General features: G+C 40.1%; 1 protein-coding gene and 1 long non-coding RNA gene across 2 annotated transcripts; both read right to left on the reverse strand.

Moving 5' to 3' along the window:
• Window positions 1–332: 332 nt before the first annotated feature.
• On the reverse strand, window positions 333–36,049 carry LOC145436236 (alpha-(1,6)-fucosyltransferase-like). Its single transcript, XM_080313595.1, has 9 exons — window positions 35,401–36,049; window positions 26,151–26,200; window positions 23,031–23,208; window positions 21,302–21,410; window positions 20,441–20,681; window positions 12,777–12,999; window positions 8,084–8,260; window positions 5,802–5,970; window positions 333–854 (listed from the first exon to the last, which is right to left on the reverse strand). Exons 1-9 carry the CDS (start codon window positions 35,532–35,534, stop codon window positions 537–539), a joined length of 1,599 nt encoding a protein of 532 aa, XP_080169721.1. The 5' UTR covers window positions 35,535–36,049; the 3' UTR covers window positions 333–536.
• Window positions 36,050–42,765: 6,716 nt separating this feature from the next.
• LOC145435350 (uncharacterized) lies at window positions 42,766–43,644 on the reverse strand. Its single transcript, XR_013913823.1, has 2 exons — window positions 43,573–43,644; window positions 42,766–42,939 (listed from the first exon to the last, which is right to left on the reverse strand). It is a non-coding gene; the product is annotated as an uncharacterized LOC145435350 (long non-coding RNA).
• Between the last annotated feature and the right edge of the window lie 28,445 nt (window positions 43,645–72,089).

Below are 72,089 nucleotides of genomic sequence, written 5' to 3' on the forward strand. Positions count from 1 at the left end.
ATGAATACTAGTTAGCCCACTAGTATGCCTGCCTCCTTATTTACATCGCCTACGTCAGGTGAGTCTCTGATTTCGAAGACTATTCCAAGTCGTTTTGACACCTTCCTATCTTTCATTGAACCGCAGTCTTGTGGTGTATTGCAATGATAAAAATCTTAGTAATAAATTGAATTGAATTGAATGTATAATTAATAATATGTATATAATTAACGGAAAAAAATTTATGAGAAATTCCATTATTGGTGATATCCGTACAAAGACAAACTACTTGAATGCGATCATTTTTGTTTGATCATTTCCGCTCAACCTTGTTAGTTTTCCGACGACAGACATTGTTAAGTCTATCAATACAGACTTACTGTTTGTTACGGAAATATGACCAGTCGGAACATGAAACGACATATTCATTTCTCAAAGCCATACAATCAAAATTTTGATAACAAAGAAGCAGCATCACCATCGCCCAAACTCGACTCCTTGCATGAACGATGAACTTGCATCAATTTGTTGCATGAAACTAACGCCTATATCAAACGTTACAAATCCTCGAACACGGGAGATTCGAGAGGTGTCACGATCACCACTGCTTTATGTGGAGGGAAAAAACCCTTTTCGCCTGTTCGTTCATTGGCTGCGAAGAGACTTCCATCGAAGGCCTTGTCTGTTCTCCCTCGTACACCAGCTAACTCATCCCCCACCTCCATATCAATCTCTTCTTTGTTGCGCTTCTTGTGTGCCTGAATCACCATATATCGCGGGTGACCGTTAAGGCGATAATGGTGATCAAGGCTCATCAATCTGTCGGATGCCATGACGTAGCGCGTCAACAATAGCTCGTATGTAGCACGGCAAATCTGAAACAGATAGTTCAGTGATTGTTCATCCTGTAAAATATATCTGAAATATTTTTTCGACCACACATCCCGTCTAAAATCACGAAACAACCGATTCTTCTTCAAACGCTATAGATACGTGTTGTTAACGCCAAAGATAAAAAATGGCATACCTCATTGTTTGTAACTGGTATATGAAGTCAACTACAAAGTACTTCAACTTAATCGAAATACTCAAGTTTGAATGTTTATTATTTTTACTCATTATTTTATTTAATCATTTACTCTTTCACAATATCATTGTATAATTCGAAAAGTGGATATTGTACTTGCCATTTACAGTATGTGTTGTGTAAAGTGGTGTTGGTTTGTATCACTTGTGTGACTGAAATAACCATACTAATTGAGGAAAACAGCTCCTGCATCACACCCGAATACTATTGTAATATCATCAGTCACTTTACGTTATCACAAAGATAATTCATGCAATTTTGAAACCAGCCTACCGCTGATTCACGAATCTAAAAGTATACGAAACCGCGACCTAATCTATAGTCATCTGAACTACCCACATATCTTGGAAATCGCGGCTTGCATGTGAGTGGAATTTTATGACATTATTACTATTCTGCTAGGATACTTAAAACACTAATGTCTTTAAAAAAAGTCTAGAAGTTGGCCGTGCTACAAGTCGGCAGATATGGAATCAAAAATACAGAAAATCGGCGTAAATTACAGTTGTAGTCGACAAACACGATGAAAACCTTAAACAAACAAACAAAGGACAGACACTTTCTAACCGAGAAAGTAACAAATTGCCTTTCGTTGTACTACAGCCAATTTTAATTATCTCCGCCATAATGCGTGATGTAACTACTGGAATTCATCATAGGTCCAGATTTCGTAAACATAAAGTTTTTTTCATGAAAAAAATTTTCAGTTTCTAAGTCAAATAGGTTTTTTCAGACCAACTACTTCATAAGGACTCACAGTTCCAACCAGGAATAGTACAATTCTAATATTACGTGGGGAAAACATCTAATTTACATACATGTGGTCAAAATTTACAAAAAAACTAGTTTTTTTAAGGTCAAACGATGTCAGGTCAAATGTTAGGTCAAAATCTTCCATTTTTTGGTAAGCACAACGGATTACTCGTAACCAAACGGAAATAGATGTGCAAATGTGCAGCGATCAGAGTTTGGTGAATAAATTCCCAGTATAAATTTCCTCTTTTTGGATCCGTAAATATTGGGCGGGGGGGGGGGACGAAAATTTCTGTCGAGCTTTATAAGGGGGCGATTATTCGAAAAAGGTTGGGAACCACTGGACTCGATCCTAATAGACTAGAATCCATCGAACTCGAATCTACATATCCTTCCCGTTCGGACAATGAGCGCGGTCTGAATCAGCGCAAGATATATGATGTGGTTGTATAGGTCAGTGGCTCTCAACCGCCGTCTATGGCAAATTTCCTGCTGGTACGTCGGATATATTTGAATTTATACATGAATTCCAAAATACAAGAAGTTACACGCTTGTCCATTAATTTGAGAAAAACAAACAACCACTGTTTAATTGATATAGACATCTCGAAGGAATGGGACGAAATATTCTGCATGGTACAGTAATAGCATGTTCATGATGGTATACTTTTAGCGTCCTTCACAATCGTGCAAAGGTTGCACAAAACTGTTTGAAGGTGGACGACGACTTATATGTTAAAGCTAGATACTTTTAATTAAACTTCGTTGCATTCTGAAAATTAAGCGACACTTGGCAGTGTAATAGAGGCTATTGCAAGCAGCAAAGTCGCATTTCTTTTAAAACACTGCTTTTAAACCTGCGAGATGGGAAAAATTGCAGTGCGAATGACGAAGGTGGTGCGTATCGTATGGTGCGGATGAAAATGCGGGTGAGTGCGAGTGGAAATCGTAAATAATTGTTACATTTTCTGTTGTGGAATAATTCAAATAAACCTATATTGAAAAATTCAAATGCAGTGGCTCCCTAACTTTTGCAGTTGCGGCCCAATTATAAAAATTTGTTTGTCTTATTACGCACCTCGAATCGTAGCTATTACAATTCCTTTGATCCTCACTAGCCGTAGTGAATCAATATTTGCGCACTGTAATTATCAGGTAATCAAATGCCTGGTGAGAAAGCGGGTGTAGTATAGCAGTCATGCAGTGTATCAGCAGGTCTGAGCCTGCGGTACGCTGAAGAAATTGCGTCAAATTGACTTTCTGCGTTCTTTCGCTGAACAATCATATTTTCGTAATAACAGCTCGATTAGCGCTAGGCTCGAGAATAGTGGTAAATACCATTATTGCGGACTCACATCTGCGAGTGACTGTAACGCAAATTTTCACTTCTTTAAGTTTTATCAAAGTATGGGTCGCAAAGGGTATAATATTAGGTCGCCACGGCACCAGATCGATATGTTGATACGTATGCAATTAGGCTTACCATATTTTGGAAATCTAAAAAGAGGACACTTTTTCAGAAATTTGAGACTTGCAAGACCGGAGAAGAATTCTCAAAAACCGGCGAATTTTTCCCACTTTGTGATCGGTTGACTAAAAAAAGGTCATCTTTCCGCTCAGAGCCCAAAATATCGTTTTTCTCTCCACATTGCTAGGTGGAGGACTAAAAAAAAGGTCAACTTGTCGCTCAGAGCTAAAATCTTCGCTTTTACTCGCCGGAGCGTCACTTCTGTGCTAATTTACGGCATATCACTCGCAATGTGCTCTAAATCTGACCTAAATTTTCAAAAAAGAGGACAAAAGGGCGTCCTCCGAGGACGCTTTCAAAAAAGTCAAAAAAGAGGACAAATCCTCTTAAAAGAGGACGTATGGTAACCCTAATATTAGTTGAATTTAATGCAAAAATATCCTGTGAATAGTTTTTACATATCCAATGTCACTGTGTCGGGTGCTATAGCCAATATGCGAGACACGCAAAATATAATTCGATAATTAGAATTTGCCGAACTTTGTATGACACAAACTGCTGGTTTGACAGCGGTTCTCAATCGGTGTGTCGCGGCACACTTGTGTATCATTTAAGTCTCACAAGGGGGCCGCGAGAGATTTCTTCGTAATTTAGAAATTATGCGCACAATAATTCGACTGTATAGCAAACGATCAATAACCTAAATCCGGCTCGATGTGAGTTTTGTAAATTTGACAAATTAGAATTGCTGTCATGCCTGCAATCAACATCTCCGGCGAATACGCGTTACCAGTGCTCGCTCGTGTGCGTTGATGGCTGAATTCAAATGTGCGCAATGCGTTGATTGATCGCGGAGAAGGGCAGAGATGGCTGCGCCTGTGTGACAATGCAGATCTCAAATCCTCGTTGAACTCCTTTGGAAGTGATGTTCACGTTTACTAATTCGAATTACAATACAAACATAGCCATCCACATTGCGTTTGCGTCTGACCTAGACCGTTACGGCGTAAGGTGATATTCCCTTGCTTGTCCTCGTCGAAATTGTTGGCAAAGCGACAGAAGATATTGATTTTATGGGAATATTATATCATTTGATCGCCCCAGTTGATACATTTAACGACGTTTAAAACGTCAACATGTTCTTAAGCATTGTGGTATTATGTGGCCCGAATTGTCGCTAGGTATATCGTGTACATTAAGTTAGGCTATTACTTCACTGAAATATAGGGTTGGAATTAGCAATATAACGTCACGTGACGTCATGAGATTCACGTTCAAGTTCACACAGAACCATTTAAAAAGATCCGCGTTTACACGAACCTGAACCTTTGAGAGGTTCACAGCATCCCTAACGTTCACGTGCATTCTTCCCAAGGGTTTCTACGTCAGACAGAGTTTAAAGAACTTGTTGACAACTTTGCTGGACCATGGATGTCTCATTGACTTCAACAGCTACTGCATTTACATTTGACTTCTGACTGAGAGTTTCATGTACTGAATTTGCAAGTTAGCTTGTGTTGGTGATGGAATTTGTTGTCACAAAGTACAAAAGACCACACTGTTATAAGCACCATAACATGCTTTTATTCATAAATAATAATAATAATAATGATAATGAAGTACATTACGTTAATAATCCAATAAATACAGTTCTTGGTCTCTATACTAACTCTCTAAAGGTTACAGCAGATACGATTTGCTCGTTATTTACGTTGATAAATATGAGATTTTCTGTATAGATTCAGGAATGAATCCGGCCCGCAAAGTACTTAATTTTCCCATAATTGGCTCGCCGACTCGAGAAGTTGCCGGCCCCCGGCCTGGGCTATAGCGCAGCTTTTTTGTTGCATATCTGAACAAAACATTGTTAACTATCTTCATCTTCATTTTGTATAACAATTTTCGGTTGTTGTGCGAATGAAACTTATTTTGCAAAAATATGCGAATGGTGCAGCAATGTTCTAAAGGATACCGAGCAATCAAAATTAAAAACAGGACTTTGCATGCTTCGCCCTGTATAAGCTTCAATTAAATCACCTATATATATCTAATGTGAAAAAGGCAGCATTAAATGAAGTATTTTACAATATTAGATTAGAGTTGCGTACATTTTTCGTAAATAAATGTTGGGCTAATTTGGATGTTTGATGGTTAACCGGTCCGCAACACTTGTTTTGGTATTTTACCAGTCCGTTAGGTCAAAAAGATTGCGAACCACTGGTATAGGTGACGTTTTCTAGTGCGAAATAATTTATCGCAGCCAAACAAACGATTCGCTGCGGATAAGGAATTGTCTCTAAAACTAAATGCATCTTTCTGCAAACTCAGCTACTTGGCTTTAGTATATCAAGTCTCTCTGACACATCTGTTGTATAGTATACTATCGGTAAGTAATTTGATAGGTTGTGATGGAAAATTATTCCTGACGAAGTCGAATTACATGGAATCAGCACTTTCCGCCTGATCAGGCTGTTGGTTGTATCGCGAAAAAAAGAGTTCTCTTTGCCGACTTACGTTCGATGATGACGTGCAAACGACGTAATCGCTCTTCGACAGGAAGTACATGTCAATCAAGAGCGACGGAAGAGCGGCTTTTATTCCATCATATGGCATCCGTTCTTTCGTGCTAATGTCTCTACTCTCATTCACATAACCGCTGCCGATGAAGGTATATTCCGGATACCTAGAATTCCAAAACTATCGAAAATGTGTGCAGTGTTGGGATCAAGTCACTACCTTCGAGTCAAGTCAAGTCAAGTCAATAGTCAAGTTAAATTAAACTTTCAAAATTCGAGGCATAATTCAAAGTCAATGCATTTTGCTGGCTGTTTTAAATACAGATTGAGTCCCGGTTAGTCTGAATCCAGGAACGGATATAGAGTTGAATATATACGCAAAAAGGCGTCGTATCACTCACGCATGCGTGTAACTGCTCAACTACGCAAGTAACGTTATAGCCCCAGTCTGTAATTATCAGCCAAAATACAGGACAGAATACTTAACCACAGAAAGTTGAAGAAAATTGATATTATACACTACCAGGGTTGTAATGACTCGAGTCATGACTCGACTCGAGTCCGACTCGAGTCACGATTTTCTGATGACTCGACTTGGCTCGAGCCATTTTTTTAAAATACGGAAATGACTTGACTCGGGTCAATGTGTGTATTGACTCGACTTGGACTCGAGTCATTGCGCATGACTCAGACCAAGTCAATGACTCGAGATTCAGACGGCCAAGACCGACATTTCATTGTAATTTCGAGGAATTGTGAAGTAACCATCCTACTGGGATTTCGTCTGATTGGTACTGGTACTTGAAAATGCGACCAGAAACTGCTAAAAGTGAGGAAAATTATTATATTATAAATGCGAAACATTCGATATCACCAAATATAGTTATATAAAGTGAGCTTAACAAGACTTTAACTGGAAACTGAGCAGTCAACATAACGACTTGGACTCGGACTCGAGTCATGATACCATGACTCGGACTTGACTCGATGGTGAATTGAAAATGACTCGACTTGACTCGAGTCAAAACAATAAAAGTGAGATTGACTTTTGACTCAGAGCCTTGTGACTTGGTTACAACCCTGTACACTACTCCCGAAAGTACCGACCTATATACGCATCCATGATATAGAATTTAAGCCTGCTGTATTGTTGATTTGTATAATATAAACGTTATTCATTTGATTTAAATCATACAAGAGGGTTGGGTTTATCAGCACTGGGCCCTGTGAGAAGTTTATAGAAGAGAGTTGCATCGCTATTAGATTACTTTACAACTAGTTTACGACATTGCGTTTGCGGTCATTTTATTTCTAACGGAGGCTCGATAAAGCTCAATCATTGATTGATTGGTTGCGCGCACAGTTCACCCGAGAATCGTTAACAATCCGGACTTATAAAAGATACAGCGATTTAGTCGACACTGATTCCTTGATGACTTGAAATTGACTCGTAAATTTTGGTTCGAGTCACGAGTCAATCCGCATTTCTGAAGCATCGAGTCAAGTCAAGTCACGGCATACGAAAAGGTTGACTCGAGTCATCCGAGCTCTGGCATGTATACACAGTAACTCTGACGATATTCTCGTCCGACCGATGGTCGATCTACATTTAGGTAAGACACATGTCGAACCATCGCGGTGTCCCAAGGAACACTGGTGGTTCCGAGACCCAATCTCAAAACCTCCCTGGTCACCCACGCATCTCATACATATGTGCTGTGAGAGGATGTAGGCCGAACTTGGCGAGCATTGGTTGCGGCTAATTAGGCACGATTTGTAGACAAATTGTGACTGTTGTCGTGGCATGTCGTGCACAGTGGCGTTCGAAGGGGAGCTTAGATTAGGAATTGAAATCTTGTCCTTTTAAAATACCCATTCAATCTCCAATATTCATAAGCGCATTACAATTGGGTAATTTGGTGTCAATTGCGTTCCAACGGCACCTTAAAAGTGAAGTCTCGTGTTTCTGAACTGGTCACTGAAAGGTCACAGTCAAGTCACACCGATTCGCAATGAATATTCATTATAATGTTTTCGTTTTGTGTGAATATTATATTTCAATTGTTTGTTTTAACACTTTTTTGGTGCACAGTTCATGGTGCGCACCATTACTCTGTATCAATGTATAATGATGTGTAGTATTTGTAGATTTTTCTCTTCAAGACTGAGATAAAATTTGGAGTTCCGCGAACGCTATCAGGTCATCGTAAGTGTTCCACAGGTTAGGAAGCACCGAACTACATATATATATATATATATATATGTATATATGGAGCATACCTGGACTTCAAATCCTTCCATGCCTCCGAGCTTTCTGTTGCAACATAGACCACGCGTTGTGCTTTATGGCCGAGCGCTTCCCGCAATCGATAAAACATCTCTGCAAAGTCCATGTATTCATTCACTTCGTGCTTTGTTGCGTCACGGACCAACTTGTCACCCCATCGAATGTGAATCCTGGAATATGGAAATCATATTCAATGAATGGGAGGATATTGCGACATCACTAGGAACTAGTCCGTTACAGAAGGAAAGGTAAATAGTTACAAAAGTTTTCAAGACGCACATCTAGTCTCGCGACGCTTTAGTTCGAATTTTGTGGCAACAATCGACTTTCTAATCCAACAAATTCAACAAGGCTTCCCAGAATTCCCACGGACGTTGAATATAAAACATTTCCTGGACAATGTGCCATAACTTTACATCGTCACGAATTCACTGGAGCATAATGGAGAAGCGAGTGGCGTAGTTGATTATATGCACCAGCGTCACGACACCAATGGCATGTCTGAACGTTTCATTATCGTAAATGTTTATTCGTGTGATAGTGATGGGATGCGACATGAATGTCATGAAAAAGGCTATATCTGGATATTGTTTTATTTTTCGATGTTATATACATTTCATTACCGTTCATCGAGGTATTTTACATTCGATCGCGTTCAACGATTTTTGACGAGTCGCAATTTATTTTGGATCGAGGAACGAATATAGAGTTCAGCATGATAAATTTGCTTTATCGCTCACACATACGTAGAGGTGCGCATGATCACGTAAGTAAGTAAATGTATAGCCATTGCTTACATACCAGTCAGTTAAAATAGAAGATGGAATGCGAAACATCATACGGTTGAAAACATCGATATGATTCAATACACCAACCATCTATACATCCATGACTCACAATTTATTCCTACTACAATTATGATGATTAACGTGAAGGTATTAACTATGTCTGTTCTATTTGCATGAAACAAGTGGATTCATTAAGATGAGCACAGAGCACTGACAGCGGTCTATAGAATTATTTACTGGTTTACGACCAATGTTCCCTCTAAGCTGCGCACGTGCGCAAATGCGCAGTGCTGAAACGGTCTCTGCGCACAGAAAATCTAGGCTGGGCACAAAAAATCCGAAATGATGATATTTTTTTAATCGTTGCGCACTCTTGTCCAAGGCACCGCGCAGGCGATCAGACTCGAGAAAAATGAGCGGGAACATTGCCAGGGGTAAATAGTGCTATCGCTGAAGCCTGAAACCGAGGTAAGCCTACAAGTGCAGCCCAAAAAGGCAAATATTGCGCTCCGCGAAGCAATGAGAATTTGCAATCGTGTTCGACTCACGAAAGAGATTTTTCTTTTACTATGGCATCGTACGCGTGAGCGATACTGATATCATATCAATAGCACAATCCTTTGTGGGAATGGCGAAATAACATGGTTTAACGAAGTTATAAATAACAATGGGCTAGCTCGTAGTTAACTGCGAGAAACTAACGAATGGTCTTCTCCGCGTGGCATGAATATTGTGTAAGATTTACTGTACAATAACATGCCGCGAATTTTCGAAGTCATCACTCCAATCAGGCAAATCTGATCACGTATGGTGATATAGCATAATATGCAGAATATGCAAGTACAAGCACCAATATTTTTGAAAAAATCCATCCCTTTGCAAACGTTGATCGGCAAATGCAGCAACTATATGCACTGTAGGGCGTTGCATTAGATCGGCTTCTCAGCAGCACAGTGAGCAGTGAGCACACATTTGTGATTTTATTCGATTCGTTTGAACGGGTATCTTCTGTCGATAAGGTCATACACTGATCTTTTTCTTGCTTCAATCAGACTTGAATATTCGTATCATTATATCTGACTGTATGTCTTGATAGTAGGGCTGGGCAAAATCGAGTACCTGAGTGATTCGATTCTGAATCACGTATAACGCTTCGAGTCGAGTCGAGTATTCGAGTATCACTCATTATGACGTCACAACAGAATGTACTATGTCAATGTTCAAATATGTACCTTTTATGCCACCACAAAGAACATAATGCCTGTTATCCGTCACATTAAAGATACTTTGGTATTTTTCGACCATACCGATTTCATTGCACTAGTTGACAATGTTGTGGGATGGTCATGACTTCGGTAATGTGTTATTTCCGGTAACGTTCGTAGTTTTGACCTATGCCTCGTATGCTGCGACACGGCCAATCAAGGTTTCAAGGCTTCCTCTGTGGAAAATAGTATCAAAACTATAATACTCGTTACAGTCGTTAGTAAATTAACTTTCAGTTGCGAGGAGCGTATAATGTCAGTACTCGAAATAATCGTCTTTTACCACTCGACTCGAATCATTAAAATTAATACTCGATTCAGATTCGAGTACTCGAATCATTGTGCCCAGCCCTACTTGATAGTAATGAGTGCATTGCCGGTATTAAGACGTCACAGCAGTGTTTTAACGCGATAGGCCTACATCGATCGCATGTATTGATTTCAAGTGCGTTCTCGTGCGTGTATGTCTGTCTTCTAGTAATCCATATTGTGTCACCATATCGTCGCAGTGGAATCAAAGTGACTTATGTCCAGATTTCAATATATTTTGGCATAGCAGATATGAGGTCACGAAATAGCATGATGTAAGGAAGTCATTATACCAACGGGTACGCCCGAAGATGTTTAATTATATTTAGGTGTCCTACCTTTTCCAACACATCTCACTCGATCAGCATTACCTGTAAATGTGATTACGTGAGCAGAGACAGGATTAAAATTGATAGTAATATATGCAATTCTCGATGAAATTGACCGATTTGATCATGAATTATAGAAAATTTTCGCGCGCGTTTAGCCGAAACGCTGACTAAACGAAGACCAGACATAGAGGATAAGTAGCGGTGAAAAGCGTGTAGCCTGAGGGGGTCTGGGGGTCTTTGCCCACCAGAAGTCCGGCTTATCACCCTATAGGGGGGCCTGGTTGCGCACTGTTGTCCAAGGGCCTGCGCAGTGAGTTGGCGTATTTGCGCAGACTCGTGAAAAATTAGAGGGAACATTGTTTACGACATGTTAGGATGAAAGCTCTGATATCTTCGTTTATTTGCGATGTAACAAGAGGGGAACAGTACCAGAGGTGGCCAGTAACGAAGTACTTTTACTTTTTCGAAGTACTCAAGTAATTTTCCTCTACTTCTGGTACTTACTCAAGTAGATCTGATTTTTCCTACTTCTACTTCTACTTCATAATATTTTGTGATCTACTTACTTACTTTTCGCTATTTTCAGTTTGTCAAGTAGAAGTAGTTCAATCTTCCAATCAGGAAGATAGCCTGAGGAATTTCGGGGGTGTTTTCACGGAATATCAACATTCAATTTCCATAAAAGTTGAGTGAAGCCCAGAATTTTCGTCGCGCTTCGCGCGCAGTGGATACGGCGTTACCAGTATGATTTCACGACAGTATCGATGAATATAATTTAGGTAACGGGTTGGCGTGATTCCGTTCACACAGGGATATCTAGAACTAGATATCTATATATCCCTGAGTTCACACCACATTGTCGCCCTTCGCCCATATGAAATAATTCATCGCAGTATATTTGGCTCATCATAACGTTTGAAACTGATGTTTCGCAATCTGCCATTTACTTGTCATATCGTAATCTAGCATGTCCATGTCGCTTCGTAATCTGGAAAAGTGGACTTTGACATTTTTTTTTAGTTTCAGAGCTGTTTCAGCATACCACCTTTGAAACTGTCTCGACTAAAGGCATGAAAAACGTGTTTCATTTTTAGAACTAGTATTTATGTTTCATTTTCAATTCCCAGTATCATATACTTTTAGTTATAATTAATATCAGTTCTTTTGTATGGATAACATACATGTTGAAGTATAAAAGCAAGTGTAGTAATGCTTTGAATTTCCGGAAATAAAGCTACACAATATGGCATTTTTACGGTACACCATATTTTTTATTAACGTTTACTAATCGCGCGAAGTGTTTACACCGTATCCTATACAACTTCTCCGTATTGCTCTTCGACTAAACTACGGACCTTATAATATGGGGGATGGCGCCATACCATGATATTTTCTACAACGTGCTGTTCGAGAAAACAGGATAAGTGGATGAATGCTTATGCTATCGAAAATTGAATACCTGCTGGTATGCATCAATGTGAATCAAGCTCGTCACCTTTCGCATAGCTCAATTTGCACCTTTATACAATCCATGTGAACAAATTAGGATCGGTTTCACAACTACTTACTTACTTGAGTACTTTTAAAGTCAGTCAATTCTACTTCTACTTCAAGTAGTTTAGGGTTGCTTATGGAAAAAGTACTTCTACTCGTACTTGAGTCGATTTTTTCGTCGCTACTTCTACTTCTACTTGAGTAGCTTTCTTGACTACTTTGACCACCTCTGAACAGTACACGCCCAACCATTGAATGACAGGTTGCTTTCTCACGTTACACCAACATATCGCGAACAATCCGAAAACACAAAATAAACTGCGACTTGTTCGACACCGATTACTTGATGACTTGAAGTCATTTTGCAAAGTGATTCTGCTCAGGTCAAGTCACATGAAAATGTTTATTCGGGTCTACAACACTGATCGCGACAATGCTATCTGAAACTTCGGATAACTTTTGTGTCAGCATTTGCCAAGCGAAATACCCGCAACTCACCCGATTACGTTGTTAGTAAATCCGATACGATCCCCGATCGATTCAATCTTCGACTCGAACCAAGGTTGGAATCGAAATACGTAACTGACAAACTGTGCAATCCACCAAGCGAAAGGATCGTCGTGGATTTTCTTGAGAGCATCCAATATGTTCTCAGGAACTGACCAATCCGTGTGATGTGATTTGAAATTCGATCGCACGACCCTTTCGTTTTGCGTTTTGTCTAAACGAAAATTAATGAATGCCTTTTCTCAACTGGCGTATAATGAAGGTGATATTCCACTTTGTTATGCATCATTGACTCTTCAGTCAGATTGAACGGTGATAAAATCTGGGAAAAACATTTCATTCAGGCGGGGTGGCGGACAATTCCAACATCATATCCCAAGTAGTGTTTGGGATGGCATAGAAATTGAAGCATATCTTATGTAGTTTACACACACATGTACTTAGTATGACGATAACATTGCCTATACCCGCCACAGAGATCCAGTTGCAGTATATATATCAAACCGCATTTAGTTGGATCAGCCCTTTATACTGAAATGCCATCATGTTTTATCGAAGCAGAGTATTTTGGGGAGATTTAGTCTACTTGAATATTTTACTTGCCCTTTTAGTGATTTATCATCCCTATATTTCGTGGTTTTAATATAGGAAACCCTACAAAAAGTAATAAGTTGCAGAAATATAAAATCAACATTATGAAGAAACATTTAAATATTCACGAATATTCACTGGTAATGTGATGTCTATGCTCGTTTATACGAACATATATGTACGACTGAAACGAGAATGAAAAACATACCAACAATTCGTCGTCTTCCAGGCAGTGTCTATCGGGTACAGCGTTAAGTTTCAATAAAAACGAAAAAAAAAACGTGATGGCATACTGCAGTGATATGGTGATCATACAACCATGACTGTATCACATCCTAGAGCAGTGGTTCTCAACCTTTTTGTCTTCGCGGACCCCTTTTCAACCGTGACGGACCCCCGCGGACTCCATCGACTTTTAGTTTAAATTTAACTCAATTATCGTGAAACCGTTATCTGTTTTGTGAAGATATCAACTCAAGGCTAGTGATAAACAGCAACAAAATGACCGTACTTGATAATAATATCAGACTATACGTAGAGATATGGGTAGACTTTTATTATTACAAAGCAACTGCAGCCGAATTTTTTTATTTCTTGAAATATGTGGTTCTGTCTTGCCAATTCACGCGTTCGATGGGATATGAACGAGTGCCGAAAATGTATTCCCACAAATGTAGGTGGCGCCGAATGTAACGTTAACGCCTGGCGCTTCCGACGACATCTTTGAGCACGGTCGTCACTAATATGGCACCAAATTTGAGAAACAGATTTTTCAATAATGTTATCATGTCCAGACGAGTATTTTCTATATAACACCTCATTTCCGAGATATTTTGTAATAGTGGTTATGTATATCAGAAGAAGGAAATGAGATCCTTGATGAGGTTCTAATCACTTTTTTGAGACAGACTAGAAAAATTATTTTGAACATACCTAAACGAAACATTGTTAAACAGGAATATGTTTGTATCAGTAGGCTATTGGCATTTTGGGAATTATTTTATGCGACACAGAATGAATCCAAGTTTGCCAACCTGAGAAAGGATGGGCAGTGGGCATGAAACTACTTGCCCTGTTCGGGTCGACATACATTTACGACCATGAACATTAACGAGATAAGGCTGTGTTGCGATATAACCGATGTTCACGTGCAATCTACACCATCAATGGGTTGTGGGTTCGTGTCCGACCGAGGTCGACTCTAAAATTCCTACCTAAATGTTGCAGGTTTATCTAGGCTCCTCCTCGCCATATCATCCGCGTGAGTGATGTCTTAGAAAAATCCAGAAGTGGGCCGTGCTACAAGTCGGCAGTTATGGAATCAAAATGAACGAATCTCATCCCGGTGTAAATGACCATTGTAGTCGACAAACACCATGAATACCACAATCAACAACGTGCAGTCTTTACCAAGGGTTGCATACGACATGGAGCCTGAGTTCAAAGAACTTATTGACAAATTTGACCGACCACAGATGTCTTATTGACTTCAACAGCTATTGTTAACAAATTCAAGCTGTACGCTTTATACTTGAAGTTACATACGAATGTTTCCTTGTTTGGTGAATAAATTAGCGAATAAAGTATATAATCTGTAATCCGGCCCGGCAAGTACCTATATCTGGCCCGCCGACCGGAGAAGTTGCCGCCCTGTCATACGGTCATGATGTTGATGCTGAAGCATTAGCAATTTTCAAGCGAAATTACTTCGTGATTTTCCTAATTTACAGATTAGTTTTCAGTCATCTTGCAGATGTACAGATTTCGCGGACCCCCGGTTGAGAGCATTTGCTAAACCTACTTGCAAATGTATCCGTATGTCTTGTGTAATAATTGCGTCTTAAGGAGATCTCACCAGGAGAACAGGATTCCGGATTGAGTAGCCAGCCAACTAAACCTATAATATTGCTTAGCTATACTTCTACTCCCAGGAACGTAATATCCCTGCAATACCCATTAAAGTGGAAATGAAAATAAGAAGTTGATTGTACTTATCGTGGAATAGTATGTGAAAGGATACGTCCAAAACTCATCGTTTTTGTTGTTGTTGTGAAAACAGTGTGTTGGTGTCACGGACATGGTCACGTGTGCTTATGTGCCAGGTTCTGAAGAAGTTAGACCACTTTTAAGTCGGATGTGCTTGTCTGCATTTCCTATCTTTAATATTACAGAGTTTTTCCAAAATTCAAAAAAATCGCTGAACACCTGGGAATCTGCGGCGGCACACAGTTCGGTGATCACTGGTTTAAGGTGTGCCATTTCCACTCCATGACACACTGAGATAAATCACGTTTGTCAGCGTACACTCTTAGCGAAAATTGTGTGTGTGTTCACATCCAGAAGATGGTACACGTAAGTGAACAAAACCCAACTCAGAAATATACCGCATGTATAAATCATATCGGTGCCAACGTTTATATCTTCCTACATCCTACGCACAAGTATCATTCGGCTTAAAATGTGGTATTTTATCAGGGTTATAATCAAGTCACAATTCAATCTCACTTTCATAGTTTTGACTGGAATGAAGGCAAGTCATTTTCAATTCACCACCGAGTCAAGTCCGAGTCCGTGACCGAGTAATAGGGATATCATCTTTTGGAAATGTGAAAAGAGGACGCGTTTTCAAAATCTTCAGATTTACAATACTGGAGTCGAATCAGGGAAAAATGTTAAATCTTTTTCGATTTTGTGGTCAGTCGACTAACAAAGAAGAGTCAAATCCTGAAATACCCATTTCTATCAGGTTTTCCGTCAGTTGGTTAAAAAAAAAGTCATTTATGCATTTTACTGGCTCAAGTCCCGGAAATCACTTCGGACAGCTGTGATTTCCTGTATCTCAGTCTAATTTCCACGTACATTTAACCAGAATTCTCAAAAAAAGAGGACAAATACCAAAAAAAAAACTACATTTAGGCGTCCTCCGAAGACACCGTCAAAAAAGAGGTCAAATCCTTTTAAAAGAGAACGTATTGTAACCCTAGTGAGTAAAGGGTTGAGTGCGAATCAGAGTGTTGTGACTCGAGTCCGAGTCCAACTCATTGTGTCAACGGTTCACTTTTGAGTTCAATCCTGTTGAACCCACTTTCATCAACTCTGCTCGAGTGATATAGAACAGCTCTCATTCATAATATTGTATTTTTCTCAGTCCCAACAGTTTCTGGCCCTATTTTCCAAGCATCAGGAGGGATAGACGAAATACCAATACCGTGGTGATTTTACTATTCTTCGAAGTTACAATGTAATGTCTGTCTTGGCCGTCTTAGTCTTGAGTCATATGACCTGGGTCGAGTCATGCACAGTGACTCTTGAACAAATCGAGCCAATAAAAATATTCACTCGGGTCAAGTCGATCCATTTTACGCATTTGAAAAAATGACTCGAGTCAAGTCGAGTCACTAAAAACCGTGACTCGAGTCGGACTCCAGTCGAGTCATGACTCGACTCATTACAACCCTGTGATTCATACCATGGTTGAAGTTTGAGGTATGTTGTGGTTTCGCGTACCACGCGTGTATGCTCACACCCGTATATCATGAGTGGTACATGAGTGTGAATACACACTCTCTTCGCTAAACGTGTATGACTACTATGAGTGCACTACAAAAATAACCTGACATATCGACCGAATCCTTTGATACCGATATGCCAAGGCTATGAAATAGTGTAGTTACCATATGTCCTCGACAGTTACCATATGCCCTCGAAGGACACGCCTCAATGCTTAGGGAATTTCTCCTAATTCTCTATAGAAAAGTGTTAAAGTGCAATCAAACACACGACTCTGAGGCAGCGAACGCCAGGGTTGGCAAGACAACGAAAAATACAGCACGATGGGTATTTTGGGAGTAGAGATGGCAAAGATGATTTTTATTTTGGTCAACACCGCTAAAATTGGGTAAAAGCGAGTAATTCGGGACTCGAATCTCAAATTATTATTATCAACAACATATGATATCATGAATTTGAAAAGATTCTTGCGCTTTGCTCAACTATGAATGCACACTATCTTTTCATAACGTGAATACTTGCGATTTTGGTATATAGATCGATAAGTTGGTTTCGCGTTCGCCGTTACCTATTTCGGTCGGTTCGCCAATCGCGTAACATACACCAGAGTTGAATCAATTACATTAATTCAGTTCAATTACAATTACAATTAGGCTACTTCCTTGGATGTTTTAATTACATTACAATTACAATTAGCCAATGCTAAAAATATCAAATTACAATTACAATTATAATTACTGTTAAACATGTAATTATTACAATTGCAATTACAATAAGAATTACTGTTAAACATGTAATTGCTTCGGTTGATTCGGTAGATTCGTTTGATAGGGGCTCTTTGACAACCGTAGCGACGTAATTAGCAACAATCTCAAGCTATTCATGTTTCATTTATGATACGTAGAATACCCCATAATTTAAAAAAATCGAAATATTCGAACTATTCCTAATCATGAGTACTCAAAACTACAAACACAGAAAAATTTTAAAGCGACTATTACCAACCAAAAGTTTAAGCGGCTAACAGCGAATAGGCTGCAAGACAGACAATGAAATGTAATCAAAGGAATACTCATAGCTGAGTAAGGAAAATGATATGTAATTGGCAAGGCGTCAGCGATAAGGATGATACCGATAAGGTGTGTAAGAATAAAATGATGCCAAAAGGAAAAAAGCTCCTGACAACTACGAATTACAAAATTTTGGTTCGCATTTACATTTTCACTTGCTCAAAAACTATTTGATTGCATCTGATGAACATTAGGCTTCGGAAAGTTTCCAGCCCCAGTAAATTTGGTCAAGGTTGGAGGTAATATTGGGATAACATCTCTACAAATGCGTGATCAAGTTATTTGATGAAGCCTTGGTTGAAAACTTGGATTTCGTTTTGCAATTGCTACAGCAAGATTCAGTACTGGTCAGAGATTTAAAAAAAAAACTATGACCGTGGTGTAGGAAATGGTTCAGCACAGGTTTCAGAAGAGTTTAATTGCTGTTTATCCATTTTGGAAATATTAAGATTCAGTTTAGCCCACTGGTTTTCTAACTTTTTTAGACACGCTTCCCTTTATGACAGTGAAATATTTCGTGGCCCCCTTATTGTCATATCACATAATGAAACCAGAATGATACTTCATACTTACATATAGTTTGGTGGCATGGAAAGTTATGACTAGGGCCATTTTAATATGACCTTAAAAATCAATAATATGACTTTATTTTTTGGAAAATATGACGTTATATGACTTTATGTGAAAATCGTGTATTTTTACATGTGGACAACGTCACTCACGGAACTAAAGAGTAAAACATACGTCAAATAACAGTAATACACATCCAATTTTATTTTAAACCACTGTTGTAGTACAGATAAATGTAGTGTGTAAGTTACGATTTGGACATAAAAATGACTTTAGTAAGGAAAATGTGCGCTCCACATACACTGATGTGGGTTGACACTTCTACAGTTTTGCATAAAGCTCTGGTGAAATGTCCTGTCTTTGTAGCTCCATAATATATTTCAAATCGCTTTTGTACAATCGCTTCTTAATGTAATTTTTGAGCAGCTCAAGCGGATCTTTTCCGAAATCAAGGGCGTTTAGATCAGCATGTGCCTCTTTGATGGTGTACGTACAACTTTCCTTTTTAGGTATTAAGTTTGAAATATTGTTATAGTGAAGGCAAAATGGCTGACTAGTGAACTTTGGATCGCTGAGTCAATTTTTGACGCTCTTTACAATACCTCCTTCACTTTTCTATTCGTTGACTATTTCTTTCACTTGTTGTAGTCTCTCGGCATAATATTGACAAGCATTCAACCAGCTATGCAAACGAGTGTCTACTTTAGTTTCTTAGTGCTTAATTGCGTCACCACTTAAATTGGTACTTTTTATTTAAAGTACACGACGATATGACTTTATAACTAAAAATATGACTATATAACTTAAAAAGCTGATTCATGACCTAACCAGCAGAATATGACTTTATATGACTTCATGACTTTCTTAATATACCTCACAGGGACGCGGTTTATGCGTTAAAATTGATTTCTCGACTTACTGAAGCATAGAAAAGATATGACTTTTATGACTTTAAATGGCCATAGTTATGACTGTTGATGGGAGGATTCCCCAAAATGAAATTCGCACTATACACAGTGCAAAATCGCGCCATGCGCGGACAATTTTTTCAGTTTACCGGAGCTTCGCGCCTCCTTCAGACGCTCTCACGCGTCCGAAGGGGAGGGGGGGGCACGCCCCCAGTTTGAAAAGCACTGGTTTGGCCTAATTTGTAATTCACCAAGTTTTCTGTTGCTGCTGAAGTATGGGAACAGTTTCGCATGTCTGAATTATCTAGTTAACGAGGAACGCATATAACACCGATGCAAATAGGCTAATTATTTTATGTTGTAATTGTCAGGTTTCAACAATAATATAATTGAAATTGTAATTAGGCAAAGGTTTTACGAATTACAATTACAATTACAATTACACAAAATAGAAATGCTTCAATTGCCATTACAATTACAATTACAATTACATGAAAAAATGTAATAAATTACATTCAGCTCAATTACAAATTACAATTGATCCAACTCTGATATACACCGTATATATAGTTTGCGAGGGTTATTTTCACTGAATAATTGTAGTGACTATATAGACCCCATAGAAATAGGACCCACGGGGTGAAACCCCACAGATGTTATACTATATGCTAATATTAAACACATTTGATTGTATCATATATTCCATTATGATATTATATTTATATGATGGCGATATAATCATCTCTCCGGTTCTCCTCGGATGCGCCCAGAGGCACGTGTGCAGGAGGAGGGGCGTAAAAATGCACTGATGCACACGTTTAGAGATGTTGACAAGTTGACAATGGCGTGGAAATTCATTAGCTCGTAACCTCATCCCATTTCTCACGTGTTGACTGCATGTTGTGGATCTGTTCAATCGATCGACCCACGAAAAACGCAAAATAACATACTTATCACTCATTACTCTTGAACCATTTCCGTTAAACATCACAAACGTTATTCATACCTGATAAAATCGGTAGGTCGACCGGTATATTTTGATATTCGCACTTCCCAAGCGGTCGTAAATAGTATTCCCAATTCTCTTCCTCATACTTCCAACCCTGGGACTTTAACACAAAGGTTCGGTTGGAATATATGGAACGGAGAAAATCTAAGGTAATAAGGTGCATCTTGCTTCCGAAGCCGGTCGGTAGTTTTGTGACGTCGCACACCAGAAGCTTTGCTGTATTACAGTCGGACGGATTCTGGAGAACATAGATGCAATAACAGTAAAAGCAGAACTGGTCAAAGTTATCATTGTTGGTACTCAGGTATAAGAGAGATATGCGGTTAGACTCGTAGTTGGAGAGGCACTGACCCATTTAGAGTCAGATTTAGAAATATATAGACCTGAAAATATTGCTGATTCAGTTGGCGACCTACACGCAGTCTTCACATGCAGGCTATACGTAAGCTACTACGTATACATAATTTAAGGTAGGTATGGATTAAAAATACAAAGCAATTACATCAGTAAGGTATTATGTATGATCTGTCTGGCCGTCGCAATTACAAGATTCATAGTACGCAGCCACTTTGCGAAGTCGATAGGCGTATAGCAATTTTTCACTGTGTTGCGATCGTCGAAATGTCATCCAACAACCAATAAGACAGTTAATATCCGCCAAGCATAATTTTTGCGTCTCGTCGCTGTCATTTCACGTTGCAAATCCAACTTTCACATTCCTTAAGGATTTTAAAGGGATTCTGGTGCTCTGGTATTATTATGATTTTGATTTTCGGAATCCTTGGGACAGTGCCGCTTATCGGAAACAATATTTGTTATGATAGACTTCTTCGCGTGTTGTCGGTATATTACGTTTACCTGTATTTTGACTATTCGTTCGCGCACTGCTTTTGAGAGCTCGTTCAACCGTGACCAACGTTGACTCTCTGTCCTGCGTAATATTCCTCGTACCTGGGTACTGAGATCTCTGAAAATCATTCACTACATAAATTAGGAAATATATATATCCCTAATAAACTGGATAGTATGGTTTTGAGCATACAAAAAAGTACATCCGGTAAGATATCATCTGCAGGTCTGCATCTGCATATTTAGGAGTTTCGGTAAATTTACCGACGCTAGCAGTTCTGGGCGAGAGAACACCTCAAGCTCTGTGCACTTATTTGTTTTTTTTTTGTCTAACAGCAATAGCAGGCATCTATATTGTAAACGAGTGATTGTTGTAGCATCATAGCCTGTAGGTGAATTTCAATGCATCATGCAGAGAAATCACAAAACTATACGGCGCAGTCAGAAACGTTCCACACCATTGCTTACGGTAAGTGATGGAGCTAGAATCGGCTTCAATGAGATTTATTGATGTACGTAGTAAGGACCCAGCCAAGGTCTAAGACAGACTGTACTCAAGGGCGGTTCCGGACATGGCTTCTATGACTCTCACTGATGCTCGAAAAGCATTAGTTTCGTAAAAAAACTCGCTCGAAAACTGTTCACGAGAAAAGTAAATCTGCTCAAATTTATATGGATGTGGGCGTGAGTGTCAAAGAGCTGCTCGCTCTTGAAATATATCGGATGCATAACCTTATGTCGACGAATATCCTTTTGTTTTTGACATGCGAATCAGGTATGCAAACTCAAACGCGATCTCTACGTTTGTGTAGTCTGCATGTCCTATGACATAACCTCAATTTTTGCCATCGACTGAATATGCTTCTTTTGGACATTGTACGGGAAAATATCAGGATTTGTTGATTTTGTGTTAATTTCCTTTTAACCTGGTGACCGATTCAATCTATATTCCAACGCCAGGTAGTTGTTGAGCTGACCTCACAGAGACAATGGGTTCTCAGTCTGCTACTCAAAATATAATATCAGCTACATGGTGAATCGGGTCGACCCTTTGTAATACGAGGTTGTCATCTGAATTGAAATGCAACTCTTGGCCAGTTTTATTTATTCTCTCTTGACATATGACAAAATATCGTGTGGTGTTTCAGTATGTCCAGTTAATACCAGGCATACTGACTCGGACGCATACAATGGTTTATAACTATCCAGGCTGACGGTAGTGTGTATTATATTTATTACCGTATCGGCCAAAAATGCTTGCTATTTCGATCTCGGGTGGCAGGAACAGGGCATCAGATATTAAGGTAATATAGGAGATAATTACGATGTCGTAAAAGAGGATGCGGCTAAGAGTGGGCGTAACTCAAGGGACACGATATGTTCTCTTTTGAGAGAATTTGTTCTCTTTTTTCACTGCAACTAAAATGTTCTCCGAGTACGACCAAATATGCTGTTTTTTTGCAATCCCTTCTCTCTCTTGGTTTTGAGTGTTAGACACTTAAGACAGACGGCTAAATAAGGTCAATTCGCAACGAAGTACCACGTGAAAATTTTCCATATTTATTTCTCTTATAGTAAATTTTAAAAAACTGTCCTCTTTTTCGTATCTTGAAATATGGTAGCCCGACGTAACAGGACAGGAAATAATGATAAGAAATCTATGGAAGAGATTGATCAAGCGTGACGGCCCAGCATCGGGAGATCCACAAAGGCAAAGATGAATGCTGTATATACTTACATGTATTCATTGTCAAAATATTTCCTCCTAGTCGTCATGCGTCCGTACATCCATCGACTCCTCATTTTCCGCAATATTGCGACAAGAGACGAAAATATATCGTCACCAACGTCCAAGCTTTGTAGGTCTCTCTCCACAGTTTCAGATAAGTTGTCATGTTGAAAATCCCTCCTCGAATCTGAGAGTTCACGGTGTAAGTAATTCAGTACCACTTGTGCAAAATTTGGGAAACTCTAGAATTTCTGCGTTTTAAAGGCTATTTTTGTATATTTGATACAAAACTCCAAGTAGCACCAAAAAGCTCACAGTCAAAATATTCCTTTTGAGCGAAGCGATTAAAAGCAGCTGGAGGCACCGACAGCCGAAGGGTGAATGGATTAGAAAGCACGAAATCGTGGCTCTTTATTTGTTATCGTCTATGTTTCAATGAATACGATGAAGACAGCGGGCTGACTAGGTGTTTCTGTTCATTGAAGGAGTGTAAATAATAGCGATTGTGAAACCGCACAGTAAGTTGGTGAATTATTAGCGACCTGTAACACCTATGGTCATTGCATGTATTAGTTGCGGGGGTAGTTTATGAAAGGTTTCGAACAAAAATATTGCCGGCATGGTAGAAGCAAACAGCGAGACTTGCAGACTTGCACTTGGTCGGATCTACATACGAATACATCAGTGCTCTTGCTCTTTTGAGTACACGTAATAATTAGGGCAAGTTTTTGTTGCTGTTAAATCGGTGGAAAGTTGCATTTATTTTTTACAAAATTTGCAGTAAAAAGTTGCTTTTATTTTTTCTTAAAAGACCACATTTTGGTCGGTTGACTAAATAAAAGGTCAACTTCCCAGTTCCATTCCCGAAATACAGTTTTCTATCCACATTCTCCGTTGGTTGACGAAAACAGAAAAAAACTCAACTTTCCGGCTCAGCTCCCGAAATACCCGTTAGAGCAGGGGTGGGCAAACTACGGCCTGCGGGCCGCATGCGGCCGCAACACCGTTCTGTGCGGCCCGCGAGAGTCTAAAGAAATTAGAAATAGAAATATTAGAAATATTAATAAAATGCGCACTAAAACCAAATTAATGCAGGGACTTGATTTGAACTTTTTCTTAATATATTTCATCATGATAATTCTAAGGCACTGGTTCTCAAACTGGGGGCGTGAAAGCATCTGAAGGGGGCGTGAAGCTGATCTCAACTAAAAAAAACGCGATTTGCTTACAAATAAATATTATTTCTCTGTATTCAGTCTGAATTTCATATCTCTCAACCACAGTCGTAACCTTCCATGCCATCAAACTATCCTTTAGGTTTGCTAGCATCTTCGCAGCATTTTGCGATATGACGATAAGGGGGCGCGAAATCGTTCACCATCATAAGGAGGGCGTGTCTTATAAAGTTTGATAACCACTGTTCTAAGGTAAATAGTTCCAATATTAGTTTTTATGTTCAATTTCTGGCGCGACAGCCAGATCTTAAGGTCCACGCAGTTTGAAAAGTTTCAATTGCTAAACATCACAGAAATCCTAAACGAGATTTACATAATTCGGATGACGAGCGTGATTTCAGATTGGCCTCTTCAGTTTCAAATATTTCAGTGATTTGCTTATAAAAAACGATTCGCGCGTGTCGTAGTTAGATTCGATCTCTGTAGGCCTATACATAGAATTAGGGTATTTATATTATATCTAAACATAGTGGAAGCGTGTTTGAAGCTAACATGATTATGATGCTGTCAGCATTGTGTGTCCTGGAGCTGAACCAAAAGTGGAATTAGAAAATCTATGAACAGATCGCTGCTCACAGATTTAAATTTCAATCCTGTTCTAAGAATCGGGAGTCGGGACAACCAACTTTCATCTCTACATAGTTTTAACGAGTTGGTTATTGAGGTCGACCAGCCTATGAAATCTCGCCACTGTTTCTGACGAGTGTACGATATCATCAAAACAATGTTTGATTTGTTTTAAATAAGCATATATATTGTCTCAATGTCCTCACTATACAATCAAATACCAATATGCGTTTTGGGTTATAATCCCAATTTTACATTGTGCGGCCCGCGAATGGATTCAGATGTTGAATGCGGCCCGCGAGCTCAAAAGTTTGCCCACCCCTGCGTTAGAGCGTTACTTCAGTGCTGATTTACAGTATTTCGGTCGAGTTTGGCCGCGTATTTCACCAAACTTCTCAAAGAAACGGTGACCGATCTATTTAAATATACTACCAAATATTTCCAGTAAGTTGGTTGCATTAAAAATGGAATAAACTTCCATGAAAAATGGACAAAGTTGCAAAAAGTTTCATGAAAAAAATGGACAAAAGTTGCAAAAAGTTGCACTATAAGATTCCTTCAAACAGCTTAAAACAGAATTCTAGATAACTTTCGAGTATTTAGCTCTAAAAAAATGTTGCAAAAGTTGCAAAAACCTGCCCTAGTAATAATATTAGTCATAATAGACCTGATGCAACATGCCAAGCGATATCGATTGGCACAATCATGCATGCACATTGCCCATGAACAAACGATGTTTCGTGGACCGACAAGTTATGATTGCATTGGTTACAAGATGCTCAATTTCACAAAAAAAATTACGTAGTGTTATTTTTATCTCTATTTTATTGAACAATTTTGGGCGCTTATCGCCGATAAGGCCATTTGCGCCCGATCATGAATATTTTCCTTTGCTTGGTCTTTGCTTGTGGTACGATTTCTGCGGACGACTTCCAGTCACACTCTCATCCACTCTCTCTCGCATGCGTCCTCGTCAGAGTCAGTTGCTGCCTATTTTCCTAAGCTCGCCTTTATTTGCTTCATCTGAGCTTTTCGTACGAAGACTGCATATGCAGTGAGGTCAGCGATGGGGAGACCAGATGAACCTCCGACACATAGAAGTAGGACCGAAACGGGAATCGAGCCACTACCATTGTCGTTGTAAGACTGGCGCATAACCAACTGCGCCATTCGGTTCCCCAGTTTGGTTGCCGCAGACCATTCAAAATTAGCAATTTTTCGCGGTCCCGGTGAGTTCTTTTTCTGCGGGACCTTTTGCCCCCAGATCATACACAGTCTTTTGACAGAATATATATTTGTCTTCTACCTCGAACACTGCACTACTTACCTGTGAGAAACGAGATGCGACGGTCAGAGAAAACCGAATCCAATATGGGCCTGCGTGAAGTAAAATAAGGTTTATTTAAATCATGTAATACATGTAGAGCTGCATCATGACACTACTCTCTACTCTTTGCCAGTACCGAGTGTAAAGGGATAGTCCCTGAAAAGAGACACAGTTTGCCCTTCATATAAAGTTGCAGGATGTGTTGTTATCACTTTCCTTTCTTACACTTGATGCTCCTAAACCTCGGCAATTATTTTTCTGTATGCATGAACCTGAATATGCCAACATTCCAGAGTAACTTCATTTCATTTTTAGGCGATGGGATTCCTCCCGTCTTTGACTTGCTAACGATGGACTATTTCATGTTTGAACTCCAATGTCATTGACCCATCATGTGCTACACGTGAAGAAGGAATTTTTGGTGCACTTCATTTGATAGCGGTGTCCGTTATCAACATCATCAGAAATGGTGACAGCAAAAAGCCTAATTATTAGTTTAAAGCAGGGGTCTCAGGACATTTTGTGCGGCTCGCGTCAGAATTTCGGATTTTCAAGACCTGGCAACATTTAATTCGGAATATGTGTCTCTGAGAAGCGAATGTTTGGCCTAGTATCTAATATTCAAAGGCTGAAAGGTAAACACTACGATATCTGTCAGCTACCCGACAGTCAGTTTACCGCGATAGCATGTCTGCGATCTCGTGAAACAATAAAGATCAATGATTCCACGCAATCTCCTCATAATTTAATCCCTCGGAAACTTCTCAGTTAACAGCCTTCAATCACCCGACTGATATGAAACCAGCATCCCAAAAACGCGCATACTTTCTGATTAACTCATAAGGCGGAAACATTCCAATAAAAAGAAATTGTTCAGTAATCAAACGATAGACGGCGATCAAACCGTTTTGGCGTTTTCTGACTCCCGAACTTACAATGGTCGTTATGTTCAAGGCGCAATGAAATTAGAGCTGGGCATAATGACTCGAGTACCCGTATCTGAGTTGAGTATAAATTCTAGTGATTCAAGTTGAGTAGCGAGAGATGACGTTTTTAGTACTAACATTATACGCTCTTAGTCACTAAGAGGTAATTTATCATCGGGAATGTAGCTACGACGATTACAGCAGTTTCAAGTAATCACAAACGATTTTATTCGAAAGTAATTCGAAGTAGTCGTATTCGTAATCGATTTCTTTGCAAAAGACTGATTACTATTTACATGTACAGTGACTATAAAGAAATATTCTGATAATTAAATTTTGTTGCGCTCAAGTACAAGGCAGTGTTGGGATCAAGTCACTGCCTTCGAGTCACGAGTCATTTCGAGTCATTGCACATTTTGACTCGAGTCAAGTCAAGTCAATCGATTTTCAAAGATGACTCGAGTCAAGTCAAGTCACTCATTTTTGGAGGTGACTCGAGTCAAGTGAAGTCAAGTCACGAGTCAAGTCACAATTCAAGTTAAGTTGCCTTTTCGAAGCATGAAGCATGATTACATCATTGCATTTCGCTAGCTGTCTGAATTACAGATTGAGTGGTCATTGATTCTGCACCGATGAACGAATGTAGAGTGAAATATACACGCAATAAGGCGATGTATCGCTGACATATACGGAGAACTGTTAAACTACATAAGTAATTGCACAGCCTCAGTTTATAGTTGCCAGCCTTAATAGATAATAGAGAAACGAATTGATAACATGCAATACATTACCCATTTATACATATTGCTATGATACACTTCGAGTCTGCGCCAATGGTTGAGGAGCATATAAACCAGGGTTGTAACCAAGTCATAAAGCTCCGAGTCACAAGTCAATGTCACTTTTATAGTTTTGACTCGAGTCAAGTCGAGTCATTATCAATTCACCACCGAGTCAAGTCCGAGTCCAAGTCATCGAGCAGAGTTCCGAGTCCGAGTCATGATATAATGACTCGAGTGCGAGTCCAAGTCATTGTGTTGACTGCTCAGTTTCCAGTTGAAGTCTTGTTAAACCCACTTTTATAACTCTGTTTGTTGATATCGAATGATTCGCATGTATAAAATAATAATTTTCCTCACTTTTAACAGTTCCTGGTCGCATTTTCAGGTACCAGTACCAATAGACGAAATCCTAATAGGGTGGTTACTTTACTGTTCTTCGAAATTACAATGAAATATCGGTCTTGACCGTCTGAATCTCGAGTCATATGACTTGGTTCGAGTCATGCGCAATGACTCGAGTCCAAGTCGAGTCAATACACATATTGACTCGAGTCGAGTCGAGTCATTTCCGTATTTTGAGAAAATGACTCGAGTCAAGTCGAGTCATCAGAAAATCGTGACTCGAGTCTGACTCGAGTCCTCATCAAACTCTCAGATCAGTCTACTATGCCTTAATTCACTGCTATCTCATTTATGGGATCCTAGTTTGGGGACCTGCTGCGAAAAAACATCTGCAGAAATTGCAAGTCTTGCAAAATCGAGCCATACGAATTCTCTGTCGGAAATCTAGATATGAGAATTGTAATAGCATGTATCGTAGCGTTAGAATATTGAAAGTGGAAGACATTTTCAAATTTGAGGTAATGAAATTCATGCATACCTATCATCAGGGTGAACTGCCACTATATTTTGATAATCTGTTCAAGATACCTTCAGATACCCACCAACATCATACCAGATTTTCCTCTAACTTGTCTCTGTCTGAACAACACCACTCTATCAGTCTAGTGCAAAATTCAATCAGTTTTATTGGTGTCAATGTTTGGAATAAGCTGCCACCTAATCTCCGCAATTTAGACTCTTGTGCTTTTAAAAAACAATGTTTTCAATCTCTTATCTCCAGCTACCGCTGAATTGTATTTGCGTTGTATTTCAAATTGGTCCGTGATACTGTGTTTATTTTTTTTTTTTCATTAGTTATCGACTGTGAAAATTGCTCCTGTCCCGGGTGGCTCGGCTCTGAAGACTTTGTCATATCGAGCCTCCCGTCTACCTTGCATGTCGCATTTCACTGTGACATTTTTGTAGTGTTGTGTTGATATGTAATGTATACGAATAAAGATTCTCTCTCTCTCTCTTACAACCCTGATATAAACTATATTCGATTTCAATTTCAATATACCAAGAGGTTTGGGTAAGGTAAGAACGTAGCGCAAAAATAGAAATTTTCGATTGAATCACTTTACTACTAGTTTTCGACAACGTAAACTGTAAGTTTCGATCAATTCGTTTGTGGTCAATTTATTTGTGAGAGAACAATGGAGGCTCAGTTAAACGCACGATCATTGACTGATTGGTCGCTCTCACGGGTTACACCAGTGTTTCGCGAACAATCCGAACATATGCAAGATAGTGACTTTTATCGACACTGGTTAGTTGATGACTTGAAATTGACTCGTGAATTTTGCTCCGAGTCACGAGTCCATATTTCTGATACGTCGAGTCAAATCAAGTCATTTTAGCAAAGTGACTCGTGTCAAGTCATACGAAAAAGGTGACTCGAGTCTGACTCGAGTCAAGTCATGACTCGAGTCTTCCCAACACTGGTACAAGGATATCTATTTCATCTTTTAGTCACAGAGCTTTGAATCATCTCTGACGTACAAAGGGCACTCACTCTCACAGTGCCTATTTCTCCGATTTCGACACGCTGTTCCCTGTAAGACTCAATGCGTTTAAAACATTCTGTCGAAAATAGCCCTGTCCAGCATGACGAGCGTGTGTTAAGAGAGAATTTGCGATCTAAAAGTAAGAGCATAAAAGTTCCCGTAACTCATTTTACTTGAATTAAACCGCTGCATTTATGGAAACATGTTGCAGACGGCGTCATTATATTTGGCATCGAGCACGGCACAAAACTTCGCGATCGCGTCGAATGCAAATTTGCAACGATAACTCCGGGATAGTTAAAACTATTGTTACTATATAACAGGGGTGAGCAAACTGCGGCTCTTTGAGGCTTTAATTGTGACTCTTAATGATTGCAATGCACATTGGGGTTCTTCAAAAATGACTTTATTCTCAAATCGTACTGGCTACTTGATAAAATTGTTAGGTTACCTAATTTAAGCCTACACACAAAATGTGGTTGAATTCCATCCAGTAACCGCTTTGCTACAGGAGAAGTAAGTGTCGATTTATTATATAAAGATAAATAATAAAAAATTTGAATCTTTTCTGTTCACCCGATGAAAGTGTTAGGCCGTCTATAGAAACGATGCTCATTTTTGTATGTGCCCGACGTGGGCGTTTATTTCTAAAAGGACTTATTGCAAATCAAGATATTTCAAATATATATGGTCATAAAAACAGTTGTGAAATGACAATAAAATATCATCGGCACAATATAAATTCATTCCTTCGCAGGTTCACTTCTGCTTCTGCTTCGGTTTCATCGTCTTCTTCGTCATCATCATCACTCGGATCATCGTCATCAGATTCATCATCGGCCGAGTCCTCTCCCTCAGATTCGTCGTCGTCGGGATCATCTCCAGCCGGGTCGTCGTCGTCAGGATCATTTCCGGCTCGCGTCTCGTTTTCTCGATCGGACTCGGGTCCGTCTTCGCTTCCATCAAGGTAAGTTTGGATGCGCGTTATCCATTCGTCGGCCTTTTCCTTCAAGGAGATCATCTCTCTCGATTGAATTCATCTTCTGATTTTCTTCAATATTTTCTTCGTCATGTTTAGTGTCCAGCTTTCAGTTTCATTCTGCCATTTGTTTTCGATGTCCAGTTTTTGTTTTGTTTTTAAAATTTTCTTTTTGAATATTGTGATCGTCAGCAGTTTTAGGCTGCTACCGTTGTCTTTATTTGGAAGGATCTGTTCTTCTTTCAGTTTACCTGTTTTCAGGATTCTTGCAACCTTGCTTAAAACCCGAGTCGACACCTGGCATTTTGCAAAAACATGCTTGACATTATCTGTCGCATGTCTGCAAAATTTGCATTCGTACTTCTCTCTTTTCGCCTGACCTGGCGACAAGAGGTTTCTTTTCTCCTTTCTTTCTCCAAAGTTATATGCGTTCATCGCAATTCTGTAGTTGTTAACTTTTTCTTTGTTCGTTAGTTTTGGTTCTGCATTTCTGTAAGCGTTGTTGACTTTGTACCATTTATTCTTGTTTTCCACTTCTAATGCGTTCTCGAATTGTTTGTTTACTTCTTTGTATATCAATTTGAAGTTTGCTTCTTCCCATTTCTCTTGATTCCAGTTTATTTTTTGCTGTGATTCTATCAGCTTTTCCCACTCTTTCGCTGGCTTGTCTGTATGTGGGGTACTGTTTGAATAGATTCCTTCATTGAATCTTTTTATTTTTGTACTAATTTGATATATTGCTTCATTCTCCCAAAGTTCGTTCGGTCTTTTTATTTTTGCCAGCCTGCTGATTTTCATTAAATCAGAGGCGGTTATTTTGGAACTTGGGTATGGGACATCTAGTCCTCCTTCATACTTGGATTTTATCAGTGTTTTGCGACTGATCGTTTCTATTTTCTCAGGTACTATCAAGAATCTGAAAAACATCCTTTCAATTTCCCTGACTATTGTTTTCTGCGGTTGAAAGATCCTGGCAGTGTACAAGAGTTGTGTTACTGCAAGACTGTTAAGTATAAGGATCTTCCCTACCCACGTCAGGCTTCTTCCTTCGTAGTTTTTAAGGATTTTTCTTATTTTATCTTTTTTCTCGTTCCACATCTCATTTACGTTATTTACTCCATATTTGTAGCCTAATATTTTAACTTGTGTTTTAATGATATTTTTGTATTTGCTTTTCTCTAATTCTTCCTTCGCTTCAGCCGTGACGGCGAGGATTTGCGTCTTTTCTTCGTTGATCTTTTGCCCTGTGGCGTTAGAGAATCTTCCAAATTCTCTCATCAGCTCATCTATAGATTCTGATGATTTAACTATCGCAGTTACGTCATCTGCATAGTTCTGTATTTTGGTCTCGTTTTGACCCCATCTTAATCCTTTTATTCTTGTTTTTATTTTAATCTTTCTGGTCAGTGGCTCTCCACATAGCGTGTACAGGCTCATACTGAGCGGACAGCCCTGCCTTATCCCTCTTTTAATCGCAATCTCCTCCGACGCTTTCCCGTTAATTTCTATTCTCGTTATTGCTCCTTCGTATAGTTTTTTGATGAGTGTGTTGATGTTAATTCCCAACTCTAGTTTTTCTAATACGCTGAACATGAAGCTGTGATCCACCATGTCGAATGCTTTACGCTGATCTATGCTCACTATGTGTATCTTCTCTTTCTTCCTTTTCGCTATGTCGATGCTGGTTTTTATATTTAGGGCTGCGTCAAATATCGATCTATTTTTTACGGCACATTTTTGCTCTTGTGATATGACCTCTGGCAATATGTTGTTTAGTCTTTGTGTAACAATTTTTGTCAAGATCTTGTAGTCCGAATTCAATAGAGTTACCGGTCTGTAATTCTTGATTTGTTTTGGGTTCCCTTTTTTAAAAAGAAGTTTAGCTATGCCTACGTGCCACGATTCGCATGTTTGACCATCCCTCAAGGCTCCATTAATAGTTGCTAGCAATTCGCTTTTTATTACATTCCAAAACGACTTATAAAATTCGTAGGGAAGCCCGTCTGAGCCTGGCGTGCTTCCGTTACTCATGTTTCTAATCGTTTGGTGCAACTCTTCTAGCGTAATTTCCGAGTTAAGTTCTTCTCTATCTCGACTATTTATCCCGCTATCATTCATAGTTTCTATGAATTTCGCTGTATCCTCCTTTCTATCCTCCTCTATTACTTCGTGTTTTTTGTTCCATAGTTCTCTATAGAACAACGTCGCTTCTTCAACTATGTCTTCTTTTCCTATTAGCGACTTTCCTTCCTCATTAATTAGTTCCTCTATTCTTGTTGATTTCTGTCTTAGCTTGATCTTATCGAAGAAGTACCTCGTGGGTTTTTCTCCTTGTTCAAGGTCTAGGATTTTGGCTTTTCTACATTCTTGCAGAATTCTATTTTCCTCTCTTTCCCTAATCTTTTTTTGCACTGATGCATATTCCTGTTCCGATTCAGAACTTCAACGCGCATCCGGTAGAGCCACTCAAATCAGTTTGAGCTCTGTGTCTGGCCACTTTTATCCAGAGAAAGCCGGGAAAATGTTGCTAAAAAACGTATTAACTTTACTGTACTCTTTATAAATCTCAATATGGATATCTGGTGACCTTGGCATCTTGTGAATCATATCGGCGAGGGAATTATGATAATGGAAATGCCTCAGTCGACCTGATACGCCATAATGTCGTGATAATCCAATCGATACAGTACTGCTGGTTTGCACGCACGCACCAGACCGCCAAGTGATTGAGTCATCGGCGAGGGACGCGTGTGTACTTGTTAGGTAGCGTTAGTTCCAGGACATTTACGAAGCTTATAGAGCACGTAAATGGGTCACTTTAGTATTGATAAACGGAGATTGTCGAGACCTAACTATAAGAACAAACCACAAAGGCATATCATTACTAAAACGTAAGGTTCATGACGTTAGTTGGTAGCACTTCATACAAACATCATTCACACGTTTGCGGGGAATATACACCGAGTAGAATTGGTCCTATTGCGATATATACATGACTATTGGCTGTTAGTCTGATGTAGATAAAATCTTATGGGCATGTACTCTCCACAGAAACAATCTAAGAATGTCTACTTCCAATAGAATTCAGGATATATCACATTATGTTACGGATATTCGTCCCTGCGTTTGATACTAGTGTGATAGTCTGCAGGAATTCTCTTCGCGACTTTCAGAAGTGGTGTTTATTTTGTCCTTGAAGGTAGAGATTAAATAGTTCTATTGTAAGAGACAATCCGCAAATGCCTATCATTACTACATATATACCGTTATGAGACTGCTCTTTGTATATCCAGACGTACACTTTTGCGTAGGTATTTGCGCTGAGTAATATTGTATTTATTCCGAATTATACTTGAGCATTAGCCAGTATTTAGAATCGTATAGGCAACAACTATCCACAGACACAATAAATGAAGATATATCACTATTAGAACTTCGATTTTTATCCCGTTATGTGACGAGTATTCATCCCTCTGCTTGAAGCTGGTACGGCAGGCTGCGAGAATTCTTTTACCAATTTTCAAATGCAACCGTGAGCGGTGCTGACATAACTAGTATCATTGTTTCAGCACGAAAAACAAAAGCTAACAAGCGCTATTCATAGAAACAAACTACAACTGGCTATGACGAATATAACGAAATATACGACAGTGTATATGATGGGTATCGAGAACGCGCGTGTCCGCGAAATGATGCGGTCGGCGGATATTTTTGTCGCGCGGGGTATCACGTAGATATTGAACACCTTATATATAACTAATATCACATATAAATATATGTGTGGACTTGTATGAACACTAGCATTTCACTAGAAGAAACAACTATGCCCTAAGTCGGCTAGAACAAAACATACAGTACGTTATATGAAAGTGGTCAATGACGCGCGCTATGCCGAGACAGAGTATTTTGCAGCATATTTATATACGGTGTTTGATATCCGATTTCGACGTCTTAGATATAATGCATATAAAATAATGTGGTATCAATGAACTTGCACAAACGATATCTATTCGCAGAAATGAACAGCAACGACCTAGCACGATTAGAACGAGATATATCGTGTTTCTATTGCAGTACGATTCCCTTGTACCGGCATGGGTAAAAATACCCACGCCGGCGCCAATCGGGAATACCGTGATGACATCTTAAATGCTCAACAGCAGTTAAAGGAACTTATCCACACTGCTTTGGCGTCATATCATCCTGCTTTCCATATGTCCACATGATAAACACTACACTATTTTCTACGGCGGCATTTTTCTTCAGCTCCTCACTGATTCAAGTGTCACCCATATCCCCCCCGAGTTTTCCGCATCCTTCAAAATACAAATCGCCCCTTGATGGGTTGCTGGAGCGAATGGTGTAGTTCATTTGAATATATGAATATCCTTATTTCTGGCCACACAACTAGTGACTAAAACACCATTGTTGTGGCAGGCTTCACGAAACTTGATTTTAAATTTAATGATAATAACATGTGTGGGGAGTATTGATAGGATAAGAATCGCCCGAAATCTGTAAGCAGCATTTTGCGTAATAACTACAAGCAGTGACTGTACCATGCCTCTCTTTCTGCGATGAGCATATACACTACAGCTAGCAACAAATATCAGTAAAAAGCTTCGTATTATCACCAAAATCGTACTCAATGACTTCTTACAAGTGGTTACTCACCTCTCATATTTGGTTGCGGTGAGAATGACAATCGTGATGAGGCAAGCACTTGACATCATCAGCATTTTAGCATGGCATTTCCGGCATGCGATAAGGGCGATGGCGGTATTCCACGCCCGTACTTTCAAAGACATCAGGCAGAGAACGTTGCTTATAATTTAGTAATTTTACCGAGCAAACCAGTATGCGAACTTTCTAGCATATGCTTGGTGGCGAACCTACGAAAAGCGCGTGTTACAAGATGTCAAAGACAATCATTTAGGTTTAGAAAAATCCTGACTTGAAAATTGGTATCTAGAAGTTTTACTTACTATTATCTTGAAAATTTATTTTTACGCGTACATGGAACGATGATAATTGTCAATTTGGCGAATCTCATCGTCGCTAATGGTTGGGGTGACTTGCTATAGGTTATGCATACAGTCGCGGTGCGATACAGCAGCGAACGGCATCGATATGGTTATCGATCATTATTCTACAGTCAACACTACATCAACGAAGTCTAGCTTGTGGTTCACGGATCAAATTATATAGGCGCGCCGGTGATATGTTCAATCAATGGGGTGTGGGATCAAGGTCTAACTCAGTGGTTCCCAACCTTTTTCGACCCATCGCCCCCTTATCAAGGTCAACACCGATCATCGCCCCCCAAATTTTGTGCACCGATATCGCCCACGTTGGGAACCACTGGTCTAACTGAAACCGACAGTTGCATTTCCCGGCTTTCACATGTTGTAATTATCTTCGCGAATACCGCAGAATGACTAATTGTAGATGCCACGACTAATTTTCCTTGTTATCGTCCTTCGCGGGTTTCGCGACACGGTCCCCATGACAAAATCTAAATCGTATACATTGACTGGATTACTGGTTCACTGTCAGAGTTGGATCGGGTGTAGTTGAAACACGTAATCACGTAAGCAAACAGGAAAGAAGGAGAATCGGAGTCACAATCGATACTTTGGTAGGTTGGCAGGACAATTTCATTCGACCAAATGATAAAAACGTATCAAAAACTGCATTTTACTTGTTCCAAAGTTGCAGTGGAACTAGTCCGTTTCAATAAGTAGCGCAGGTGCAGGGCAGTCAGTAATTCTATACTGAACAAGAACACCAGTAACCGCCTCTGAATACAAGTCATATAATTCGAGGTAGCCTTCCTAGTACACGCTCAACTATCAATTTCAAACTACCGGGGAAGATGAATATTGGTTTGTATTTGTATTCAGAAAAATTTCCCCCGTATTACGATACTGGGTATTCAAAACAATAAAATACAATCCAACTCTTTCAATGTCTTTGTTCACATCAACGTACATACGTTATTCGAACCGTTCGATATTGATCACTATAGCATCCGCTGTGCTGCATTAAAATATTGATTTAATATAATACTATTCTGTTCAGGGATATCTAGAACTAGATATCCTTGATCCTGTTGTAAACTGTAACGTTCTACCTGCTACACTCGGACCATGTCTGCAATTCTTTATTTTCTGTATTGTGAGCTCAGCTATGCGCAAAGAGTCGTGTAAGGGCACCGCCGCCAATTTGTTTGCTTGGGTTGGTTAATAACTAACTAACTGTGGCGAGATAGCGTATAGTGGTATAATCCACAGCTGCAACACCAATGGGTGGCGGATTTGAGTCCAAGCGAGGTCGACTCCAGAATTCCTACCCAAGTGTTGGAGGTTTATCTAGGCTTCTCCTCGCCATATCATCCGTGTAAGCGGTATCTTATAAAAGCCTAGAAGTGATCCATGCTGCAACTCGGTATCTACGGAATGAATAATGAAGAAAATTGACCTGGTGTAAATGACCATAGCAGTTGATAAACACCATGAATACCACAAACAACAACAACAACAACTAACTAACTGCATCGCTATGGTTAATGTGATGATTTTCCTCCAATTAATCTCTCGTCCTATGTAACTGTGTAAATAACGCACGGAAAGAGTGCGTTTCGGGGGTATCTAATATACTATATATCGTTTTTATCCACAACAATGCTCTTCGACCTTGTGAATCGTAGACCCTAGGTCTACTATGCACGAGAATGTTTGAAAGGTTTTCGGCATCTCTATAGATCTAAGGTAAATAAATATACACTGGACAGAAAACGAAATTGTTTCCGCATCGTTCCTCTTGACTGACTTTGGATACTCATTTTTTTATTGTTTGCAGCTGTTAAAATAATACTAACGTTTATTGACTCGAGACCAATTTTATGCTCTCTTATAAAGAGCTATAGGCTCTTTCATCAATATATGGCTGTTTATGAGTACGAATGCCAATGCGACAGTCGGAATGTGGGACAAACATTCCAATGTTGGTTGGAACGCTTCTAACAGCATGCCACTAGGGCAGGGGTCACCGACACATCGCCCGCCATGTCATATTTTGCGGCAGCGAAATTATATGAGATTTTGTAAGGACGCTAAGCTAATCATTTTGAAATGCTGAGATTGAATTCAGTTTCAAAATATTGTTGTTATTTCAGAATAAGCTGTTATCGTTTGTGCCCATCATCATTATCCTCACTAGCAGAAACGGCTTCGGTAATGGCAACATCATTCGATCGAGGGAGAATGCGCTCATAGGAATATAGACACATTGCATTGACGTGCAATTGCCCAGACACTTCCAAGATCGAAACGTTTAGAAAACGGCTTTATGCTTCGCCACCAGAACAAGCTTTAGAATGCGATAGTCTTTCAGCAAGTAACGTGTATCGCTAGCCCTAATATCGATTCTTTAGTCGCTGAGAAGCGGTGTCAGGTATCGTGCGCAACTCATAGTTCAAAATAAAATGAGCTTGATAATAATGATATTTCTTGTTCTATTTGTACTTCTTTAATAATATATTACATATTCTGCGGTAAATATTCCCATCGTTCATGTTAGAGAGCACAGCAGTCTACCGACTTAGTGTTTTTATAACGTGTTTGCTCAACCCTGTGGCTTATTTTCTCTCGATATCGCATTCTTGTGGCCCGCAGTTTCCACGAAATTTGAAAGTGGCCCACGACCCGTTTTGAGTTGGCTACCCTTACTCTAAACAGGGGCCTCACACACACGGCCCACGGGCCACGAGATCATTTTGTGCGGGCCGCGTCGGCATTTTGGATTTTGAAGTATTCGACAATATTTAACCGCCTCATAACTTTTTAAAGATTTGAGAACTTGCAATTCGCGCTTAAACTACTTCAAAAACCTCAAACTACTCACAAAACTTCACTAATCGCATTCAAAAGTTACCCCGCGGTGGGAGATCAGCTATTACGTCACATTACCTTTTATTGTGGTAAAACATGACCCGTTGATGATTTTCGGACTGAAAATTGTGATTTGGACTTTTTGGCGTGACATTTTAAAGAATTACTCGAACTCATACTGAATGGGCTGTAAAATAACAATGACTCGAGTTGAGTCGGGTCAAACCTTACCATCAGAGTAGGACTTATGACTTGGAACGCCGTGACTTGGTACAACCAAGGACGCAATAAACTATCAGACTGTTATGAGAGAATAGTAAATATATCAATTAAGGTCGTAGCTTAAGCTGCGTAGCGTATTTAGCTATGTAAGCAGGTAGGTATGGCAACCATTGGCATTTTGCTGTACCCTTTATGTATGGTTAGTTACATCCTGCATCATATCGCGTCTCTTTATTCATTTTAGTATCGCTAATTAAAAGTGGCGAGTAAGGTAGCGGTATGCTCCACAGCTGTAACATCAATGGATTCCCCAGCGATTGGACATTTCTATTATTATGGCACATTAGTCATTATATTCAAGTTATTATTGATCTGTTCTAATAAATATAACGCTGATTTAATTTTACTTTGGTAATGACATTATAATTAGCCCAGTTATCAGGAGTAGGCCTATGCCTGAAAGCCGAATTGCGATGTGTTGCTTCTATGTTCGGATATCAGTTTAATCCATTTAAATTCTATTCTACCTATAGCTGCTGCAAATTATAACGCGAAAGCTTTCACGATGATGCATTTGTACGCTCACAGGGTGTCTATAAATAATTATTTTGACAAACTAGGCCAAGTTCATCAACAAATTGATTCAAATATTTAAAAAGTGTGAATTTTTTCGTGCCAAGCATGAATTCACAATTATAAATCACATTTTCAAGATTTGTGTTGAATGCCAGTCTGCAAGGTCCCGTCAAATAAGGTCTACTTGGAAATAAATTGAATATACCTCTTATAGGTGCTGCGGCCCGCGGAGCCGTCAAAAACCATGAAATTGCCCCGCGAGCAGGTTTAAGTTTGAGATCCCTGTACTAAGGGATAAGATTGACGTTCATTTGGTAAATTTGGCAAGACAATGTCAACAGGTCACAATTTATTCATTTGTCAATATTTGAATATTAACCCGATTTACAGCTAAAATTATTCCCGCGTTATGTTTTCTGCATTATCCAGGGGTGATCACATTTCACTTATCAGCTTTGGAATCCACATTCATCGGACTGAACAACCCACTCCTACGTCGGCAGAAAGAGTCATGTACAATGCCTCAAGATTTCACGCGTTGTGAAGGTGGTGTGTGTCGTTGTATTATCATAGTTTTTTTTTTATTCTTCCGCAAAACTACATGAGCTAACTGTTTCGTTTTGCATATTTTATGTTTAATCCTCGCCTCAACAGCAAGTAATTTATTAGTTCCAAATCCAATGCATCAACATATCGTTTATATGTGGGTTTTCAACAGTGTTACTTCTGTAGAAAAAGTAGGACAGTGTCTACTGGATATTTAATATGACATGTAACTGGCTCTGTCCGCCACCAAACCAGCAATTAGGACGTTGTCAGCCAAACTTCATAAAACCGAAAGCTGAAAAGGGCGCAGAGTCGAATAAAAATTAATTATCATATATATATATATATCGACTTTTCAATTAGATAAAATAAAAAGGACATGTAGCTTAGGGACGGGCAACTTCTGCAGTCGGCGGGCCGGATATAGGAAAATTAAGTACTTGGCGGGCCGGATTGCGGAATCGATACATTATTCGCCCATGCATTCACGTGTACAATGAATAAAGCGTATTTAATTAATGTATTTCAACGACAGCAATGTCACTTCAAATCCACTTCTCGCCAATGTGGGTTTGCGAACGGCATTGTCGTAGAGGCGTCGCCATGCCTGCTTCTGTCTGATCAATCAACACACGCTGCAATCATGGTGTCCTATATGGTGTGGACACAAGCAAATCTCACGGCTCTTTAAAATTGGTCCACGTCACACCTTCCATTCGGTCCAAGGCAATTTGACGGTAATTTTTGACAGGCTTGCCGAGCATTAAATTTGATTAAATTGGTATCAATCGAAAGCTATACCGTGGTACTGGTTGCGAAAATATAAATTTTATTCTTCTCGTAGTCCTGGAACCCCCAAAACCCGCCTCGAATGTTGCATTTTAACGGAGTATGGTATTGTGACGCAACCAGGCCGTCTTTGACCAAATGAAAAGTGTGACGTAGACCAATGTCACTGAGCCGTGAGATTTGCTTGTGTCCACGCCACAGAACACTATGGTGCATTCCTTAATTAAGATTTCGAGGCGTTCGAAAACTCCGCTACCCCGAATTTATCTAGATATCAATTTATTAGTGTTAGGTAGGTGGCGGGATAGCGTAGTGGCATATTCCACAGCTACAACATCGATGTCGACTCCAGAATTCCTACCAAAGAGTTGAAGGTTTATCTAGGCTCCTCCTCGCCATCTTATTCGCATAAGCGGTGTCTTACAAAATCCTAGAAGTGGGCCGTGCTATAAGTCGGCGGTTGCGGAATCAAAAATATTAAATATAGGCCTGGTGTAAATGAACATTGTAGTCGTCAAACACCATGATTGCAACAAGCAACATTAGGGTGGAGTAGCCTACATCGTAAATGCCTATAATGTAAGTCCTCTCTCTTCGACGAACTTTTACGCGTAATCTCCACTATCGTACGCTGCGCTGCGCACACACGTATGTAATAACTAGGGCGTTTTTTGACATGTCAAAATTTGTCAAAATTTTGTCAAAATTGTAGCGTTAAGTCAAAATTTGTCAAATTTTTTCATGAAGTCAAAAAATTTTTGACGTCCGCATTTTGTTTGTATCGTAGATTTTGCACTGTCGGTGAACTTATAATTTGATATTTGACCGCTGTTAGCCTATTTTATAGGCCTACCGTTGTAAACGGCTAATCGTCTGCTCATTGTGAATCATAAACGTTCAAATAAAACAAATAATAGGTAGACATGGTGTTATGGTCAACGTACCGCAATATCCTAACTGATGAAAGACTTCTTGTGCATTGCATCATTCTTATATTAAGAAGCGCATGATGAAAAATTGTGATGTAGACAACATTGTCAGAATGAAGCAACACGGTGTGTCACCAGCACCAGCATGGTACGCATAACTCGAGTGTTGTCAGCCAACAACTGCTGCTGTTGAACGTCCTTGGCAAGCTTCTTAGTAAGGACGTGCGCTTTCTACCCAATAATGTAGGAAAGTATCTCTCGTTGTACTACAAAATATTTTAATTATTTCTACCATATTACATATTGTAACCACTGGAATTCTTCATAGGGTCAGATTTCGTTAAAAAATTGTTTTTTTTTTCATGTAAAAAGTTGCCTGTTTCTAAGCCAAAAACGCTTTTGCAGGCCAAACTACTTCGTTAGGACAGTCAGATCCAACCAGAAATGAAGATAAGTGGTACAATTTTAACATTATGTGGGAAAACACCTAATTTGCATACGTTAGGTCAAAATTTGGTCGAAATTCAGTTTGTTTAGGTCAAAAAAAGTCAAAATTTCAATTTTTTAGATCAAAATCATCTTTTTTTTAGGTAAAAAAATACCGCCCTACTAATCACGATTACCCCATGTCTGGCTACAACTGCATTGAATAAAATCCTATAAAACCTCATGTATTTAACGAAGTTTTCCCGGAAGTGTCGCGACATATTACATTGGAATATCGCAGTATAAGGAAGACACTGTTGGAACCTGTCCATTCTCCTCCATCACTAACAATTTCTAATTTCGGAGCAACAGTTGTCGCCTGATTGGAAATTGAAATCACCACTTTCGTGCTAATTGGAGAGAGGGAGATAGAGACAATATTTATTTTCGCCTGCTCCATCGAGATGCTTCGATGATGGATATGCGATACCCTATACTGCAACCCGTTTATTTTTCTCGTCCGTGCTATCCGTGGATGCTAAGCGCCTAGCAGGATAGCTGCGGATACCAGTTTTTTAGTCTTTGGTATGACCCGACCGAGCCCACGACCTCCCTACCGATCGAGAAGACCGACGCATCACCATATTACAGACGAAGCAACGGACAACTGAGTATCATGCATATGGCAATGTATATATTAACATTAACGCCATTGTTCACAAAATTGTGATCATATCTGTTCAATCATTACTGACTCCAGTGGAAGGTGGCAGCGGCAATCATGACTGCAATTGTAACACTTCCTTGCACATGTCCAGATCCGTTGCATCCATCTGAAAGAGAAGGTAATATTGCCTGCGATAGTTCACCTTATGGATTTACGACTCATCTGAAGCACGTGACACCACATCACACCAAATGAGACGAAGGGTCATTCAAACTTGAAAAATGCGATTCGAATGTCGCGTACTATAGGGTTACCATATTTTGGAATCGCGAAAGGAGGATGACACTGTTATCAGATCATAAAAGTTAGTTTACCGTAATCGAAAACACCTGATTTTGATATATTTACACGAAATCTTGTTGCGTTGACTAAAAAAAGTTCATCACTCAGACTCTACTCTCGAATGGCCCGCTCGAAGGTCCGCATTACGTGTTCCGCGTCATTAATGGCAATTTTCTGTTGAGGCTGTCCATTTGCCTAGCTGTCAAGGCTATGAAAGAATTTCCAAAATAAGGAGGATATTGAGGCGTCCGCCGTGGACATTTTCGATTTCCTGAAAAAAAAGGACGGATCCTCCTGACCTAAAGGATGACATATGGTAACCCTAATATATGCTGTTCAAGTATTCACCTTTATCGTATGCAATCGTTCGCTGCTAAACATTTGTCAAAATAAGTGCACTATAGTTACAAGTTCATAGCAAGTCTTGGAACAAGCTATTTAAAACTAGTTATCATACCGGAACTGCAAAGGCAAGTCCTTGTTCCTGCTACGTCGGTACACCCATCGGTTGCTGGCGGGATTCTGGGGACGCAGTCGCGTGCCTTTTCGTCTGAAAAAGTTGCCGCGCTTTTTTCAGACATTCTCGCCTCTATAGTCGAGGTGGTGAAATTAATGATTTTAAATCAGTCCTGCTGTAAGAACGCTCGCCGACAGACTGCGGTATGCTCCCGACATAAGGAACGTCAGTGAGGGGCAACATTTTCAGATTGAGTTTGGCCTAACAATTCGGTTCGAATTCCTGTACTACGCTAAGAAAATATTACTGCGATGGTTGAGAAACATGCGATGGAACCAGGAATTATTGCGATCCCTGTGAATTGCGGGCCGTGTGAAAAAGTGTAATCAAAAACTGCGAATTGCAAACGGGTTCTCACCACCGCCTTCTTGGCCAAGCGTACCGCACATGGAATCCGCATACGTACACTCTTTCAACATGCCGTCATTCACAGTTGTGCAACCGTTGCATGTGTAGCATTTCAGAGCCGAAGCTGCGAAGAAGTACAAATTATGTTCGACCGGATTGGGCTATCGTGGAAGCGGATGGGCGATCTTTGGTTGGCTTTAGCCTTGAATGGCGAATATGCGGGTGACAGACATTTTGAAATTACGATATCGGTTTCGCAATTGATGCGTCGTGGAAACGGGGTTGGATCAAAACTATGCTTCTGTTACAAAAGTGTCGAATCTGCATGAACCAGGATATGTTTCTAAATTTTTGTAAACTGCCTTATTCTTTGCTTCCCCAGCTCGCGTCACCTTCTCCTGATTGCCTACTAATTTGACCAGATGTCTCTTGAAATATTGTAACCTAGTTCATACGACCAAATAGGCCGAGAGCAGATTTATAATCAAAGAAGAGGGGTCAAAAGCAAGTAATGAACAACTCCGCATTGTAAGTTTGATTCCATAATACAAACAACATATTCCTATGAGGCATTTTTGACAGATACTATATGTAACACAAATAGACCTTCTAATATAATGCTCACCTGAAACTCCCAGTAAGATTATAATGCACATTAAAGTAACCAGCTTCATAGTGGAGATGTCAACGTTGCTCGATAAATGCGTTTATTGCGAATACTGTTCAGACGGTAGGAAAAAATTCGTGATATCGCGGAGGAAATAAAGTACAGGCACCTTCGCGCATCTGAAGTTGCACATTTTAACTGAAACGATCTATTTATGTGACACGCGGTTTTGTTTTTGTTTTATTCGCACAACTTTGGCGCTTATCGCCTATAAGGTCATTTGCGCCCAGTACATCAATTTCATTAATTTCAACGGTCTTTTACGGTCTTTTTCGTCAGATTACGGACGACTTCCATGCACGCGCTCTGCCACCATCAGTCTCTCTCGATTTTCATGCGCCCGCAACTTAGTCTTTTGATGCCATCTTTCGTGAGTTCGGCTCTCTCTTTCTCTGGGCTTTTCAAGACGCTGTATATACAGCGGGATCGGCGATGAGGAGCCCAGATAAACCTCCGACACATAGAAACATGGCAGAGCCGAGACTCGAACCAGTAACCATTGGTGTCATGACTGCAGTGTTTAACCAACTGCGCCACTCGCTTCCCTGTGACACGCGGTAATTGATTATAATTTACTAGTGCATAAATCCCTTATGCATAGTCTAACGTCGACCTCAACGCCGCCAGTCAGCGTCCGCCTTCAGCAACCGAGGAGCAATGACTGGGTGATGACTAGGGCAAGTTTTTGCAACTTCTGCAACTTTTTCTGCAGCTTCCGATAGCTTTGCAGATACTCATAATCTATGTACTATGATGTTTTGAGCTGTTTGAAGGGATTTAATAGTTTTGCAACTTTTCTCAATTATTGCGTAAAAATGTAAAGGAATGATTTAAAAACAGGCTATAAAGATAAACTATTTATAGTATGGTTCTATTCTCTTTCATTTGCATAAAAAAGAGCTATATGGTGGGTTAGCTGCATCTCACTATATGGCACAATGGCTTGCAAGCAAGAAGTTCAACTTGGTAGATCGGTAGTTCTCCAACTGAAGACCGCCGTCTTTTTAGGGTCCGTGGGACGAAGTTTTGGTATGCGACGCAACTTTCAAAAAGTCATACGAACCAGAAAAAAATTACCATTAATATAAAACTTTTAGGGATCTTATTTTCCAAATCAAACTCGAAGATAGCTAAAATTATTTCAGTTATCAGCATTAAGTAGAGTATTTGGTTCAGAGTTATTCAACTTCAGGTTCACTACATATCTTAATTATATTGTGCATATACCCATAGTATATGCCTACCCACTCATCACTTTACAGAAATAAGTCCAACTGGGTTGGTAATTATGAGGGCATTACTTAAACTTAAGTCGTTAGAATGCTTTATAATTTAGTGCAGTGGTTCTCAACCGGCGGTCCGCGGATCCCTAGGGGTCCGTAAAGTATTTTCAGGATGTCAGCGAAGCCTCTGAATTTACAATATAGTTGATAACGTAAATTGTATTTTTTAATTAGGAAAATTACGAGGCAGTTTCGCTTTATTACTATTAAAACTGTAAAACTCGCATCAACAGAATGGCCGTCTGAGATGAAATATTTTTCCGTGCAGACTTATTTCGCGCTCGGCGCGATGTAACCCCGCTTATATTTGTTGCTCTGTGTATGACTTTGATATTTCACAATTCTCTCACCAACAGCCATAATCTCCAATGCCATCAACTATCCAGTGTTTCTTAACCTTGCCTCCAGCGCCCCCCAAGGGGCGCTGGCAATTTTCAAGAGGGCGATATGGGGGGCGCTGGGCTCAGGGGGGCGATAAGGGGGCGCTGAAGAAAAATGACTTCGCCGTAGATGATGTGGTAGTAGGACATATCCTTAATGAGTATTGAGAGCAAATTAACATCCAACAAAACATGTCAAATCCCGAAATTTTTGATCGCGCTACGCGGCGATCTCTGCTACATATGTTTTCATAAATACAGTGGGTTATTATATTTCATGTAAAACGAATTGCGCGTACTTTTAGATCTCCAATTAAATCGTCAGAATATTTCTTCATCGTATCATAAAGGATGATACCATCTTGTTTTGTGGTTCACAACCTCACATGAACGTTATATAATATGAATTGCTTTGTTTGGAATACATTCATGTTAAAATTAATAACTGGGTACAGTAATTAATTCAATGTGATCAGATATATGCATCCAATTCTCAGTTGACTTACTTATAGTTACACAAAGCACTAAGACAAAATCGAATACCATGAATTTCCCCGTATTGCCAATCGCCGATGTGAATTCGGGAGGGTTGGAACCACAGGGTATGAGACCGTGCCCGATTGTTGATATAACAACTTCGATGTGACCCTGAATATACCACACACAAATATTATATTGTTTACTATTGTCGACTGGTGCTCGAGCGCGATTAAACCGCGAAATATTTCCAATACCAAAGTCCCAAAAAGACCGACTGAACTTTGACCTCTTACCAAGACCGAAACTGCTGCAACCCAAATCCCCTATCGGTTAGCTCGAAGGGTGCCCTAAATTATTTCGGTGAATGAACATAAATTAAACATCATGTTTTTACGACTCCCCCAGGGAAGAATACGCATACTTATAGAAAATAGAAATAGGCATTTCGGCGTCGGCCATTACCACGCCACGATGCACGAAGACATATGAAGTTCCGGTGAATATGGGACTCCGAGAAGTGTGTCAAAAGATTGTTAGCGAGAAAACCGTAACCGAAGAGGCTTGCCCTTATGTTGAGCGTAAACTTCGAAGTATATAAGTAGAATAGGTACTTAAATCCACTCGTGCCGAACTATCATGTCGTCGCAATCTGCTCCCCACAGGACAAATGACATCCATCAGAGAAAATTATTTGTCAGTGAGGAACTGCCAATTTTGAATCTAGTGCTTACTTTAGTTTTAAACGTTTATCAGTTTCAATAACTTCTGACTATATAGCGGGCAATAGGTAACAAAATAACATGTAACGATTTAATTGCACCAACGGGCACGCCCGAATATGTTAAATTATTAATTACGTGGCCTTCATTTTCCAATACAACAGCTAATTCAGCGCTACTGGTAAATATGATTACGTGGGCTGAGAGGATAAAAAGTTTATAGTGACAGATATATGCAATTACAACCTATTTCATTCATGCATGATAGAAAATTTTGGCTCTATCACGCGACGAGGTTCTTGGGGGCCAAGCCCTCATGAGTTTGGTTTATCACGCTTTGGGTGCCCAAGACAATCGTTTTTAAGGGGGCTGACGAAGTGCTGTTACGGCCCTCCCTCTCACCCATTGTCTTTATTACACTCCTTACAATATGAGGTGGGGGGCGCTGGAGCACGATAATGTTTGAAAGGGGGCGCTGGAGGAAAAAACGTTAAATCCGTTGGGATAGCCAGCATTCCGGTTGCACTTTTTAATATTTTGTGATATTTTTGTGCCTAAAAAAGTTTGAAAACCACTGATTTAGAGTCTTAATAAAAGAACGCTAAAATGTATCATGTTTAACATTGTTTCGAATCATAACAGCTAATGGATATTTTTTTAAATTAATCGTCACTTTCTCATTACCTAATATCAACACATTCATTGAGCATCAGTTATCAATAATATAATTTAGAAATACAATTAAAATATGCTGGAGAATATAGCTAAATTTTTCACTCGGCCCGCCAACCCATTTATTTTTCTCATTTGGCCCGCGCAGGAAAATAATTGCCCACCCCTGCCCTAGAATATGAATGTCAAATCGGCGAATACTCCATTGGTGTGACAGCTGTGTATCGTACTGCTACCTTACTAGCCACCGGCGTTATTAACATGGATAAAGTAACCAAATATAAGTCAGGATGTAACTGACTATACATAACTATACAGCTGAATGCCTATGGTTTCCATGCTTACCTGATTAGATAGCTATATACACTACGCAACGCAAGCTACGACCTTTTGATATAATTCCCCATGACAGTTGGACAACAGTCACGGCGTTCCGAGTCACAAGTCTTTTTCTGATTTTAACGTTCAACCTTACTCAATTCGAGTCATGTTTACATTATATCGGACCGAATTCGAGTAATTTTACGATCTGTCGCGCCCAATTCCAAATCAAAACTTTCAGTCACGAATCATCAACGGGTCATGTTTTACCATCAAGTCCAAGTTCATACCAAACATCGTAGTAAACAAACAGAAGTCACTTTCATGCACTAGAAATTTAGAATCCTGTCCTGATCTGGATACGGCAGTCGGACAAACAAGTGAATACAATACTGTCTGGGAAAATTTGCCGGATACCTGTCTGGTTAGAATCCAAAATCCTGATCCTATATCACTAGTCCACGCCGTCATAGGACACTGTGTTATTACCATTGCAATCAAATACGACATATCAAGCACAAAAATCCAGAAAGATATAATGGAAACGTAAATAATATGAACCTAATTACTGCACGACAAATATTGCTCCTTTGACATCAAAGCGCTTGTGCAATCAAATACAAATCACGCTCGTTTACTGGACTTGGAAGATCGATTAAGGCGTCATTAATCAGAAGCACTGGCGTAAATCGAAATTGGATAAGGGTGACAATCTGTGGTAGCTACTATGATCAAAATGTGTACATCTGGCATTTTCTCCCGCGATTCAATAACGACGTTGTTATAAACCCGCCACGCAACTCACGAATATCTAAGTATCACGTGTACGACGGCAAGTGGCATGGCTAGTAATCTTGCGTGCTGGCACTACTTACTGAAGTGTTTTTTAAAATTATTTTAAACTGCTTCCACACCTCTACCAGAACAGCTTCTAGGTAAAGTTGCCTACTTGTTACACATTGGAATTGAAAACAGTAGAGAGTAGTTTGCCACGAGTTTCAATCAGTATTTCGAGTGAAATTGTCACAAGAACGCATGCGAAAGCGCATGTATCACGGAATATATTTTTAAAGATTGCACATATTTGCGGTATCATTTATTGAGAAGATACAGATTGCTATGGTAACATCAACAATCCCCGACTAGCTTTTAGGATTAAGCGACCCCACGACTTATCTTTCACGTGTCTTGCTACCTATGCGTGTAATTGAGCAGAAATTCAAGGCGTTATTGTTACTTCTACTTGAGTAGCAATGTTGACTACTTTGACCGCCTGCCGTCACTTCGACAACAACCATCATAATCAAGGCATCGTAGGAGGAAACGTACACATCAGCATCAGACGTCTAACGAAGTACCTCCACCTTTTATAATAAAGAAAGGTTGTAACCAAGACACAGGGTTCCGGGTCACAGGGAGTAGTGGCTGTGAATTCAGAGTCGGAGTCTCTTTTTATTACGCCTTGTAGTATGAGTCGGAGTCATGAAAACTATAGTGGCTGGAGTCGGATTTTGTGAAATTGACTAGTGGCGACAGTGTGTGTGCTTGTAATCAGTATAGCGTGTAATGAGAAAATTAGTAAGTTACATCTCTATATTAGCTGCTGACTCATACACAAGAGCTAAACATTGATTTTTTTATCTACATTATAATTATACAGGATTAGATATATGTTATCGTTGAATAACGATTCATACATATTAGGGTATGAGAGAGTTCATGTTATAAAAACCTATATAAAAATATGAAAAAGGACGGACATTTAGAAAGGCATTCTTTCATGTTAATTGCAAATTGCTTTCTGTGCCGCAATGAAATAATTTTGCATGCCATCGGTAATCATATATCATCAGGTATTTTTTACCGACCGAATGTAAAGATTTTTCGTCAGCACTGTCTAAGTATTGAAAAAAAGTGGCACCTAACTAAATATAGTTCTGTGTCTATCTCAGTACTGACGCGGTGATTTCACAATTTAAATGAACGTAGTAATTCGCGCTTTAGAGAATACCATATCCTCTCAAATTTCCGCTGCTAGTATAACATACAGTCAGGGCCGTAACAGCACTTCGCCAGGCCCCCCAAAACGTTGGTCTTGCCCCCCCTCCCATATGTTGATGAGCCGAACTTCTGGGGGGCTTCGCCACCAGACCCCCCTCAGGCCATTCGCTAATTACCGCTACTTACTTATCCTCTACATTGGGGGCCGTTTAGTGGGTTAGCTTTTCTCGCCTAAACGCGCGAAGCACAAAAATTTTCTATAATTCATGATTCAATCAGTCAATATGATCGGGAATTGAATATATGTTGCTATCAATTTTATCCTCTCTCTGCTCACCTAATCAGATTTACAGGTAGAGCTGAGTGATGTGTGTTTGAAAAGGTAGGACCCCGCAATATTATAATGAAACATCTCCAGGTGTGTACCCGTTGGCAGGGACGAAACAGCACTTCGTCAGACCACGCAAAAAATCTTGGGTCTTGGGCTCCTATAGGGCGATAAACCTACCCCCCATGACCTTGTTCGCTTTTGCCACGAAATGAGCTATACTGCCTAGGGAGCAAGCGCTAAGCGCGAAAATTTTCGAAAATTCATGATAAAATCGGCCAATAAGATCAGGAATTGCATATATATTGCTATCAACTTCTTGTCCTCTCTGCTCACGTAATCATACCGGTAGAGCTGAGTGAAGTGTCTTGGAAACTGTAGTGCCCTTTGGTATGACTACTCAACATGATGTTATTTCGTAACCTCCTGTCTGCTATTTAAAAAAATATATAGAATCGCCATGACGTAGGCTACGAAACTGAAAGATGCACACGATTTCACATTGGTATTTCTTCACTGACATATAATTTTTCCCTGCAGGATGGTATTTGTCTTGTGAGGTTCAGATTGCCGAGACAGTATTTTGTATATATAGCGAAGTTTTCGGTCCGCATTAGGGCAGTCCTTTTCAGCCAAGGTTTTCTCGCTGCCGATCGTTCTGGCACACTTCTTGGAGTCGCATGTTACACGGTCTACTTCATACGTCTTGGTACGTCTTGTCGCGGTAATGGCCAACGCCGATATACCCATTTCTATGAATCTTGTGTATTTTTTCTTGGGGGAAGAGTACCCAAAAATCAAGATAACTGGCAACTTGAAATCGCGAAATGCGCGAAAACATTTTGAAAGAGTTGCATAAACTTTCAAAAAATACTCTATAATTTATGCTAATTCACGAAATAATTTTGGGCCCCCTTCGATCTCGGCCTCCCTCCCAATTGGGGGGTTTGGGGTGCGGCAGTTACGGGCCTGCATACAGTCAAACTCGAGTAAAGACGTATTCCGTTTTTAAATCCACGTTTGATAGTGGAACGTGACAACTGCAGGCTAAATAGACCAACATAAACCTGAAAAGCTGTCGGCCGACATTGGTAATCAACACACCACATTTTTCGTTTTTTTTCGCCAAATGATAATACTTTAAAAAGTGCGCAAACCAAGGAGGGGGCCTTGGAAAACGCGTAAATCCACCAGGGGCCTGGGCGATCGCCCACCTCAAAGCTGCGACAGTCCCTTAGTAAACTAATTACCATTGTAAATGTGGTGTCTGTATCACTCCATCGACGAAAAAGGCTACCGACCACTGCGCTTATTGCACTTTGTTCCGTTAGATTGGCTGCTTTGTAAGTATATGAGAAGGCCTGGTTGGCTGCGGCTTGCGACTACCTATTTTGCAGACGTTTCCTGATATTTAAAACGAATACATTTACCGTCACACCGCGACGTATTGTGTTTATTGAACATCCTAACTGGAATGAAATTCTGAAATGCGCTCTTACGGAAAGCGGTATTAAATTGAACTGGTTATGATTATGATGTCAAACAATTCACATATATATATAAATACATATATATTCACAACAAGACGAGGTTCTAGGGATGGTGTGAACGTGAGGTGCACGTTCGCATTCTGTGTGTGTACGTCGAAAATTTAGAGGTTCACGTTCACAAACGAACCTTGGTAGGTTCTGCAGTGTGAACCTTTTTCGTATATTACAATTTTCATTTCTTTATTACATGTTTGGTTGAAATTTATAGCATTTCAACTGCGGTACACTATATGCATAGGGCTGACAGCATAAAAAAATCAATCCAAGAGCAACATGCTCCTTGACAATCCCTGCTGTGAGCTTGACGCGCAATGACACAACATCAAGGGCGAATTACACCACATGTAGTTAGTCAGCGAATGATGCTTATTTACCCATTCAATGACATTGATATCGTTGTGTGATGTAAAAATCATAAATATCATAAAAACCAAATACGTGCGATTGGGGTGTTGGCTACTGCTGTATAACTTGTTAATGGGGGTAATGTCGGTACCAAGTATTGAAACCCGTTTTACACTCTGCTCAATATCATTGTAGCAATACTCAGACGCCAAATACATTGTCCGGTCCGGCCTAGACCGTTATGGCGTAAGCTTATATTCCCTTGCAAGTCCTCGTCGAAATCGTTGGCAAAGCGGCAGAAGATATTGATTTTATGGGATTATTATATCATGATTGCCCCAGTTCATACATTCGGGGACGTTTAAAACGTCAATATGTACTTCAACATTGTGATATTATTTGGCCCGAGTAGTCGCTAGGTATATTGTGTACATTAATATACGCTATGACTTCACTGAAATGTAGGGTTGAAATTAGCAATATGATGTCACGTGACGTCATGCGGTTCACGCTCGCGTTCACACAGAAGCTTTCAAAAAGGTTCGCGTTCACACGAACCTGAACCTTGCTTTTGGTCCCTACGACATTTCTCACAGCAACCATGTCCCCGCAATTTTTGGATTAACTCGCCTATCTTCGTGTCACTCGTCATATCGAGTCACCCGAATCAAGTCATATCAAAATTAGTGTAGACTGTAGATCACGTGACTTTTTGAAGTAACATCTTTCACGGCTTTAAAATTGTCTCATAAATTCCGCTCCAAGTTTCGAGCCATTCCGTTTTATCATACATCGAATCCGATTCGGGTCAAGTAGTTTCAGATCCGTGTCTCGAATCACGTGATGACTGCAGTCCCAACAAGCGCGAAATGTTATGAAGATTTCACGACTATTGAAGCGTGTGATTCATAATATAGTCATCACATAATTTAATGTTATCATACAGACTGTATTACTCTACCAGTCTACACATTTGTTGCCCCCGCCTCATCGTTTTCATTTTCATCCGGTTGAGTAGTGCAATGTCTCCCGTTTACCTTATTTAATAACTTTTTATGCATGCGTCGGTTATCTTTTTTCTTTAGATAGTCCAGCAAATTGATACAGTCTTCGTATTTGCATTCGAAGATCTTGATTATCTCAGCGATTCACGGACTCCCCGGAAAATATGCGCACAATAGGGCCATTTGAATTTTGTAGTGCTCCTTTTCTACAGCCAATCCGAAGAAAGTGTCTACAGTCTCATCCCAAATGCGAAATTTTCTCCTGGCAACGATTTCAGGAAAAGTGACGAAGAATTCCGGTCGTCATTTGTACTTTTCAAGTTCATCTTACAGTATCTGCTGACACCGAACGTTTACTGGCGTATCTGTGTTGCATTTCTCTATTTCAGACTTCAGCGTTTCGTAACCCGTAACTGTTTTATAATTCTCAGGTATTAAATACTCAGTGGCTGGCATACTTATGCATTTCCCTTTCAAGGTGTACGTAAGGACATGGTGGCTTGAAGCAGGAAAGTGTAAAAATTGCGACGTTCAAATTTTTCGGTTTTCCCGCCCTCCCTTTCCCGGCCATATACGTTGCATAATACAGTAAGCTGTGCGTATCAATCGACCATTGTTTTTGCATAATAAAGGAGGGTAAGCGTGTCAGGGGATGATTATCTTTGTCGTCGAAATCATCAGATAGTCTCACGACTTCCTTATCCGCCAATGCCAATCTGATAAAACTGATGTGATATTCGTAATCAGCAACCTCAAAAACCCCGGATACGGCTCTCAGATGTTCTGCCTTAAAATAATTTCATTTTGTTGACCAGTGTAATCAATAATCGTTGGGCTATAATCAGGGCTGTGGAGTCGGAGTCGTTAAAACTATAATAGCTGGAGTCGGAGACGGAGTCGCGGGGAAAATACTGACTGTAGCCGGAGTCGGAGTTTGTGAGAATGACCCTGACTTCGACTCCAACTCCGACTCCAACTTCTCTATCATGAAAACATTTGCTTTCAAAGAATTTTCAATCGAATTTTTATTTACCACCTATCACTGTTATTAATAACCATACAGATCAGGTGCGGCCCGCCCGTGGCACGCAGGCCAAATTTGGCACACGAGAAGGTTAGGTGTGGCCTACGAGGTAATTCTCGAAATTATTTATGACATCAGGTACAATTGCAAGGCCAACCAAAATTTGATTGACATGACCCCGAACTTTGATTATGACTAAAACAACAGTTCTGACGCATTGACGTATCCAGGGGCCAGCCACATTTATCCCAAATCTTCGTATATGACCATGACCATAAAGTAGAATATTTCATAGCAGATGTATTTGACTTGAAATTTTTCTCGGTTCTTCGCATGATTCATTGTCACTAGATTTCTTGCATTCAGTATTGGAGCCCCCTTCTGAAAATTATACATACATATTATTCACAGAATTGAGTCAAACTATATTCGCAATTAGGAGATAACGTGTAGTGCAACAGGCGGCTTCGCTTGTGCACTCGCAGCGAGATCGCCGACAAAACATTTGCGCAAAATGATAGAGGCATGTTCACTGATACCGTCGATTTTGCTATGTCTAAACGTCGAATAATCCTGTCCTTGCCAAATGAGCCCAGTGGTATACAGATGCGACCCCCAAGGTATGCTAGCAACATCTTTATTGATATAATTCAGTCATTACCTTGCAAAAAAATTTCGCGCTTCACGCGACCAGTGCCTGATTGCGCACTGCACAGTTGCATGACACATTGTTATCAATTTTAGAGCGTATCAATATAAGTCTTGTTTGCAATGTTACATAATTCGGTTCGCTCCTATCGGACGACTAAAAAAGGGTTATCAACAATCCAGTTGCCCGCGCAATGGTTCGTAAATCTCATGTGTCCCGTTGGCCGAAAAAGTTGCCCAACCCAGATATAGATAAAATTAGACATTACTTGCAAATTACAACTCAGTTGCACAGGGGAAGAAAATCACCATATGCGTGTTCGCGACGCAGTCAAAATTGATGCAACTTTTGGAATTATACCATTATACTGTGACAGAGCAAATGCATCGGCTGGCTTTGTAAAATTGATGTAAATTTGACCAAACGATGCTTCCCACTTGACAAAATTAAAAATATTTGTACTGTAGCTTAACTGTTTGGATCGAACAAATGATTAAGAAAGACTGCAAGTCCCAATCCTTGAATACTTGATTAAGTACATGTAGACTAGACATAGCCTATGGTCTTTGACTACTCAACTATATTCCATTTATGGCCAATGTCTGTTAGTAGTAAGAGTGTGTGCTTGTAATCATTATAGTGTGCAATGACCAAATTAGTAGGTTCAATCTCTTTATTAGTTGCTGACTAATACACCAGAGCTACACTTGGAATTTTTATCTACATTTTTATTATACAGGATTGGATATCTGCCATATTTGAATAATTCATACATTTCAGGATATTAGAGAGTCCGTGTTATAAAAACTTGAAAAAGGAAGGATATTTAGCAAATCTTTATTTCATGTTAATTGCATTGGATAATTCGAGCTATGCCATAATGAAACAATTTAGCATGCCACCGTTAATCATATGTTTGCATATGTTTAATGGTTGTATGACAGTCATTCAACCGACAATGGGGCATATAATTGTCGAAGTAAATTGGTAAAAATGCTGGAGTCGGAGTCGGGAGTCGGTACGTTTAAAGACCTAGGAGTCGGAGTCGGATTCGGTACGTTCAAAGACTCAGGAGTCGGAGTCGGAGTCGAAGTCGGTATATTGAAAATGTGTGGAGTCGGAGCTAAACTCCGCCGGAGAAAGCTTAGGAACCCCTGCAGTACGATAATCCAGTGAGTGGAAAACTTCGAATTTGCAAACAATTTTGACTTTTGTTACAAGTCAAAAAATAATCGCCCTAATCATGAGTAATAATCAGTTAGATAAGGAGACAATATTGCGATAGACAGCAGTTCGGTACTTCGCAAGCTATAGCCAGACCTTCATTGGAGCGGCGAGATAGCGTTGGTATAATTCACAGCCACAACATTTATGGATTGTGGCTTCGAGTCCGGCCGAGGTTGACTCCAGAATCACTGGCTAAGTGTTGGAGGGTTTATCCAGGCTCCTTCTCGCCATCTCATCCGTGTAAGCGGTGTCTTACAAAAAGTCTGTAAGTGGACCGTGCTACAATTCGGCAGTTACAAAATCAAAAATTATGAATATTGGCCTGGTGTAAATGACTATTGTAGTCGACAAACACCATGAATACAACAAAAAAAAAATCGTAATTGAAGGCAGGGTTGCCAGATTGGCCCTTTTCGGGACAAATTCCACAAATTTGGCCCTATTTAGAGGCAGTTCGCCCCAAAAAAAAATCAATTTGGGCCTTTTTGGTAGCTGTTGATACATACCATCAAACTAGCTATTCAAATAAATGTATATCGCAAATTGAGCTGACAATGTTCATGCCAATGTAAACGATTCAGTGGGCACACTGTAGAAGATGAAGATTTGGATGTGTCAATATAGAATGTAGACTGTGTTGGAATTGTAGGCCCAAATACAGATTTGAGAACAGGTGGACGAAAAAGCATCGAACATGGCTGGAAGCTAAGCCGAAAAAGTCTGGAAAAGAGTACCCTTATGGTACTAAATGATTGATAGGTATTTCAAAGAAAAAAACTTGAACACAACAGGAGAGATTTTGATGAAAAACCTGAAGTATATAAGTTAGATAAGTTTAAATGTAAAGAAACTATTCTCTCAATTTTTAATTAAAATTCATAACATTTGATCACCCTCATTATTGCACAAAAAGTTTTATTTTATGATTTTATATTCAGTTGGAAAAGGCTTGAAATAATAGCAGTTATTATAGTTGGATCTAGTGTAGGTGTAGGTTAGGGTTGTTCAAAATTTAGAAAATGTTTGGAATTCTGCGTGTCCATCGCTTATTCTGTAGATTATTGTTAAAAAACAATAATGGGCTTGAAAGAAGCTCGCAGGAAAGCCGGTAATATTTGTCTAAATGCATTTGAAAGTAGCCGTCGGCGAGTGGGCGGGCAAAGAGAAGCCATTAATCCTGATTGGTTGAAGCCGGTAATAATAAGCTAATGATTGGCTGAAAGACCGACTTTGTGAACACTGCTGGTAACGATTTTTGCGTGCTGTTGTGCAGTCGTTTCTGTTGGTGGCATTACAGACATGATATATTGCCTTTGTTAATGTTGTCATCAAGAGTCCATAGTACAACATTGCAACCGCCTAAGGTAATATCTACCTACAGAAAGTGCTATGTATTGCACATGTGCTCTCGCTAGTTGAGATACGAATAAACTAGATGCATGCATCTTGCTACCTACAACCTTTCCAAAAGTTACTGACAGTGAGTGAAACTCAAAAATTTACCACCAGTAGTCAACACTTCAGTAGTACTTGTTATGACTAGTCGACGTCTCACCCATAAATGAACGCATTACACTTTTTATTCACAATTGAATGAAGGCGAAAAGCACTATTTACAAAAGACATTAAAAAAGTACGTTGCAGATCAGTGTTTCATTGTCAGGCACAAGTTGCAGATTACAGGCTTTTGATTAGAGTTGACTTCCTGCTGTCTCCAACTGTCTTCCTATGCTGTTCCACAGCTTGAAGCAGACTGTCTCTTTGTTGTTCATTGTCAGTCAAGATTGCAGCATAGTCTGTGCTTAGCTTTACACCTCGTTCTGTGGCATCATTAACGACTTTGACAGAACTGATGTAGGAGCTCATTCTGGTGTAGGAATCATATAAGTGCCAAACATCAACCGGTTGAGCTAGCCACGCCCCAGAGCATTCAAAAACATCAAATATGTACCACGACTGTGGCCCAATAAAATCAGACAAAGTAGTGTCCTTGTTGATGTGTACAGTTGCATTCAACGAGGGCGGGCCTCTCCTGAAACTTGAAGTTCGCTCTACCTGCAGGAGCGTCTTTGCCATATTTTCTCGGGTGTCATTGCTTTCACTCGGCGAAAACAAGGCATATACAGCGGTTTCCTCCACGATATACCAGTCATGCTTTAAAAGCGTTTGTGAAGCAGCTTTGGAAACTTGTTCATCATGTTCCCTGTAACTCAACATGTCCTGGATGAATCTCAAGTCATTACCGGCTGCATCACGACCGACGCTGGAAGCAACCCAGGCAGGGATATAAAAGAGAACTAAAAATAAATTGAAGCGATGCAGCAGTTCCACTTCTTCAGATTTGTAATGTAACTGATCAACCCACATGAGCATCTTCTGAGCATACAGAATTGTGCCCATCCACCTTGCATGGTGTGTTGCACCAGGTTTGTGAGGATGTATATCTCCACCTGCACCGAGAAGAGCAAGAGCATTAGTCACACATTGTTTGTAGTTATCCCGTGTGAAGAAATCTTTTCTGGCGAGTAGTAGCTTGATGTTCTCAACTGGCATTGCTGCTCGTTCTTTAAATCATATAGGAATAGTCAGAGTCTTGAATTACTGTTTTCTGTCAAGACTGCTCCAGCTCTTCTTAAGGTGGGCAAACCATGTGTTCTCTGGCCCGGTTGTTGCTTTTCCAAATAAACATTTCCAGACATCTTTGACTACTAGCCCATACACATGGTGCCGACACGCATGGTAAAAAACCTTCTTTCCTAGAAGGTCCTCAAGGATCTTCGCTGCACCCTTCTTCCAGCCGCTGTTGCTTGCTGTGGTGTCAAAAACCAAAGCTGTTACAGCATCTTGTATATCCCACTTTTTAATTATGTCAAAAGTAGTTTCAGCTTGTGTCTGACCTGCCGCATTTTGTATCTTCTGAATTCCAAGTACTTTTCCTTCCGAGTATTGAGGTTAACAAGATAAAACAATTGACAAAGCTTCATATCGATTTCTTAATCTATCCTCTGTGAGCTTTCCATCCCAATGAATGGCAACATGCTGTGGTCTATTTTCGGCAAATTTTTCCAATATGTCCTGAGATATTGCCAGGCGATTTGTTTCCCTGGCTCTCTTCGTTGAAGATCTTGACAGGGAGAACATTGCTATATCTCCTCCACAAGCCTTAATAAATGCTCCCATCAGCATCGTTGTCAGTTACTTGCAATCGATCCAGAGCTTGGGACACATGCGTATTTTTCATAATATTTTTGGTGCCATCAGTTTAATGGATTGGGTCGAGGTGCCAAGTCCAACATCAGCATCATAGTCAGAACTTGAACTCAAACTGTCACCCTCTTTTGAAGATGACGATGATGCTAAAACAACATAGTCACAACTTGAGTCGTGTGAAACGTTTTCAACAGTTTGATCTGCAATGGCTGCTGTTCTCTTTTTGAGGTCTTTAGCCAGAATTTTGTCTCTTCCCAACATTATTGACTGGCGAGATTGCCGTTGATCTTCATAAAATGCAATGTCTTCAAGCTTTCTTTCACGTGATAGATAAATGTCATTTTCTATTGTTATGGCATCTCTACTTCCAATATCCCACAGCTTGTCCAAATTATCAGTGAATTTTCTCCTCTTACCCTTGGGATTACTTTCCTGTTTCGGATTCTTCTTCAGATCACGCCATCTTTCGTGCAGGTTTTGAACTGATCGCACCACATGTGATTTCTGCATTGTCGCAATTCTCGCCATTTTCCACACTGTCATTACATCATCCACCACCACAGTACATAGTTCATGAGTAGGGGTTGACTGAGGACAATGCTCGTTCAGATGCAGCAAGTAACTCATTCTCGTATAGTAGGTAATCTCGAGCCACAGATGTAATCGCAAGTATATCCGACCAAGTACTGCTCAGATTTGGATCTTGTTCTTCGATGCGGCATGTGTGCAATCTTTCGCCGTTTTGCCTCTGCCATGACTGCACTATTGTTGCCCCAAATCATAAACTACTGCTATCGACTCTAAAGCATTCAAAGAACACGTGTTACAGTACTAGTAATGACTCACCAACCCACAACGCGCTTGTACAGAACCACAACCGCTACCCAATTACCCAATCAAGAACCGCGGTTTCGTGATTGCCCGCCTCTGCTGTCGGTTGCCCGCCCACTCTTCAACAATGACTTTCAAACGCATTTAGACAAATGTTAGCGGCTTTCCTGGGAGCGTCTTTCAAGCCCATTATTGCTTTTTAACAATAATCCACAGAATAAGCGATGGACACGCATAATTCCAAACATTTTCCAAATTTTGAACAACCCTAGTGTAGGTAGTTGATTTGGTGCCCTACAACAGTATAAACAATATAAGACTGGAATTCTCGGTGATTGACAAAAGGTCTGTGAGTAATGTTGCAACGTTATTAACGTTATTGAACAACCTGGCCCTTTTCTGGCACTGTATGGCCTTTTTTCTCAAAAGATGTCTGGCAACCCTGATTGAAGGCGTCAACACCATGTTTATGAGGTAAGACTTTACAAGTCGAATTTTCATGTATTTATTAAGATGATGTCACCCTATCCATACGATCGTACTTATGTATATGGCTAAGATACTTATTGCAGACTGAACATTAGCTTACGATGGTGTTCAAATTGAAATGATTTGAGAATTGTCGTTTTACCGTGCTTAGATTTTACGAGTAATGTACCAGAACAGGGTGTAAACATCGATTTCATCTAGCCCGCGAAGCAATTCGGAGTATGTGGGAAGATGTTAAGGCCAATGTTTTCCAACAAAAGTTGAAATGTTATTAAGAAATACCCTCATGTAAATTATCACACAAGAGCAAAGATTTTGAACATGTCCATCGGATACAGCAGGGGCGGGCAACTTCTCCAGTCGGCGGGCCGGATATAGGAAAATTAAGTACTTGGCGGGCCGGATTGCTGGATCGATACATTATTCTTCCATTTATCCACATCTGCAAGGAATAAATCGTATTTAATGAATGTATTTTAACAACAGCAATGTCGCTTTAAAGTCATTTCTCGCCGATAATGACGAAGACAATGTGGATTGGAGAACAGCATTGTCATACCGGCGCTCCATGTCTGCTTCTATCTGATCAATCACCACGCGGAGCAATCCTTAATTAAGATTTCAAGGCGTTAGATAACCCCGGTACCCCTAATTTACCAAGATATCAATTCATTAGGGTTGAGTAGGTGACGAGATAGCGTCGTTGTTCACCAATCTCGATATTGAATTAATGCGGTCCGCGTCCTCTACGAAATTTGAAAAGTGGCCCGCGACCCGGTCGTAATGGAATTACCATAAGTCCTCTTTTTTGAGAATTTTAGTTATATATATGGCAAAATCGACTGAGATACAGTAATTTAGCACCGAAGTAACGCACCAGAGGCTATTTCGGGAGATGAGCCGGAAAGTTAACCCTTTTTTAGTCAACCAACTGATAATGTGAAGTGTATTTTGGGCGCTGAGCGAGAAAGTTGACCTTTCTTCATTTTAGTCAATCGACCACGAAGTGGGAAAAATTTACCATTTTTCAGGATTTTCCTCCGGTTTCGCAAGTCTGAAAATTTTGTAAAAGTGTCCTCTTTTCAGATTTCCAAAATATGGTAAATCTACGTCTTACAAAAGCCTAGAAGTGTGTCGTGCCACAAGTCGACGGTTACGGAATGAAAAATAAGAAATATCAGCCTGGTGTAAATGACCGTTGTAGTCGACAAACACCATGATTACCACAAACGACATTAGGGCTGACTACATCGTAAATGCCGATAATGCAAGTCTTCTCGCTTCGACGTACTTACGCGTAAGCTCTTCTCTCGGACGCTTCGCATGCACGTATATCATAATTCATAACATATACAGTCACTAAAATTGGACGTAGTAAGCAAGACATGAGAAATCTCGGCAGACTGGGGCAACGGGCCACACTATCATGTAAGACGGATAACTCTCCGCGGACCGGACAAAATTCCTTCGCGGGCCGGATCCGGCCCGCGGGCCGTATGTTGCCCGCCCCTGGGATACAGGATAACCGGACTTTGACTTGTCGGCTTGAATCAGGCCCGATATACCCGAGTCGAGTTTGACACCACGGTACCATAGTCGAAATAAACAATGTCCATTCATTTTCTATAGTACATGTATTATATTAGGCTTATCATATTTTGGAAATCTAAAAAGAGGACACTTTTTCAGAAATTTGAGACTTGCAAAACCGGAGAAGAATTCTCAAAAACCGGTGGATTTTTCTCACTTTGTGATCGGTTGACTAAAAATAAAAAGGTCATCTTTCACCGCACAGAGCTAAAAATAACGTTTTTCTCCCCGCATTGCTAGGTGGATGACTAAGAAAAAAAGGTTCAACTTTCCGCTCACAACTAAAATCACCGTTTTTCGCTCCGAAATACCCGCTGGAGCGTCACTTCTTTGCTGATTTACGGCATATCACTCGCAATTTGCTCTAAATCTGACCTAACTTTTCAAAAAAGAGGACAAAATCTCAAAAAAGAGGACAAAAGGGCGTCCTCCGAGGACACTTTCAAAAAAGTCAAAAAAAAAGAGGACAAATTCTCTTAAAAGAGGACGTATGGTAACCCTATATTATATGCATAACAACGATTCAGCGTTTTGTTGCGACTAATCATTAATTCAACACGAGTGCTCTATCAAAAGCTATATCTCCGACGAGCCGAATAATTCACTCGGTAAATTTACACGTGCGAATCGCAATAGTGTATACTTGTAGTGTAGAGTTGCCGGTGGTGGTTTGGGGGAGGAGGAGGTAAGCGGTCGCCCAGAGCCCCCCTCACAACTCGTTTAACGGTTTTCTTCACTTATTATCGTATTGAATTATATAGTATATTCATATTGAAATGAACCCGAATATTTTCGGCTGGCACTCGTCAGGGGTAGTCGTCAGCAACTAGTAGAGAATATGAATATACTATTTAATTGTATATTGAAGTTCTGTACCTCCTAGAACAGCGGTTCTAAACCGGGGGTCCGCGAAGCAATTTCAGGGGTCCGCGAGACCTCCAAATTTTTAAAATGGTTGATAACCTGATTTTTATTTTATTTTTCAATTTGAGAAAGCATGAGGCAGTTTCGCACCACAACTGCTAAAACCTCATGACTCATATCATCATAATAATCGCCTGACATGGACTATGGTAGTATGGAAACTCATTTTCATTGCCAATTTTCCAATAACCTGCTGATACAAACATATTGCTCTTTAGAGACGTTTTGTTGGGGTTTGTGGAAAAAATAAAAATATGGAGATAGTAGCGTCAACCAGGGTGACTTCGTAATGTCTACGAATCCTTCTCGATTTGAAGTTGTCAGTCTCATCAAGTTAGAGAACAGTCGTTTGAAATAAAACATTCAGAAGTATTTCGATTATTTGTCTCAATGCAGGGAACAGCTTCTTGGAGGTACAGAGCTTTAATACAGTGGCGGCTCGTGACAATATCGGGTGGTGAGGCAAGTGCTGCAAGCGACTTTTTATCAAGATGACGTCACAATGGCGTTTTCCAACGTAAACAACTAACTTGGTGGTACGGTAACAGTATAGAATGTTTACATTCTATAGCAACACGAACTTCCCGACAACAGTGATTTTACCGTATGTGCCGCGAGAAGTCTGCCAGTGAGCTGTGACTTGAAATGTGGTAACTGCGTAAACGGCGTACGGAACAAAGATTCGACAAGGTTCATGTTCGCACTATACCTGCAGAAATGGAAATGACTATAACTCGAGAGATTGCGTAAGCCTAACTGGAAAGGTCAACGAGTTCGGACACATACGCAATTGTTATCTCATAGATTGGACATGTCATATTGAATCCAAAACATCATTCTGAAGAACTACGAATAGCAGCCTCGGAAATTCGGTCCCGGTACAGCATAGGAGATTTTGGCCTTGAGGCTGGTGACTGTCACACGACACATACGGCTTACGGTCTATATGTCTGCTGCAAAATCGCCTTTGGAGAATATCTTACCGAATAAATACGTGGATGAAAGCCGAAAACTTGGTACATTGTTACATGAAATCATCGAGAAGTAGCCTCATGACCGTTTTCGGTATGGTACACTGTCAAAATTAATACGAACAGACCAACACCGAATTTTGCGTAAAATTTACTGAGAAATAGGCTGATCAAGCGATCAGCTGTTAGCCGCCATCGAAAACGAAACAGCTATCGCGCTTGACAGGGGTTGTAATTGTAAGCAAATTGCTGAAGTCCACAATTTCACGGTGAAATTGACATTGGAGAATATAAAATAAAACTAAATATTTGAATGCAAACCGAGGATGTTAGTAAACTGTTTCATGATATCATCATCTCATCACCTATCTCAATATGGAACACAGTTAGCCTTAACACAGATATACCGGCTTTTGCGTAAAATCCGCAATGCGTTAATTAGGCCAAGTGTCAGATCAGCGCACATCTATACCATACTCGACCTTGATAACGAAATTGCTGCCCTAATCATTGAGTGCCAACCTTGAGACTTGGCACAGCGTTCGATACTAGCATTAAGACTTACCGTACCAAGTGTCATGACCGATCTCGGTATGGAACATCGTTAAAATCAATGGATACCAATACCGGCTTTTGAGTAAAATCTGTTTGCGATACATGACGGATCAGCACACACTCAACTTCGGAAACGGAATTACTACCCTAAACTTTGAGTAGAAACCCTGAAACTTAGGACAGTGTTAAATACCACCATCACGACACGACATATCACGTTTCAAGAATTATCATGGTGTGAAACACCATCAAAATCGACCTATACCAGCAAAGGTCGACTAAACGCATATGACGGTAACCGAGTTCAGATATAGATACGATTGTTACATCACACCTTAGGGGCAACCAGGCTATGTTGCCCTACCTGCTCGGTCATTTTATGAATAGGAGAGAGTAAATCACTGTTTCTTTATTGTGCGCGGCTTTGAGAGAATAGACAGTGAAAGCTTGTTATGAGCGCTACCGGGGCATGCCCCGGCTAGGCATTCGTAAAGCGAAAACACGGAAGAGAATTCGATTTTCGCAGAGACTTCGCTGTATATGGGCATTTACAAGCGAAAGGACAAGAAGAATACGATTTTCGCTGTGATTTCTGTATATATAGATTGCGGTGCGTCTATAAATGGTAACGAATTGTTATTGAACAGAATTTTAGCTGGGGCAATGCCCCAGTTGCCCTATAGGACGAGCCGCCACTGCTTTAATATAAAATTGAATAGTATATTCATATTGAAATGAACCCGGATATTTTCGGCTGACACTCGTCATTAATCGGACAATGATATAACTGCTCTTAAAGCTCGGCTATCACATGTGGCGCATTCTTATTGCGGATGCCCTATCGACAAGGCTGATTTTTTGATGTACAATGAGTGTTTCGTTGCTATCAAAGCATTACGCTCAAACCCTGGAATTCATATCATGAGTTATATTGGTATGCAGCCTTGTCCTGTTAATGTTCAATTGTTCATGGTCGAAAATGTTTGCTCGTAAATATATATTTAACCCGAACAGAACAAGTCGTTTCATGACAGTCTCTGATTGGAAAACTTGGATCCATGCTCTGGAGCATAAAATTTGTCTATACTTTTAGATTAGGATTTCACTTTGGCGGTAGAAACTCTCTGCGGGTCGATCAAAATGCCGTCGCGGGCCGGATGTTGCCTGTGCCTGCGCTAGATGCTGGACGTGATATGTTCATAAAATATGTGTTTCTTCATTTTGGTGCCATAAATGTTGCGATCACACCAAAAGTATCGTCGGAAGCGTTATACGTAAATATTGCATTAGCTTCCATCAATCTTTGCGGAAATGGTTTTCGGCACTCCTCGTTCATATCAAAACGAAGACGCGGATTTTCAAGACACGACCACGTACTTCAAAAAGTACAGCAGCAAAATTAGCTTTGAAATAATAAAAGTCCACCAATTTCTACATAAATAGTATGATGTTATCTTCAAGAAAAATTTTGCTATTTTGCTGTTTATCACAAGCCTACAGTTCATATTTGCACAAGACAGATGAAGATTGCGCCATGATAGAGCTAGAATTGAACTAAAACTTTAGAGGGTCCGCGCGGGTCCGTGACGGTCAAAAAGGGGCCACGAAGCCGAAAAGGTTGAGAACCACTGTCCTAGAAGCTCTTGAAATATTATCGTTTTGGGAATATCCCCGAAAATCCGTGTACCGAGTGAGCATATATGTTAATTTTTAATTCCCCAAACAAGACCTAAAGTTTACCATATTTGGAAATCTGAAAAGAGGACAATTTTTCGAAATTTTCAGACTTGCAAAACCCGAGCAAATCCTGAACAAATCGTAAATTTTTCCCACATAGCGGTAAGTTGACTAATTGCAACTTTTCCGGCCCGGCGGAGCGTTACTTCGGTGCCGATTTACTGTATCTATGTCGATTTTATCATATATTTAACAGAAATTCTCAAAAAAGAGGACATTTGGGCGTCCTACGAGGACACTTTCAAAAAAGAGGACAAATCCCCTTATAAGAGGACGTATATGGTAACCCTACCTAATCTGATTTTCTACCTTATCAGCACCAACCGTGACAATGAATCGAACCAGCAGCCAGCCGGGTAACCATAGTTTTTTAATGGCCGTAGTGTATAACCACAGTATAGCTTCGGTTATCAGCTGCTTCTTGTACCCTGCGATGTACTGTACTAAGACTGGTACTATAAGGTCAGTCAGTTCCGTAAAAGCAATCTCTGTCTCGCGAAGGAGGTTGAATCAGGTCAAATCACCACGAGAATGATATAATAATAGTAACATTCAACTGCACATATACATTGTCTGCATGGATTTGGAAGCTAATCAGTGGGTCTAGTAATCCGGTAAACCGCAGTAACGAGTATCATTCAGTTATTTTGCAAATAAATTCTGGTAAATTGTCCTTAAACTAAGGTAGCATTACATACCAAATTGTTAAATAACAAGCTACGCCCAGTTATCGGCTGCCACCGGCAATTTGTTGTAACATTTATGGAGATATGTTTGTAAATCTACCAGATTTTTTACATTTTAGACTCACTAAATATTTACAAGTTACGTAAACCGGTATATTTCGAGATAACTTTTCTAACAAAGTATATCAAATTTTTGAAATTGGCAAGTTGCATGTTCGTTTAATGCAGAATTTCTGTTCACGCTACCAGCGGCATGCGGAGAGTGGTCTGAAATTGAAATGCTAAGAATTTCAACCATATGTCAAATTATACATGTATAAATTGTATTACATGAGAAAGGTTCACAGTGGAGAACCTACCAAGGTTCGTTTTCGAACGCAAACAACGAAATTTCCGAGTTCCACACAATCCCTACTATAAATCAACTTCTTAAAAGTAACCAGTCGGACCTTCGTGACACAATGATTGCAGAACTATGCTGAACTGGTTTTGGAATTTTAAATATACCCTTCATGACCTAGCATTGAGAGCGCGAGTTCACCAATCGAGCGTGGACCTCGTTTGGATCAAAGATCGAAACAAATATATACCATGTTAACAATATGCTGACTCACTTATGCATACGTAAGTTTTCCTGCAAATTGAATGAGATATTTTCTGTGGGATTGCGGAAATATAATGCAGCCGTGAGACTTCATTGACAGTTATTTTGTAAAAGCGATATAGTGCAATGCAGGGCTGTGCAACCTTTTGAATAGGCAGGCGAGATTTGAATATTGCGATACAACAACAGGCCGCACAAAAACATACAGGCTTCTTGGTAGATGCCAATTAATTTTCTCATCACGAATTAATTATTAGCGGCAATGGAGAGCTAATCATTAAATTCGATTTCGGACAATACATAACAATTGGCAATAGCTGAAGACAGGTCACAAAATGAAATTGTCTAAAATATTCATGCGCAAAGTCAGCATCTCCATCGTGCATATTGTAGTGGATTTATGTGGTTTTGTCCCTTCTTTTGTTATACCACTTGACCGACGAAATGGGGAATGAGCGAGGTTTTTATAAGGTCTGCGAATACAAAATCTATTTGCTAAGAGAGAGGGTAGGTTCTATAACAGGGGCGGGCAACATACGGCCCGCGGACAGTTTTCCGTCTTACATGATAATGTGGCACGCGGCCCCAGTCTTCTAAGATTCCCCACTACTTGCTTACTACGTCAAATTTGAATGACTGTGTGTTATTTCACACAAATATGCGCAGCGAGCGAGGGTGGAACTTACGCGTAAGTTCGTCGAAGCGGGAAGACTTGCATTATCGGCACTTACGACGTACTCAACCCTAATGTCATTTGTGGTAATAATGGTGTTTGTCGACTACAACGGTCATTTACACCAGACCGATACTTCTTATTTTTGATTCCGAAACCGTCGACTTGTAGCACGGAACACTTCTTGACTTTTGTAAGACACCGCTTATACCAGGGGTTGCCAACTCAAAACGTGTCACGCCGGTAGCAAGAAAAGAAATCCATCACAACACAATGGAAATTCTCGCGTCGCCAGAAATCATACCGATAATACATAACTGCTCTAGTAGTATCATGCCATCACGCACCAAAGTTTTATGAATCGGCTCGTTCTCATCACTGCTACGTGACCATGTCCAAGCGCGGAGCCACCAAGCGTACTTTAATGACTATTACTTTCGCAATATCTTATTCATACAGGGGCATAGCCAGGAAGCTAAAATGCGATTGGTCTTTGAGGTAGCACAGTGGTTGTCAAACCTTTTTGACCTCGCGGCACCCTCTCAAAGGGAAAAGTAATTCGCTACACCCTATAACACCTCGGTTACCCCGAGTTGCGAGTGGCGCAGTGGCAGACTACACTGCTGCAACACAAATGGGCCGCCGATTCGAGTCCGACCGAGGTCGAGTCCAGAATCGAATCTCCTCATCGCCACCCAATTTACACAAGCGCTATCTCATAAAATGTTTGTCTTCTCATGAATCATAACAATCAATATCGGTATATTGTAAAATGAGCGAATATGTCGAAGATTTGGCAAGGTCATGACTAAAAAACGAAACAGAAAAGGTCATCAACCGGCGTCAGAACACTGTTCAGCTTCCGGTACTGATTGGAGTGACCAGAAGAAATGTCAACACATTCGGCCTTGCCACAACATCACGGCCCAATTGCCCGTGTGATGACCTTATGTTAAGCTATCCTCATCCAAAATGCTACTATATGTGGGTGAATTAGCCTGCCGCAAATATTACCAGCGGGGGCCACTGTTTGATTGTTATAGCAGTAGCAAACTCTGCAGCGTCGGAGGTTTATCTGAGATTCATCTCCCCAACATCGCAGTGATCATAGCGTCTTTAAAATAAAAATAAAAGGCCAGAGATACTCCCGAACTAAAGCCAATCCAAGGAAGAGAATGAAAAGAGCGAGGAAGCTTAACAAGAAAGATAAAGATCGAACACTGGCATTAGGCTGAATGGATTACATATTGAGAGACCGAACCTGTTCGTTTCGACACCCTACTTTCTGTTCATTGTATCGCATGGTGCATTGAGTGTCTTGTGATCGGGTAAAAATAATAGAACTACCGATTATGCCACGCTTAGAATTTAGATTGCCTAAATTTTGTCATACGTCGACTTTGTTTACCACGTGTTCTCGCGGCGCCCATGAGCAGCACTAGTGTGCCGCGGCATACCGGTTGAGAACCACTGAGGTAACATCATGTTCCTGCCCAAGTTTCTTTTCACTGCATACCATTCATAAAAAAATGTGTTCACATGATCTAGAACATTTTAGGGCCGGGGTGTTAAACATACGGCTCGCCAGACGACTTCTGCCGGCCCGCGAAGCAATCTTGAGGAAATGAAAAAATACTCCTATTTACCAGCACATTTATATCAAAAACTATGATTTTAATAAGAAATTCTTTCACGTGGATAATCCCCCAAGACAGCAAATGCTGAACATGTTCATTGTTCAACTGTTCATATGTCACAATATGACCAACCACCCGTCGGCAGTGCTGCGGTTTCACTCTAGTCCCGATTAGGATGAAGTCGGTGACACTAACACCAAATTACGAGAAGGCAAGTAGGTGCACACTGAGTTCATAGTTTTCTAGAAAATAGTTGCTTCAAGAATCAAAAACGCCAATGCGCAGCGGTTCTATGCGCGGAGAATATACATACATTTTGAGCAAATATTATAATAATATTGGTGCCTTCGCTGATGTGTATCTGCAAACTCAAACCGTCCTCGTCCTCTGTAGAAACCCGAATTGTGACTTTATACTAATCAACCAAATTACAGCGTCCATGTCTACAGTTAAATTTCATGTCTTCCTTGCAGCGCATGCGCAAAGCCATCGTCGCATCACGACAAAAACAAAGGAATCATAAAATATGGCGACTTATGTCGACGATTGACCCATTGTCATAGCAGTTTTCAACTCTTTTCAATCTGTCAAAAATCGAATTTTGGCCACTTCCGCTGTTTTCTACTAAAGTCGTTGCATGCTATACGATCCGTTAACTGTATGTATAGACTTGATAATCAAGGATTCCACTGAAAACAAAGGCATGGATTTTGGTGTAATCTGACTGCCCCTACCCACCGGCGATCAAAAAGTTTGGATCCGAGCCGCGGACCAAGTTGAGTTTGACACCCCTGTTTTAGGAGTTGAGACCATCCATATTGTATGAGCTATTAGCATTTATCGTGCACTGCAGCATTTAAATGTAAAACCCAACTTCTTCGCCGACCGCACTATTTCATTAGCACACCCTTGCACACCCTTGGCGTGTATAGGATGCTTAATATCAAACACACCAGATCTGATATGCCAGGCCGTTGAGGAATTACGAATCTAGAATATTGAGGTTCAGTAACAAGCGTGCACTCGCTGGCCTAACTCAAAGGCGTGACTTCCATTTATACAGACAAAAACATAATATTAATAATAAAAAAAGAATGTTAATAGGATCATGGGAAAAAGTAGCCTACACTAGATATTCTGTGGAGTAGAAAGATGTCAATGCCACGGCAACCACTTGATAGCAAACGTCAGAAAGAATTTATGTATTCTCGATGCGGACGATTACGTTGCATTATGTAACCTTCGATTTGTAAGTATTTGAAATGTGAACGCCGTATTATGAGCAGCTACTTTTGTTTACCCATGCAGTGATAAGGAACAGGTCAACAATAATAATATTGAAGCGACACATTTAATGCTGCCAATCTCATGCATATGATTTATAGATGCATCCGCTATCATTTCTTTATATATCATTTTCAAATGTACCCACGAGTCTGCGTGGCGGAAATAGTCGGGAGGCGAAACTAGACGTTGACCACCCTGCTGCATTCTCTATTATTTCAGATTTTAGTGGTGACACTGCGAGAGATTGCTGTGCGATCGGATACTT

This window comes from Botryllus schlosseri, chromosome 3, assembly GCF_051294905.1.
Source record: "Botryllus schlosseri isolate E-star chromosome 3, Bs_hap1, whole genome shotgun sequence".
Lineage (NCBI taxonomy): Eukaryota > Metazoa > Chordata > Ascidiacea > Stolidobranchia > Styelidae > Botryllus > Botryllus schlosseri.

Bases quoted from the DNA above. Each gene is read 5' to 3' on its own strand.
- LOC145436236 (XM_080313595.1), bottom strand. From the start codon at position 35,534: ATGTCTTTGAAAGTACGGGCGTGGAATACCGCCATCGCCCTTATCGCA. The intron at 21,411-23,030 runs GTAAGTATATAC...AATGATTTTCAG, and splicing joins TATTTTGACAATGAATACAT to AGATCTCAGTACCCAGGTAC. The intron at 13,000-20,440 runs GTATGAATAACG...ATTTTCGTTTAG, and splicing joins CGACCTACCGATTTTATCAG to ACAAAACGCAAAACGAAAGG.